At 43.1% G+C, this 72,089-nt stretch overlaps 1 protein-coding gene across 2 annotated transcripts; it reads right to left on the minus strand.

Moving 5' to 3' along the window:
• Positions 1-2,045: 2,045 nt before the first annotated feature.
• Positions 2,046-50,018, minus strand: PRKCQ (protein kinase C theta). Of its 2 annotated transcripts, XM_062594906.1 has the most exons (17): positions 49,901-50,018; positions 44,000-44,199; positions 42,739-42,799; positions 40,822-40,984; positions 40,283-40,314; positions 40,100-40,185; positions 38,828-38,957; positions 38,029-38,138; positions 36,214-36,337; positions 34,583-34,761; positions 31,850-32,023; positions 21,730-21,821; positions 19,233-19,295; positions 15,359-15,497; positions 8,221-8,409; positions 3,517-3,645; positions 2,046-2,201 (listed from the first exon to the last, which is right to left on the minus strand). In XM_062594906.1, exons 1-17 carry the CDS (start codon positions 50,016-50,018, stop codon positions 2,046-2,048), a joined length of 2,145 nt encoding a protein of 714 aa, XP_062450890.1. The 2 variants fall into 2 exon arrangements, with proteins under 2 accessions (XP_062450890.1, XP_062450979.1); XM_062594995.1 differs by lacking the exon at positions 8,221-8,409.
• Positions 50,019-72,089: the final 22,071 nt, after the last annotated feature.

Genomic DNA, 72,089 nt, shown 5'->3' on the forward strand with positions numbered 1-72,089 from the left:
ACATAGGTCGAAAATATAGATAGCATTTGGCATTTGAATTGCTCCTACAGTCACAGAATAGCTATGGTTGATGATCTTTTCTATTTATGGGTTGAAATTCCCTTAGGGAACATCCCCTCCAAGAAAAGCACAAGGTAGTTTTAACCGCTTTTCCAAGCACCTTTGATCTTCGTCCCCTGTTAATCACTTTGATGCCTGTTCTCCAATTGTACACAACATTTTATTAAACTGTACAAACAGCACTGACATTTTAAAAATTTGTGTTAACTGTTCTAATTAAACATGATGACCCGCTGCACAAACTGTAAGCACAAATTCCCCCCTGTATTTCATATAGCATAAAGAGTGATTTCACAAAAGTCACTGGGCTAACTCTGCTGGGGAAACCTTTTTAAGGACAATCTACTTTTCTTGTCAACTTTAGGCAATTCTGCTGTGGCCCTGTAGGGTTCAGTGCATACAACCACTGATAGCAACATCCAGGCAATGGTTGCACAGCCTGCAAGGCTGGATTCGTCCCACAGGGAGGGCCAAGTTAACAGGCTCCCTGTACAGCCCATGGAGCCAGAAAGGCATCTCTGAAGGCTTTCTGATTTTGTGATGGCTCATCCTCTAGAGCTTCTCTTCTCTGCAGACTGGAAAAGTTCATACAACAAAGCTCTGAATTTACAATCTTCAGTTAGAGCCCAACATCAGCTGGGACAACTGCCTAAGTCTAAATTATTACAGAACCCTTTATCTGAGCTTTAACTTATTTTTGACCCAACATTGAACTGGCCTGTCAGTGACATGCAGTAACTGGGTGGTTCTGGATCTCTCCAGCCTCAGAAAACAGTGTGTCTTATTTTGAGAGGATACCAGTATGAAAGGATCACGACCAAGATTTTTTTTGTTTGCCCATCTATATTTTCATAGACTGTAAAGGCAGCAAAACATCATGAGGTGGAACGAGAGGGCCAACCTCACCCAATGTGCTGTCCTGCCCCATGGCTGCTCCGTGCAGTTTGTTGACCTGTGTCTGCTATCAGTTAGTACATTATTTAGAGCATTACAAAGTATATCAGCCTTTGGAAGGACCTTTCAAGTAAAATAGGCCAGTGAAATGATGGGAAGGCCAATCTTATGATGCTTAAAAAATGATTTGAGGAAACCTCTTCATCATTTCTGATTCAGTTTTAGGATAAAACTGCAGAAAACCCAGTCCACATTTTACTCTGAACATGGTACATGTGAGGACAACAATTAAAGCTTTAGAATAGGAGTTCTTAATCCTTTCTTGTGGACTGTAACTTCTTCTCTGCTCAAATGCTAACATAAACCTACATGCATCTTGACACTTGCCACTGCAACGATCCTCCTTCAGAGTTGAGCCCATAGCTCAAGAGCCTCTGGTTGAGATATATGGCTACTGGAACATACACTGACAGAGTCTCTTTGCCCAAAGAGATCTTAGGAAGCAAAATTGAATCCTAGCACTTGTGAAGATTATTTTTGAAGTGGGAGGAGAGGTAATTTGCTTCCTCAAAATTTCTATGCACACATACACCATTCTTTTAATGTGCAAGTGGAGGTTTCCAAGCCAGTCTGAAACCTACCTAGATGCCTTCAGGCCCTGAGCTCACCACTCATCCTTCAGAAAGAGGTGGGGTGAGGTGCGAATTGCAGGATTGGGCACCAACATCACTGGAAGCTTAAATAAGTTTGGTTTTACTGACAGGGAATCCCACTGGCTGTGCATACAAGTAAAGGGGAACAAATTTTGCCACCTTCTCCTTTTCAAATGCTCTCAACTACAAGAACATCCAGAAAAGAGAAAAAAGAGACCAAAAGATACAGGAAAAGGCTTCATCATTAGTGAGCAGTGGCTGGCATCTGCTACAGGCTGGAACAAGCTGAAAGACTCCAGGCATAGTGCAAGCTTTCACTGATGTGTTTTTCTCGTAGGTCCTTGGTAAAATCCACCATGTACAGTCTTCAGCTGACAATGTTACTCAAGCCATCACGGAGAATTCCTTTAGTAAGAAAAGCCCTGGGTAAGGCAGACCTCAGGAAAATATCTTCTCCATTTTAGGGTTCACAAAAGAAAAGTTGCTGAACATATTTTGGTCCATGCTGTTAATCAGTGCTCTGTCAGCACAGGACAGTCTAGGCTTTTCATTCAGAAATTCCTTGTCGAAATTGCTATAGTCACTTGGAGATTTCTTCAAGAAAAGGAAAAAAAAGAAAAAGGAGAATCAAACCACTAATATTCAAGTCTCTATTAAAATGGTACTGGTCACCTGAAGCGACTTTCTATGGACTCATGCACATGCATGACTTACCAGGATTGCAGAAGCTGGATATCAGCTCAGCTAAGGAGCTCGCAATGCATTTGCTCTCAGTTTTTTGCACTATGTTACTGTAGCCCAAGTGATGCACAGTAACTTGTCAAGTTGCAGTGACCTGCTGTATATCTGAGCCCTAGATATACAGCAATTAGTGATAATCACTTGATTATCTCCATCCTATTAAAGTAATAATTGGCATAGAATTTATACAGGAGGCACTGGGGTTGTGATCCCATGAATTCTGCATGGCAGTGGTATTACAGCTTTTGAGCAAGGTAGTCTGAACACATCAATTAAATAAGGCTATGACGGACAGCAAAATGAAAGTATGCATTTATCAAAGGAAATTAATATTATTATTAACAATAAGACAGATGCCATCCTGAATTAGTAGACCATCTGGTTACCTGAACTGTTTTTCCCTCTTTATTCTCTGCAGTGCAATGACAGATAATCCCTGCAGAATGGGTTGTGGTATCCATACCCCTGCTATGGTGAGTGCAAGAGTGATGAGTAATTAATGGCTCCTCATGTCTGAGGATGCCAGATCTAGGCTCTTTATAGCCTTCAGAAAGGCATAGTCATGATGACCATGACAGGTAGCCCAGTCAACAGAGTTTTACATAATTCACAATTTATCTTCCCATTGACTGTACAAGGAGTGAGGTTCTGGCAGATTCAAACTGCAGATAGTTTCAGCCCTTCCTATCTGACATACACAACATACCACGCAGCCTGATAAGCAACAATTTAATGTGAGTAAGAGCCAATATTTTCCATTCTCACTGCCTAAGACCAAGGTCTTTTATCTACTTTTAGATGGAAAAGCTGGGTGTGCAGAGCAACTCTAAAAGATGATCTTGAAAGTGTGGGGCATTTTGAAAAACTTAACTTGTGCCTTAAACTATTGGCTTTAGTTTAAGACAGACATTTATCCGTCTTTAAAACACTAACTGTATGTGTCCAAATAGGCCTGGAGGTCTCTGACATTAAAGACTCATTTCTGAAGAGTTTGGACAATGTCCCTAAGTAAAGGGGGTGAAATATTATTGCAGGCCTCGCTTTGGATTACTGCTAGCAATGTTGAACTTACTTAACTCATGTGTTAGAGAGTATAAATACTTTGGGAATGAATGATTCTGGAATAAAAAGCATCAATATGTGAAAATCAAAGGAGTTGCATCCTTACCACTCTGGGTTTGAAAGGAGGCTCCATCTTTCTTTCTTCTAAAGCCTCCCAGTTTATTTCCCGAAAAAAGGCATGTTGGCGGATGTTCCCTCTTGCTCCCAGTCTCCTCTCAGGTTCTCTCACAAAAAGCTAGGATTTTGGAAAAAGAAAAAAGAATTATCTTCCTCCTTTATTTGCAACACTGCATTGATTGGGATAGCTCTACCAGAAAGGGTCTCAGACTTCAAACTCAAGGAAGGTTGACACAAGTGTGAAGACTCTTTTATGTACTGAATTAGATTCTTAGCCTAACATGCCAAAACTGAGAGATCTCAGCCATATCTTTCTTTTGCAAGAGTGAGAGGATAAATTTGCTACCTTGGCAGCTGAGCCGAACCTTCAGCATGTGTGTCAGCATGCAAATGGCAACTACATATATGAAATCTCTGTTCTGCACCTGCAAGTTTTTGTGGGTGATTTCTTGTAAGAATGCAAATATTTATAGCTGAAATGTGAGCACCACATGTGGAAATATTAATCTAGCTTATATGGGGTTGGATTTATTTCCTACACTTTTAGATGCCAGTGTGCAGTGTTTGATCTACAATTTCCTTTATAGTTAAAGGAGAAAAATAGGAAACTTGGGAGCAAATCATCTGATCTCCTTTACATAGTTACAGATGAGCTGAAAGACACTCTGGAAGTGCTTGCTTCTCTCCACTGACTAGCTCAGATGTCGTCTACTTTGTCAAAAGATTCCCAATTCAGATAGTTTGTGCTTGCTGCACATAGCAGGCTACAGGCCTTGTGGAGGAATAATCCTGGTAAAGATATGAAAAAGCTAGAACTAGAGGCATATGTTTTCACCATCAGCTAAGTGCAGATCTGAGCCCAATCTTCACCTTAGTATAGCCTGTGTTATCATAGACACTTCCATGGTGATGCTGGAGCTATTGGGCTCCAGAAACATCTCAATTATTTTTCAGGATTTTCAGGAGTGCTAAATGTTCTCAAGCTCTTGTAGATGTTAGTGAGCAGAATATAGTGCTGAAATATTGCTTCAACGGTTCATGTGAATAGTGAAATATCTATCTTTATATCTGCAATAAAATGTCTGGGGCCTCCAGACTAGCTGGCCAGGAGAGCATCAAGTCCTAGATCTCTCTAAGGTTAGTGGAGACAAATGGTTGCAACACTTGATAGTAGGTGGCTTGAATATAGTCAATATATCCTATTTCAGAATTAAGGGCATTTTTTCAAAAGCATTTGGCTGCTATTGTATGTCATCTCAAAATCCTCTTGGTTATGCATTAGAGTTTTCTGCTAATCCACTTGGCCATCAGTAAGCAAACAATAATTATCACTCAGCAAAGAAGAAATATAAATATCTAATGCCAAAAGTAGCTGCAAAGGAATCTGATGTATGGACAGTTGAAGGCCTATTTGAAAAGAATCAGATATTGAGGTTTGGTAAGCTTCAAGGAAAAAGGACTCATCAAAACCAATGTATCCTACAGACAACTGATTACATAGCAGTGCAGATTCCCTAGGTTAAATTCTGTTCAGATGATAAAGGCACTTAGCAGGACAGAATATTTAACTCTACAGGGTCACTGGCAACGAGACTATATCATAATGGAGATTTTTTTTTTTTTGTCTTTCTATGTGCTTTTTAGGAAAGACAGGCCAGGAAGGCGAGCTGGTGGAGTTGCTCTTTATTTGAGAGAGCAACTGGAATGCATCAAGCTCTGCATAGGGGTGGAGGAGGAGGAGGCAGTCGAGAGCTTATGGGTAAAGATTAAAGGGCAGGCTAGCATGAGGGACACTGTTGCAGGTGTCTGCACCTAACCAGGAAGAGAAAGTTGATGAGGCTTTCTATAAACAGCTGGAAGTAGTCTCAAGATCATAGGCCCTGGTTCTCATGGGGGGACTTCAACCACCCTAACATCTGCTGGAGGGACTACACAGCAAGGCACAAACAGCCCAGGAGGCTCCTGCAGTGCATTGATGATAACTTCTTGTCACAAATGGTGGAGAAGCCTATGAGGAAGGGTGTCCTGCTGGACATTGTCCTTACCAACAGAGAGGGACTGGTTAGAGATGTGAAGGTTGGGGGTAGCCTTGGCTGCAGTGACCACGAAATGGTGGAATTCAGGATCCAGCAGGAAAGAACTAAGGCAACAAGCCGGATTGCAACCCTGGACTTCAGGAGAGCAGACTTTGGGTTCTTCAGAGATCTAATTGGCGGAATCTCATGGGTTAAGGCCCTAGAAGGAAGGGCGGTCCAGGAGAGCTGGCTAGTGTTCAAACATCACTTCCTTCAGGCTCAAGAGCGGTGCATCCCTATGAGTATGAAGTGCAGCAAAAGGGGACGGGCAACCTGCCTGGGTGAGCAAGGAGCTCCTGGCCAAATTCAGACAGAAGAAGAAAATACACAGAATGTGGAAGAGGGGACAGGCTACATGGGAGAATTATAGCAATGCAGTATGAGTACGTAGAGATGCTGCGAGGAAGGCTAAGGCCCAGCTGGAATTGAGTCTGGCAAGGGATGTCAAGGACAACAGGAAGGGCTTCTTCAACTACATCAGCAGCAAGAGCAGGACTAGGGAAAGTGTGGTCCCGCTACTGAATGGGGCGGGGGCCCTGGTGACAAGGGATACAGAGAAGGCAGAATTACTGAATGCCTTCTTTGCTTCAGTCTCCACTGCTAAGGGCAGCCCTCAGGAATCCTGTAGCCTGGATGTGAGGGATAAAGTCTGGAGAAGGGAAGACTTTCCTTTGGTTGAGGAGGATAGCATTAGAGACCTTCTGGGCAAGCTAGAAATCCACAAATCCATGGGCCCAGATGGGATGCACCCATGGGTACTGAGGGAGCTGGTGGATGTTGTTGCCAGGCCGCTCTCCATCATCTTTGAAAAGTCCTGGAGAACTGGAGAGGTGCCTGAGGACTGGAAGAAAGCCAGTGTCACTCCAGTCTTCAAAAAGGGTAAGAAGGAGGACCCAGGCAACTACAGGCCAGTCAACCTCACCTCCATCCCTGGAAAGGTGATGGAACAGCTCCTTCTGGATGTCATCTCCAGACATATGGAGGAGAAGAAGGTGATCAGGAGCAGCCAGCATGGATTCAGCAAGGGGAAATCCTGCTTTACCAATCTGAGAGCCTTCTAGGATGGAGTGACTGGCTGGGTAGATGACGGGAGAGCAGTGGACGTTCTGTACCTTGACTTCAGCAAGGCTTTTGACACTGTCTCCCATAACATCCTCCTAGAGAAGATCAGGAAGTGTGGGTTAGACGAGTGGACAGTGAGGTGGATTGAGAACCGGCTGAAAGGTAGAGCTCAGAGGGTCGTCATCAATGGTGTGGAGTCTAGTTGGAGGCCTGTGGCTAGTGGCATCCCCCAGGGCTCAGTACTGGGTCTCATCCTGTTCAACTTCTTCATCAAGGACCTGGATGAGGGGACAGAGTGCCTCCTCAGCAAGTTTGCTGATAATACCAAGCTGGGAGGAGTGGCTGACACACCTGGGGGCTGTGCTGCCATTCAGAGAGACCTAGACCAGGCTGGAGAGCTGAGCAGAGAGGAACATCCTGTGGTTCAACATGGGCAAGTGCAGAGGACTTGCAGTTTTCCCTGCAGCTAGGGAAAACTAACCCTAGGCACCAGTACAAGGTGGGGGCTGACCTTGTGGAGAGCAGCTCTGCAGAGAAGGACCTGAGAGTGCTGGTGCATGACAAGCTGACCATGAGGCAGCAATGTGCCCTTGTGGCCATGAAGGCCAATGGTCTCCTGGGGTGCATTGGGAAGAGTGTTGCCAGCAGGTCGAGGGAGGTGATCCTGCCGCTTTACTCAGCCCTGGGGAGGCCTCATCTCAAGAACTGTGTCCAGTTGTGGCCTCCCCAGGACAAGAGAGACATGGAGCTACTGGAGAGAGTCCAGTGTAGGGCTACAAAGATGATCAGAGGGCTGGAGCATCTGCCCTATGAGGAGAGGAATGGCTGCGAGAGCTGGGCCTCTTGAGGCTGGGGAAGAGAAGACTGAGGAGGGATAAGTACGTGAAGGGAGGGTGTCAAGGGGATGGGGCCAAACTCTTTTCAGTTGTCCCATGTGACAGGACAAGAGACAATGTGCAGAAATTGAAGCACAGGAAGTTCCACCTGAACATGAGGGGGAATTTCTTCCCTGTGAGAGTGACGAAGCACTGGCCCAGGTTGCCCACACAGGTTGTGGAGTCTCCTTCTCTGGAGATATTATTCAAGGCCCACCTGGACGCAATCATGTCTAAGATGCTCTAGGTGACCCTGTTTCAACAGGGGGGTTGGACTAGATGATCTCCAGGGTCCCTTGCAACCTTATGGATTCTATGATTCTATTAGAAGTTTAGTGATACAAAGCATAATGATGATTACCACTTCTAACCTTGACTAGCAGACATGCAAGTGTTTGTGCCAAACGATGCCACTGTATGTCCCATAAACAGATATCAGAAATTTCAGTCTGCTGTGGCAGGTCTTCCTGGAGTAAGTGGTTTTGAATACTTTCATTATTATCGTTTCATAGTGATCTCTAAAGCCCTCTATCATCTAAGCCCTCCTGAGCAAAAGGTGTAGTTTGAGAGCCACATACATAATGGTGACTCACTCTGGTCCTGTCATGCTAAAGCTGTTTCTCTGAACAGATGAAGATGACCGCTCTTGTAAAAAGATGCTGGATATTTGATAATTCTTACCTTCACCAGAATTTCCTTTGCATCCTTGTCAAGCCAGCGAGGGTAGAATGGGTTATCCATGCGGATAGACTGGAAAAGCTCCTCTTCATCTTGGCCGTGGAAAGGAGATTGTCCAATAAGCATCTCATACAGGAGGACACCAAAGGACCACCAGTCAACGGAGGAGTTGTATTTCTGCCCCAGCAAAATCTGCCCAAAGAGAGGAGTGACAGACGCAAAATGTCTGATGTGAGTATTTCCACTTCAGAAGGGTGGCCAGGCTGACCCTCCAACAGCTGCTTTGCAAGGAGAGTGATAGCAAAGGTGCTTTTCCCTGTCTGAAAGGTGAGCCAGAGCTCACCTTCAGTGAGCTCTCAGCCAGTACGTCACTGTACTGGCTCTTGAGTCAACCTGCCCACAGCCAGTGGTACAGATGTTGTGGTCCAGGGAGCTCCAAATCACAGCCATACCTGGGTGCCAAAAGAGTCCAAAGGACTACAGATAACAGGCTGTATGTTTTGCTAGTTACTCTTCAGTAAACTTAAAAAAATCCTTGGCTACCAAAAAAGTGATGCAAGTCTTCTTTTGCCTGCTCTCTAAATTACACCACCAGATCAAATCAGGCTTGTGAATTCCACTGTTGAAAGAGAAGCCAGATGCCTAGGTAGCATCTGTGGACTGATTTAACTCAAAAAAGTTGCATTTCAAAACCCCAAGTTTGGCAGTGTGAGAGTGCATTAGGAGTGTCAGTCAGTGGAAATGTTGTGCTTCTCTTCTGCCCCAGAAAAAAACCTGCCCAAGGAAAAAAAAGAGAAAACAACTGCTGATATGTTCTCTCAAGATAATCTCAAAAGCTGTTTTCCTCCCACTACCAAGCTGAGTTTCCATTGCATCCATATTATACCAGGCAAAATGCTTGTTTGTGTTGTAGGAAACTGAGGATACACCTAATTTTCATTTTTCCCTGACAGTAAATCCAGTGCTGAAGGTTTGGAACAGTTTGAACAAGCTAGCAGCTGCTTTACAATGTACCCTTGAGCTCTTTTCCAGGGTCATATATCATTATTCTGGATGCCCTGCTTGCTTGACTACTCTAAAATGTTCCCACTGAAGCTTTCTGTGCAACAAATGACAAGATCCAACAGAGCTGGAGCCATAATGAGATTCCTGAGTACTGGTAAGTATCTCCAGTTCAGGATTTAGGGGAATTTCTGTTCATTTTTTCATTTTTGTGCAACGTGATAAAAGAAATGGCAGCAAAAATGGCCAGACAGACTCCATCAATCCCTATCTAGACAAAATCTGCATTGTGCAACATCTACAATTTTGTTTTTGAGAGAATCTGATAGCATAGTCTTCTGTGATGGAGTGACTGGCTGGGGAGATGACGGGAGAGCAGTGGACGTTCTGTACCTTGACTTCAGCAAGGCTTTTGACACTGTCTCCCATAACATCCTCCTAGAGAAGATCAGGAAGTGTGGGTTAGACGAGTGGACAGTGAGGTGGATTGAGAACCGGCTGAAAGGCAGAGGTCGTCATCAGTGTTGTTGGGTCCAGTTGGAGGCCTGTGGCTAGAGGAGTCCCCCAGGGCTCAGTACTGGGTCCCATCCTGTTCAACTTCTTCATCAAGGACCTGGACGATAGTCTCCTTCTCTGCAGATATTCAAGGCCCACCTGGTTGCAATCCTGTCTAACATACTCTAGGTGACACTGCTTGAGCAGGGAGGTTGGACTAGATGATCTCCAGAGGTCCCTTCCAACCTTACCAATTCTATGATTCTATGACAAAGGGACAGAGTGCCTCCTCAGCAAGTTTGCTGATGATCCCAAGCTGGGAGGAGGGGCTGACACACCTGAGGGCTGTGCTGCCATTCAGAGAGACCTGGATCAGGCTGGAGAGCTGGGTGGAGAGGAACCTCCTGAAGTTCAACAAGGGCAAGTGCAGGGTCCTGCACCTAGGGAAAACTAATCCTAGGCACCAGTACAAGGTGGGGGCTGACCTTGTGGAGAGCAGCTCTGCAGAGAAGGACCTGAGAGTGCTGGTACATGACAAGTTGACCATGAGGCAGCAATGTGCCCTTGTGGCCAGGAAGACCAATAGTCTCCTGGAGTGCATTAGGAAGAGTGTTGCCAGCAGGTCATGGGGAGGCCTCATTGTGTCCATTTCTGGGCTCCCCAGGACAAGAGAGACATGGAGCTGCTGGAGAGAGTCCAGCGTAGGGCTACGAAGATGATGAGAGGGCTGGAGCACCTGCCCTATGAGGAATGGCTGCGAGAGCTGGGCCTGTTCAGCCTGAGGAAGAGAAGACTGAGGGGGGATCTGATCAATGTGTGCAAGTGCCTGAAGGGAGGGTGTCAAGGGGACGGGGACAAACTCTTTTCAGTTGCTCCGTGTGACAGGACAAGAGGCAATGGGCAGAAACTGAACTACAGGAAGTTCCACCTGACCATGAGGGGGAATTTCTTCCCTGTGAGAGTGACGGAGCACTGGACCAGGCTGCCCAGAGAGGTTGTGGAGTCTCCTTCTCTGGAGATCTTCAAGGCCTGCCTGGATGCAACCCTGTCTACCATGCTCTAGGTGACACTGTTTGAGCAGGGGAGTTGGATTAGATGATCTCCAAAGGTCCCTTCCAACATTATCGATTCTATGATTCTATGATCTTGAGAAATCAACGTGGTCAAACTGCGTTTGCTTATAAGTAACATCCTCAGTGCTTCAAACATCTTTGTAAAAATATAACCCTACTGCAATCCAAACCATAAGGTATTTCATTTCTAATCCTCTCTACTACTTCAGATGTGTTTTTGCTTCACACAGAACAAGACATCTGAGAATCCTGAAATCATAATTCAGTCCTCCTTGGTAACCCAATTCCTTATTCCGATAGGGCTCAATTTCGGCAGAACTGTGAAAGCCCACCATGCATTAGTCAGTTTAATACACGATAAACTGCGTTCCAAGCAGCAAGACAGAACTTGAGCTTAATAATCACCATTTGTACTTTTACAAGCTATTCCCTAAGGTAAATGAGACTCTATAAATCACATTTAAAAGGAACAAAACAGGATGGGGCAAGGGAATAATTTCACTCCACTATCCATAGTAAAGAAAACTTTCTGCTATTGTAAACCATTTGATCACATGGAAGAAAATGAGTTTGTGGTTGAGAAGCTGAGAAGAGAATATGGGTCTGACAACTTTCCAGTGATATAGATATAATCAGTTAAATTCTTTTTTTTTTCTTTTCTTTTTTTTTTTTTTTTTTTTTGCCTAGAGTAACTGAAACTTAGCTAAAAAACGTGGCTCCTCTCACGGGACCTTAGAAACATCTTTTATTCTTCAAGAAAGAGCATCATTTCTTCTTTGAAAACCACCTAAGCAATAAAACAGAGCAAAATTATCCTTCTTCTTTCATTTCCCTCTTTAGAGCTACAGATGCTGTGATCCAGCAGTGAGGTCTAGTGTGAACATCCTATGGGAACAATATAGCAAAGGTATGCATGACAGTTTCCAGGATTTGTGAGGCGAACAGTGAGGGTCCAACCTTCTGTAGACCTTCTGAAGACATATCTCTCGTTCAGGACAACAGGATGGAAGAAGAGTTCAAATATCAGAACTGATACGGAGAGTACTTGGAGGTCAACCTCAGTCAATCTATTGGGTTGTGCCTTTTGGTGTCAGCTGGAAAGTGAAGGCTACAGCTGCATGTGACAGCTGGGCAGCATTGTGACCATCTCCCTGGTATTTTTCCCTTCTAAAAATGTAGTCCGATATGAACTTCTCAACCTTCCTTTTGGAGGGAGGGAGAGAAAGTTCATCTCATCTGCTTTTAGATATCTGCTATGGAGATACATCTTAACCATCATTAGATTCTTTTCTAGTAAAAGAAGAGAATTAGGCCAATGCAGTTAAACATCTGTCTGCTATAAAATAAAAACACCTATTTATCTCCTTCAGCTACCAAGGAACCTAGACCACAAGTTCATACCTAGGTGTCTATATTGCAGATGTCTAAAGGCAAGTGTGATGGCTGCGATCTCTAGGGCCCTTATCAGAATTTTGGGGCTGGAGAAGTGAATAGTTAAACTTAAGCCATGATACTTGCTCTTGAGGCCATAGCCTGGTTGCAGCATGATCCCTTATGTTACAGTTACTGGGCATATATCAATAACAAACAATGGAGATGGTTTAATACCACTGAAAACACCTATCCAGATTAGTGCATATGAAACTGCTGAGAACTGAAGAATTATGATATAGAGGTGTGATTTTCACTCCTGGCTCTGAAGTACCATAGACATAGGTGAGTCATTTCTTGACTGTTTTGCTTCATACCTAGCCTGCATTGCTTGTAAATGCTTTAGGATTGTCACCTGGGCAAGTTGATCTTATATCTTATCACCTAAAACTTACATGTCTCTTCAGCTAGTTATCTAGGGTCTCTCTATAGTTCATGGAGGAAGAAGGGCCATATAAAGGGTAACTTAACCCACTTACACACCAAAGGTAGGATGGGATGACTTGTCTTCTGAAGATGCTTGTCTTCCTACAAGACTAAGGTTTCATCTGATGCTTCATTTTCAGATGGCTCACATTAGATTAGAAGAATCCTCCTCTGGTATATGTGGCATTTAGCAAAATAAGACCTTAATCTCAGAAATCAAAATCCAAGCTGATGTAGAGCCTTCATGAATAGATCTGTCTCCAAAATGCCACAAGAGTAGGACAAAAGTTATTTTAATACACAGGGCAAAATATACAATATACTTCACACAGAGGGTGAAAAAACCAGGAAATACTAACTCTCTTACACATTTCCTCTGAGCTGCCTATAAACAAAGTCATCCCAACCTTTCCTTCTGAAAAGGCACATTGTTTTTATTAGGCCTTATTTTTAAAATGTCTAGAAAATGAAATGAAATTGACTGTTTATGGCAGTTCAGGGAAAAAAAAATTATTAGTTTGTATTTCTCTGGAAAAAAAAAAACTCCAGAAATTTCATTTCAGGTTAACTTTTCTTTTTTGTTAAATATATTTTATTTTAAATTAAAAAAAAATGCTTGTCTACTGACCCAAGTCCCCTTATTTGAATGGCTATAGCCAAAGTGCAGCACCTGTAACAAATTACAGCTGTACAGCAGCTGCACTGAAATACTGAAAAAAAGTCCTGTGCTTCCGCATCTGGCATGAGAGATGATCCATAAACTCTAGCAGTGCTTTCAATTTGGAGGCAAAATGTCTTATAAGTACTCATTGAATCTCTAAAGTAAATGATGGTGCAGAAATAAAACATCAGAGCTACTTTAAGCTCTCTTCTATGTAGTAAAGTGGATTATCACTTGTCTTTGTTTTAAGATGAGAAGAAAAAGGTTTTTTTAATAAAAGAATATTGAAGTGGAATAAAAGACAGTTGCAGCTTGATTGCAGAACATACTTACATCTGCTTTTAAGCAACAGAAATTCAATGGATTGAAGAAAACTGCCCTACTGTCAGTAGTGGTGTAACCTAGACTGAATTAAACCCCTGGAGAGCAGTAAAAGATCAGTGAATTGTAGTGGAGAGCAAAATAACAAAAGCTTTAAAAGCCATCTGGTAAGCACCAATATCCATCATGAAAGCACTAAAATCGGGGAATGGAATCTTGAAAGGCAAATAAATAGATTTTGGAGTGATGTTCAACAAGATACAGAGAGGACTCTCAGGTTCTCCTCTGAGTTGAAAAATGTTTTCTTTGGCCCAGTTTGCCACCTAACTAGTCAAAGCCTATCCACAGCAAGATTTGTCATTGCATTGTTTCCCTAGGGAAGGGAGTTTGTGTTTTTCTGGAGGGATCTAGTCCAAAATATCTACATGCACTAGAAAAAGAAAATGAGAACTAGCCCCTGTGCAGTAGATCATGGGAAGGGAAGAAGGGGAAGGGCAGGGGATCTCGCCAGGTACAAGACGCTGTTTGGTGTCTATTACTACCCCACTTTATTGCTTGGGGCACACACAGGCCAGGTTCAGCTTTTCTCCACCAAATACCAGCCGATATCAACTAGGGAAGAAGAACACCTGTTGGTATGTCTACCTGTGTGGAGTTCTGGAGGCTATCTCCAAGCAAGCCCCAGTCCCAATTCCTTATGCTATGCAAATCCCCCAAGTCCTGAGGGCATAGTAGGACCTTAACCCAGACTGCAGAGACGTAGGTACCCCAGCATAGGGAAGAGCCCAGAGTTACCACGTCCAGTCCTAGCTGTCCTGCAGATAGCAATACCCTTCCTCTGGTTGCTGAGGAAACAACGTAGACACGAAGGAGAGAACAAGCAGGGAGCGAACACCCTACAACCATCTCAATCCCTTCTTCTTCTACAAGTAGCTATGGGTTAATTTTTTTTTTATTTAGACATATCTTTAAACTTTTACTCAGTTTTAAGGCTATGCCTTTGATGGCAAAGCCTTTTCAAAGTACACAGTGCCCATTCAGCTCTCGGAGGACTTTTGTGATGGGTGATGCTGGCTGCATTTGCAGACAGACAAGAATATGTGTGAGTGAGAGGAAAGCCTGTGTTCAGTGGTTTCATTTCTATTCAAGCATCAGGGCATATCCCAGAGGCAAGAGAAAGCTCTGTCTCAGGCTTATCATGGGCCCTGCCTTTTTTCTCTATCTAAAAGGAGTTTACTCAATAAGGAGAGAGAATCAGCTCCAAGTGGGCATTTTGTCCCATGTTTCTCTATTTTCTACATCAGGATGGGACGAGATGGCCCATCAGCTATAAAGGAGCCTGAACAGATAACTGAGATACGGAGGCCTACTAATAGCTAACTAAGTAACATGCTGTTTCTGTCTCTGAATTGCAAGACCTACCTTTTGGAGATGCTTCTTCCATGGCCCAAACTGGATTTCCCGTAAGTATTTTGTTTCTTGGTTATGCCAAGCATGACTTGCATCCAAGGGCCATGTGCACAACAAGCAAATTAGCCACACAAATGTGAAAAGCCAAATGTGAAAAGGTGGGCTCTGAAGCAGTCAAATTGAAATCCAGTTTCTAGCCTGGAACTACTCAAAGCAAGTTATTACACTTTCCACTCTCTACCACCACCGAACAACAGACATTTTTTCATGTCCTCTGTCTCAGCTGCAGTGGTTTACTGGCCTTCCCAAATCCTAAACCTACCTCAGGAGCAATATAGTCAGGAGTTCCACAGAAAGTGCTTGTCTTTGCATCTCCAAACATGTTCTCCTTACACATCCCGAAGTCAGCAATTTTGATGTGCCCCTCGTTGTCCAAGAGGACATTGTCTAGCTTCAAATCTCTGTGAAGAAAGAAAAAGATAGAGAAAACTTCCTCCTTTTAAAATTTTACAGAGACACACAAGTTAGTTTAGCAGAGTACAGTCCTTAATTAGCTCTCTGCATCTGCGCAGAGCCTATGTGTTTTAGTTACAAAGGGAGGCTGCAAGAGTTGCTATCTGTTGGACTTCAATATCCCTCTCCCCCATTCCTCCTGTCTCAGCACAGTCTTGTTTGCTGGAGAAGACTTTGTCCAAGACACCTACTAAAAGCAATATCCTTCAGGATGCAGAATAGTGAAGCTAAAAATTGCCCTGTCCAGGCTGACGCTTCTGCTCTAACAAAGCCTGGAGAAGGGAGCAAGAAAGGACAGGATCGACTCTGCACCGGCTAATGCTCACTTTCTCATTCCCAGTGAGTCTCAGGATCACCTCTGAAGCTGCTTCTGGCTCTCCCAGTGTGAGTTTGACAATGGGAGAAGAGGAAAAGACCCACTAACTCTGTGTGGCTTGCAGCAGGTCAGAACAACCCTGGGCATTAACAGAACATCCCCTCCTGTGCTGTACTGTCTAAACCATGAGGATTTATTAAGTCCTTCACATATATCTGTCAAGTTGTTGTCAGAGGTTTCAGGCTCTGCTAGCTTCTGAGGAAAGTGAAGAGCCCAGAGAAAGAGAGAAAAAAAGAAATGTATAGAGAAGGAAACAAAAGTGAGCTGATGAATAATGGCCATTGACAGGGAATAGAGAGATCCTCATGTGCTAGAATGTCTGAAAGGAGAGAAAAGCAAAGAGAAAGAGGTAGGAAAAAAGGGAGGCTGGCATGGTTTCTGTGTTATATGGTTTATATCTTACTTAAACATTTTGCTCTTCACTAAATGACCCAGGGAGATGTTCGTATCAATTATGTTCCATCTCATGTGAGATATGGGAAGAATTTGGGTACCTGTGTCTCAGCGCACCCACGCTTCTGCACTGTCTAATCTGTGATATCAATCACTGTTTCTGCTCCCAAAGCACCTTGACATAACATTTGCTTGTGCCCACAACAGAGGAGATAATTGGTCTTTTCTAAGCTCCACTGATTCACAGCCAACACACATTTTCCACACCTTGGGCAAGAGTCCTAACCCTTATACAGCTACCCTTCTGGTAACAACTGATTTTGATATTCTTTCCCCCCTGAAGTGGCCTTGACCATTCCTCAGTGAAGATCGTTTCTAATGCACAATGCTCCTGAGATGACTGTTTACAGGAAAGATGGCTGTGTAGCCTCCTGGTATCCAAACCTTCCTAGCTCACTTTGGCTAGGTCCTGATCAGTGTGGGACCTCGTGGTGCTTCTACAAACTAAACTGCTGTCACAGGGCAATTGTTTCTTGCTGCTATATTATGGCCAAAGAAAAAGTGGGAGTCATCGATCAAACAGGACAGTAACAAAAAGAAACACAGAGGTGACCAAGATATTTTTTTCCAAGTGGCAGATACTCATGTTGCCACAGTTTCCAGCTGGAATGACTTATTCTAATTACACCATCAAGATCAATCTCTGGTTGCCAGCACTGCTTTTATTCATTTGGAATATTGAAGCAAAACAAACAAAAAACCCATCAGTCATTTTCATTATTTTGATGAGTCTCAAACTCATTGGCTCCAGGGATTGCACAAGTTTCTGCCAAAAACCCTGTGCTCATTCATTAAAATTTAAGCCAACATTCCTGAACGTGGGTGCATGAGGCAGAACAGCTGGACTCATGACTGCTACTGCATCACAAGGAATGCAGTTTTAAAAATGACTTCTATTCACTTCCCTAAGTGTAAGTTAGTTGTGACTGAGTTACTGAGGGTTATGAGCTCTCAACTGATCTTGTGACCATTGTCTTCAGTGTAAAAAGGGGGGAAAAGTAGGACAGGTCAAATAATTTCTATCAAAGGTTGATATATCAAAGCAAAGCCACACTGACTCCTGGGAATGAGCTACTCTTTCCTATCACCATGTTATCAAACATCCAGCTGCCCCATTTTAGCCCAAATTTCCCAGAAAAGGCAATGGCTCCAGATTCCCATAATCTCTCTCCTACTGGAGGCCCCAATAGGGCCTATTGATGGGAGACATACTCTGACCCAGGCTGTTGCATGGCAGCACCTTGAAACCAAATCTGAACTCCTACACACCACTGATGTTTCAAATAAAAATGTCAGTTATAACCAAAAAGTAATGTTAACAGTCCTGTCAAGAATTCAAAATATCTTATAGATATTTTAAACAACTTTCCTAAGAACTCTGAGTAAAAATAACAGACATGGTTAAGTGATCTGGGCACTTCCAAAAATGTTTCCCTTCAGTCATCCAGAATGATGATTAGAGCCAGAGACTCCCTGAGACCTCAGAGATCATCTTAGCTTAAAGCTATTGATATTGATCTCATGTTTATGCAATCACCATCATTGGTCAATAAAGACTATAAACTGTTCCCACATGAGCACTAATAATGACTAATAAGGAGAGTTCATATGAATCAAAGCTTGAGTTTTAATGGGAGAGTAGATTGTAAACAAGCAATTCACTCCCAGTATTTGTTCTAATGTTCATCCGACGTGATAAACATTGAAATAACCTGATTTTGGTTTCAGCAAACACTGTTGCTTTAGTGAGCTTTTTCATTTGCTTGTGACAATCTATTTGCTTCCTGATTTTACAGTAGGTTGTAATGTAGTAACTAACTTTCCCAAGAAGATGAGTTGGACTAGAGTTCCCCAGAAACTCAGTTACTACTTTCATGCACGGGAAAGCAGACTGCAGCCTGATATCTGCAGCCCCCTCCACTCCCATCTTGTCTCTGTCCTTTTACATAGGTTATGAATCACAATCCTTGCGCATTAGATTAAAGCACCCATGCATAGCGTTGAATCTCCTAGGGAAGTCAAGTGGAAGTTTTGAATGCGCAATTTTACAATAGGGGATTTTTCCTCTGCAGGGTTTGAGAGACTGAGGCTTTCTGGGCTACGTTCATGCCAGGAACTTCAGGAGAGGAATCCTCTGTTCGAGCGTAGCTGCCTACAGCGTCTGACCAAGGCCCCGTTGACTCTCTTTAGCACTGGTAGAAACAGGCACTTCTCAGACACAAGTTGACTCATCCTAAAGCAGGTTTGATGAACTGTTGCCTAAAAAAAAGCCCATTTCTCTGCTTACTACAGAGAGAGCTTGGTGTGACTAGCTCAGATTCCTGATGTTAGATGAAATGAATCCCATCCCAAGGGTTAACCAGAATTTGAACCCTCCTCACAGATCTGCACACAGAAGACCTGTAAGTAACCCCCAAATTAATATATATTGCTGTGCTTTCCTGCTACTGTTACTTGAACTGAGTTTGTCACCACTGTTGCAGAGTATCTAGCACAGCAGACATACTGAATTTGTCACGTCTACCTTGACCTTATATACCTTCACGCATGGAAAGCTTAAATTGGGTGCCTGTGCTGACTGTTATACGAATGACTCGGTGTAAATGCCCCAGTATTAGAGAGACTGCTTTAATGTCAACAGAAAGAGGACTGAATTCTTAAGAAGGGCTCAAAACTGCTTTTTTTTTTCCATACTAGCTCTTCAAAATAAAACAGCTAGACATTATAAAAACGAAATCTGCCCAGAACCACAATACCAATAAGTACACCCAAGAAGCAATCTGTCAAGTACAATCAATACTTTCAGGGAAATCAGAAAAGGTTTGGCATATTAGACACTGAAGAGTAAAACTACCTGTATATTATCCCTTTGGAATGGAGGAACTGCAGTCCACATATGATTTCAGCAGCATAAAACCTGAATGCAGAAAGCACAAGTTAGAACAGATGCTTCACAACATGCCTTCACAACCAGGCTCCAAAATACAGAAATTAACAGCATTCCTGAGGAGATGAAGGAGCTGGGACAACATTTGCCAAATCTGGCCATTGATTCAGGAGCCAAAATCTCATCAAGTCTCTAGAAGGCTTGTAGTAGCTGGATTTTACTGATCCATCAGGTAACTGATGGATGATGTGAGACTTTTGGAAGCACGCAACACACTTAGCAACCTAACTTCCACTGAAACCACCCTGGGAAATGATTGGGACTCAGAAGCTACTCATCTTCAGAGCTTTGAAAAACTGTACTATGTGACTAGCTGTGTTTTTAGATATGTAACTGTCTCTGAGGATATAACTGTAAGTGTCCAAAGATGTCCCCAGAGCAGCTCTGAGGCAAAACACTCCACCTCTTAACTGTCTACTTTAGAAGATGTTGTCCATGGAAGGCAGAATTATGGTGTCTGTGCCTCTCACTTACTTATGTATTTAGTGTAAACTAACGATTTACAGCAATGCACCAGACTGCAAATTGCAGTTAATGCCTCAAACATCAAAAGAACAGCTGTGATTTGTCACATGCAGCAGGTACTGCATGAACCATTGAGTAGTCCTGGCCATGGACGCAAAAGAGGGCAGTTGGGGTTGGGGACCTCCTTGGCTTGTAAGACAGCTCTCTTCAGTTCCCCTATTTATAACTTGCTTTTGCAATTTTACCCAAGACGTGAATGAGCTGCTAGACGTTTGGTGGTCTTTCTGTGGAATCCTTTTGAGCTTTAGATCTGTGTTTTCAACACATTTCTTTTATCGCAAGGGATAAAAACGTGTTCTGCTGCAGAAAACTGGTATATGGCTGAAGCATCATGAAATGATGAAAGCTCTCTGTCCAGAAGTGAAGGTAACCACAGGATCATATCCCCCCCCTAGCACTGTAAAGTCTGCTCCCCTAGTCTTCAAAGCACTGGCCAGGGGGCTTAATCCTAAACATGCAAATGCTTAAAAAATAATCTTCACATTAAACACTGATTTAAATGAAGGGGTTTAGTTTTAATTATTAAATAAAAATTAACTCCTATACTGGTTTAAATATTGACTTTCAAAATACCTTTTACTCACAGAAGGATTTTTTAAAAAAACCTTTAATTTATTCTAATTCCTCTATTTATTTTAATCACAGCTAAATAAATTTTTAATTCTCTGTTGGTGTATTAATTTTTTAATTTCAATTTACTTTTTGTACTTCTGATAGGTTTTATCTCTTTTTATTTTTTTCCTCAAAGCTCAAAGGGGAAAAAATGTGTGCCTTCCATTATTTCCAACAAACAATAGCTTTGCTGGTCACTGGACTGGGAACCTCGGTTTGAACAGGGCCTGCAGCTTGGCTGGGGGCTATCCAGAGTTGTAAAGTAAAAGACGTGTGGTTCCAGAGAAGGCTGAGAATGCACCTGTGGGATTCCTTTTATGGTAATAAAGCCGAGGTGGAGGATGGGTGCATGATGTCATTTCTGAGACCTGCGCTTCTGGATCTAGTGAAAACTCAACCAGTACAACCACGGAGCAACCCTAGGTGAATTACCTAAACGTAATTCACAGCAGACATCTACAGGTTGCTTCAACCTCATCCATGGGTCACCTAATCAGTCATTCCCAAGGCTCTTTACAGTCACTGGAGACAGCCCCTCTGGAGCTTCTCTTTGACAGGCTACACTTCTGCCAGCAGACAGTGCAGTCCCAGAAAGGGGATTGATCCAGCAAAGGGGACTGCCCAAGGAACAACTTCTACCAACTGGTCTCTTGGCTCTGAAAAAATCTTCAGGGGGCTATTCTGTACCTAGAGCAAAATTAGGGAGCCACAAGCTGGAAGGGAAGCTGTAGTCTGTAGGCTAAAGGATGAGACCGCAGACAGATGTAAGGCTGTTGAGGGTGGAGTAGCATCTGTAAAACTTCCAGACAGATATAGCTTCTCTGGTTGACCCAGAACGCAAGGCAAGGTCACATCTGCCTGAAATCAGCTGTGTGGATGTACTCTAAAAAGCCATCTCTGGGAGGGGAAAGAGGACAGAGAGAGGAAGTGGCTTGCTTCAAGCCCATGCTTTGGCTGGGATGATGACCTCCTGTGCTCCTGTTTTAATCTGTTTGGAGGCTTCTGGCCTAGAGAGTGGTTCTGCTTTCACATCCACATCCAGTGTAAGGCACAACCATTATCCCCACTTTGGGTTCCCGCTCACATGCTCTGTGCCCCCCACAGATGGGGCAAGGAACAAAGAAATGAAGTGATTCACCCAAGGCTACCCCCACAGGACAGTGGCAAAAGGGAATAATAATACTAAGAGGTCTGGTGTCCTCGGCTGCCCCCATTGCTTCTATCATGCATATGACTTACAAGCAAAAAGGCAATAATAATATCTTACGTTGCTCTGGGAAGGTCAAACTTATGACAACTCTGGATATGGAACATGAGGTCTCCTCCATTGAGGTATTCCATCACAAAAAAGAGGTTTTCCTGAAAAACGAAGATGACAATTAGAGGTGGGGAAGGAAGAGAAAAAAATTGCAAAGAAAAAGTAAATCAGTCAGGAAGAGGAAGGAAAAGATTACGACTAGAGGTTTGGAAAGAAAGCAGTTTTTTCCCCTGATTTCTATTTTTGTTCTTTGTTCTCTAACCTCATATTTCCACATACTGCTTTGATTTATGTAATGAGCATTAGTAAATGCTATGAATCCAGGTGCTGGTGCCATTGCTTTTTACCAGCAGAGCTCAAGATGCACTGGAAGGGGATTCTACAGTGCCTTTGCAGCAGAAACACAGATCAACAAGCTTCCCAAGCGGAAGAAGTGGAAGAAAATCCCAGTTCTCCTGGGTCACATCCAGTGGATGGATCTCAGCCAGGTGGTACCTACTTTCCTGAATGTCTTTATGGACATCTCTGGGTCTGACCTTTTGAGTTGCCACTTAGCAGGATGCAGTAAACTGTTTTAGAATGTGCTTGATTTGAAGCCTAGGAGCTGCTCTATTAAATGAAGCAGAATTGAACTTGCTAGGGAGAAGATTCATGAACTACTCATGTTTCTGGATGTCCATTCAGCACTTATGTAAGAGAAGACTGAAAAAAAGATACAGTCCTTGTTCTCAGCTGCATGTAACCATTAGTTGTTCTACCAAAGCCATGGAAAACTCTTCTCCTGGTACACAAAAAGGGGTGGAGGGATCTCTCTGCACTCAATAAGGAGAACAGATCACCAAAGTTCCCATTCCAATCCTTGCTGCACTTCACGTTGATCCCCTTGCTGCTTTGCCAGCCCTAACTTCACCAGTCAGACCCACACTAAAGCTGAAGATCTTCAGAGTATCCTAAAGTTTATGAATATCTTCCCTTTGTTAGCTATTTCTCATCACATTTTTTTCTAGGAAAGACTTATTTTCCCTCATAGTTTTAACACTCTAAGGAAGATTTTATCCAGAAGATCTAATGCACACATCTCTGGCAGTAGTCCAAGAGTGGGCTATTAAAAAAAAAAGTGTTTATTTTTTTTCAAATAACAGCTGCCTGCTCTAATTTGTGCAATTTCTTTAGCCAGATCCTTTTAATTACAGTACTCTTACTAAACTAAAGTTTGGCTGGAAACCACATCTGTCATCTGACAAGCACAAAGCCAGATCCTGCATCCCAGGGAAAGAATACAAATTTTACCAATAAACCAAATGGGTGTTTTTTCAGTTTGACTGTCTCGCGTCTGTAGAGATCTATGCACATGAATCAGTTTAAGCAAGTAAGAAGGCACTTGGGCATTTTAGCATACACTTGCACAAATCTTGGAAGAAATGTGAGCTCAGGATCCAGTTTAGGAAAGCACTTAAGCAGACGCTTGTTAAAACACACTGTGAGATGACACAGTTTAGCTAACAACAGACCATGAGAAACTACCGGACACATGAGATACTGCTGAACATGGCAAGTAACAGTGTGATACAACGGCAAAAGTTACAGACAATGTTTTGAGGAACAGCTGAGTTTCTCAGATGGCTAAGGTGGAGTTATGTGACGGACGGATAAGCTTCACGGACAGCTGAGGGGAAAATTGGGAACCTTATAGGCAGTGCAATGATATAAGACAACGGCACCTGGTAACCATACCAGTAAATACCATGCAAGGCCAAGATGATTTAGGTAGTGGTATCAGAAGTACCAAAATTGTATTCAGACATAGCAAAATAGGGCCAATGGGTTGTTTAACTGGGAAGAGAAAAGGGTGGAGAAAGGGAGGGGTCAAGGTGAATAGGAGGTGAACGAGCATGGGAAAATGGAGAGGACAGTGCAAAAGAGGCTGGTCACATGTAAGCAGATTGGCAGTCAGTATGCATGTCTGAGCCAGCCTCTGCCTAATCACCAGTCGTGTGTGAGCATCTACATCTTTGGGATACATCCTTGGCCTTGCTGCTGGCAGGACCTGTAAGTGGGAACAGCGGTGGCTGCATCTATCGGACTGGAACAGGAGAAACCTCCTGGGTCTCCAAATGCAGCAGATTCAGATTTAGTAGGCTGGGAAGGAGAAAACTCCTGGATTCCCCAGGAATTCCACAGAATTTGGCTACACCTTACCACTCATCTCTAAGCATAAACTGAAGTCCCAGTTTATTCAGCAGAAGATGCAATCATACTCTGCTTGTTCATGGATTTGAGTAACAACCTAATGCAGCTATATAATTGAATTGAAAGCTCTGAGAGCATCTTTCTGCCACCTTGGGAAAGAAATAGTTGAAACCTCTCAGACACTTCTGCATCCAAAGAAATCATACATATACATACATATATATATATATATATATATATATATATATATATATGAGCTTAGTCTCTGAACTATCTAAAGGTATGAAGCTGAAGACCACAAGCCTGACTCAGGCATGATTTCTACTGAAGTTCTTGGTCTACCAGGTGCTACTGAGTGCTACATAAATGCCTTTGAAAAGAAAGACAGCATCACTGAGTTTTTTGCTCTGAAATTGGAAGTTCCCCTTGCTTTTTATAAATGTCAATTGTCTGGCATTGTCCAAGGAGATAATTTGCCCAAAGTCAGCCCTAAGCAGGTGATTACGAGTAGCAAGATGTAATCAAGCAGTGGAAACTGCAACCAATTATTGGAGACAACTTCCTGAGCCCAATATCTATGGCACTATAGAATATCTTCAAAAGGGAAGCAGTAAAACCTATGCTTGAAACTACTGAAAATTCAACAGCATGCTAGAGGTTAAAGGGTTAGAATGGCACGGAGGACGTGTTCTCAGACAGGCTCTGACCTACGCTTCCTCTTGTCCTGGGAAATTTATCTGATGTCTTCTTTTTAAGTGTCTGATGCTGCAAGGCTCTGAAGTCTGTCAGCTTCTAGAGCAGACAGGAGTGGGTAGAGTATGTATTTTAATCAAGAAGTGGTGGTAGGAATGGCACCACATGCAGATACAGCATAATAACGATAGCATGCTCTTAATTCTGTGTTGGCCACAAGTCAGAGTTACTAAGCAAAACAACACGAACGCCTCAGTGATGGCATCTATACAGCTTTGAAAGAGGCTTTCGAAGAGCCTCCCACCTTCCTCTTACACATTCATCTTGCAAACCAACCATGGTCAGCTTGTAGACTCTTTGCCATGAGAGTCTCCTTGGGTAGCAAGCATCCAAGCCAAACTTCTGGTCATAGTTCCAGACTCATATGACAGAAGATAAGCATGCCTGGTCTTAAGATAGAGTTTGGGGCCATCCTTTATGAACTCTACAGAGTTCAAGGAGAACTGGAAAGGCAATTACTACACTCTGCCTTGGGAACTGCCCCAGGACAGATGACACTGCCTCAGGAACATCAGTATTGGATGCCATCCTCATTGCAGCAGAGGGAACAGGACTAACCCTGTTGTGGGAGGACTAAGTGCTGTTCCTACAGCAGACAGAATGGTGCTGCACAACACAAAGGCACACGCAGGAGTGCATCCAGCATGCAAAATAACACGGTGCCCTGACTGGCTCAGTGCCCATGCTGAGCAAATATCCTCTCTGCTGAGCCAATATCCTCTCTGCTGAGCCATGTGCTCTCTCTGCCTCTCTAGGACATGGCAGGGAAAGAGTTAAACCAACTTGCTTCTGTTCTGCATGTGACTGCTGTGAGAATGAATAGTCACCATCAGGGATGCTTTTGACTTTATAAACAATTAGTATAAAGCAAGAAGCATTTAAATTGGTCTTTTGAAGGTACATCCTAAAACAGGCTCTTAAAATCCTCAGACCAGCTGGAAGCCCTCCAGAGTACTTTTCTGTGGAAATTTTAAGGTTTTGTTTTCTATGCATTTGAAAGCATTTACCTACATACAAATACACAATTTAACATCATTTACCAGAGAGCAAAATTCTCCTTCCCAGGGCTTCTGAGACATGAATATTGGAACAATTAATGCCGCAGGACTGTGTAGCATTACTCTGATTAGAGCAGTTATCCTAGCAAATGGCTCCATGTGGAGGAGGCTCCTCAGTCCAGACAAAGCGACTGAACTCCACTGCAATTCCGTTGAATTAGGTTGGTCCTTGCTAAAAGAAAGGTTTGACATTATGCAGTTCCCATTGTTGATTCCCGTCTCTCACTTTCCCACGGCTAAACTCAGCTCTCGTGTGGCTGCAATGCAGCACGATGGTCTTTTTACTGCCCTGGGACTTCCCTCGTGGTGTGACCTGGGCTCCCATCTGGGCACGATGCAGGGAGATGTGGAGAACAGAAGAGGCTGTGATGCTACACTGCAAGAAAGAGGGCTCTGCATGCACCTGAAGGCTAAGGGTCTGGGATTTAATAGGTGTGTCCAAACTGCCTATTGGTAATAGTCTCCAGCCCATGCTACCGTTGAACTCTGCCTGAGCAGTAGACCGTGTGCTATCACAGGCTAAAATCACGCCAAGGAGCATGCTAACAATTCAACAGTCTGGATGTTCATCCTGACATCAGGACAGATGGTAACTAACAGCCTCCCAGCCCTTCTCCACACCACCAGTGAATGTCGCAATGCACTGTCGCAATCCCATCCACTGGGAAGGGAAGTAATGCACACATGCTGCACTGCATCTGCCCCCACGAGGGACAGCTAACGCAGTAGCTGCTGCACACCTCCTAGCAGGTGACCATAGGAGGTATTGACAATGCTATTTGCATCATCTGGGGACTAGCAAAGCCAATTTCTTACCGATTAAAGCAACAAAAGATTGAATTTTTTTCTTCGCTCTAAAAAACCTTTTTTTTCCCCTTGTGTAATATCAACCTATCTGCTGGAGATGGCAGCATTTCTTACAGCTGCCAGCCAACGCAGTCCAGTCCCTGATCTTGCGATCTCTTTTTCATTCTAACCTTCACACTTTCAGCATCTTTGACTGCATATTTAACCACCAATTTGGGATGCTTAGCTTTGTGGGCCCATCTACTTTGTGTAAAGCATATGAATAAATATATATCTGTATGTAGGTGCATATATATATATACACACATATATCTGTGCGTGTATATACATATATATATAAGTATACATGCATAATATACGTATATATACCAAAGTGCTGACATGGCTGACAATCACTCTCACTTGAATTTTGGTCCCCTAGGACCTCTTCTTGCAGCTCAGAGCTGGCAGAACATATCACTTGCAGTGGTAAAGTTGGGCCTTGCAGGCTGAACTACTATCATCCCTGTTCTGCAAGATAAAGTGGGTTCCCCTGTTAGTATTGAGGGGAATCTTGGTAAGAGACTAATTTTCCTAAGGCTGGATAAAAAAGCTCTGAAAATTATGGGATGGAAAAAAAAAACAAACCAAAAAATCCTCAAACCTAAAACTAAATAAAAAGTAGTCAAATTCATGAAGCCTAATCAAATTATCACTGGAAAAATAAGGTAAAAAAAGTAACGTTTTTACCTCAAAAAGCCGATCTTTTGGGGGAGACAAATATCTAGGCAGCTACCCTGCAGCCTTTTAGAAATCCCACTCTAAGTTGAATAAATTTTGGGCTGATTTTCCTCAGAGCTGGGCAATCGGTAGGTAATGCAAATACGTGTATTTTAATAAGTCCTCGAAGGCAATTGTCTGTCACTTTAAAAACCCCTGTTTTGAGCTGGCCCCTTCTTTTCCTTGCCAGGACACTCCACGTGCTCACACCATATGGGCTGACACCACTCCACAAGTGCCTTTTAAAGGCTTTATATTTTTCATGTTATAACCACAGCTGCTCACAAGTTCTCTGGCAGAACCTTGTTGAAATCTCAAAGCTCTGCTGAGATGCCTCTGCTTCTGCTGAACTGTGTTGAAATACGGGCCAGCACCGAATGAGACCTTGCCAGTCTTCCTGCCTGCTGGTTGCCAAGAGGAAGTCAAGCCTCTCAATGCCCTAAAGCTTCCCATTTCTCCCCAGCTTTCCTTTCATATCAGCTCAAACTTGGCCCACAAGTCCTGAATCAGAGGTTTCCAAGATGACTTGCCTCCAACAATAGACCAGGAGGATGAAGATCTAGAAACCTGGAAGCTTCAAGGCCTTATCACCTCCTGTGCTGTTGAATGACAAGGTCTAGGACAGTTTGTGCAAAGGATAAAAACGCTCTGCATTGCCCTGTACTCTCTCATTTAGCATCCCTGCTTAGTGAACACAAAAGATAGGACACCGGCTAGCAGGATATTTGGGTTGGCCTCACAGGACACCTCAGCTTGTAAACAGCACATGTTTCGCTGCCAGTTCAAGATTTCACTGTGTTTCAGTGGTTTAATGCAGTTACAGGTCAAGGCTTGTAATTCCACCTCCTTACAGGAGGACTTCTCCTGCAATGAATCTGCATTTCCACGGTCATGGTGTGGTTAAAAGGCTTGGAGAGAGCACGCCAGCCTCAGCCAGGGCTCCCTGGAGGACCTTCAGCACAGCTGCAGAGAGCTGAACACCAAACGGGCGTGCAACACGCACAGGCTAAACTGACACGCAGCGATTCAGGTGAAATAATTCAGCTCTGTTCCTCTAATGGCAAGACGGAGATATGAGAAAACTGAAATAGCTCCTGGCAAATTTTGCAGGAATTGCAATTTCCCCCTGAGGAGATATTTTGATGAGAAATTCCCCTGAAAATACTTACGGAAAACACTTCAGAGGATTAGGGTGTAAGAATTTTTAAATTAAGATCACGGTCCAATTTACAATTCTTTTCTCCCTTCTGCCAATGTAAGAGATTTTAAAGTCAATACAAAGCACATTAAAACAACAGAGCATAGGAAAATGGCTCACCACCAGCACTTTGAAAAGATATAATACGCTAGTATAGCAGAAACAAAATGTTTCTATAATACTTGCTTTTAAATTACAGTAAAGATTACTTTTGTTCCAGGTTAAGACAGTCTTCTGTGTTATTTTGTGCTAAAAACTAAAAAGCCTAAGGACTTAATTTGCATTTAGGTAAAGGGTGTGAATAAGAACCTGGTCAATGAAGTAAGCAAACAGTTAGAATCAAAAGTGACTTTCAGAAAGGAAAAGCCTACTTTTATCACAGAAAATCAGTGAAATACAAAAAGAAAAATAAAATATAAGCACTCAAAAACTAATCACTCCGGGCAACACTAATGTTGGGATTTCACAGAATTATAAACACGTTTTTCATTTTTTTTTTAACATTACAGTGACCCTTTATATCTAATAAAACAGAATTGGGTTTTGTGGTTGTTTTTAAAACTCACACCATATAATTGTGTCAGCTGAGTATCTAGATGCAAAGATCACTGCAGCAAAATAAAACAGCTTCAAAACCAGATTTGCAAAAGAAAACTCATACATTTGAATTTATTCTAATCTAGCAAAACATGACAAGTGTTCTGAGTTTCAAAAGTACCAATCACTCAGCCTCCGCAGGAATAAAAGGGAGCATTAGGTGCCAGGCGTCTACGAAAACCTGTCTGAGGGCTGTCAAGCCTTATACATTCGAGCATTTGTTGATTATCTGGGTTGAGGCCAGGGAGAAATTCAACCCACAGCTTACAGCACTGTCAGCACATTATGTGACTTTTCTCTCTGGAGACATGGGGAACTGCTTAGGTTCTTGTTTCAGTGTAAGAATATTCCTGTTTCTGCTGTCCTTTACAGAGGTACTCCATCCCTGAGGCAGCTCAGAAACTTTGCAAGCCAAAGCATCGGGGGTACCAGAAAGGCATTGGCATATATTTCTGTTTGAAAGTACTTACTTGTCCAGTAAAAACAACAACAAAAAAATCCCCAAAACAGAAAAAGCCCCACCAACCCACCTACTTTTACAATATTAAAGCACAGAGAGGGACTGGTTTCTAGAATGATTATTCCAAAGATATTACGATTGAATCATGCTCTACTGAGCAGTGAAAGACTGCCCATGCTCTCCTGCTCTGCACAACTTTCATGGATTGAGTGATCACTGCCTGCCTTGCAAGGGTGAGAGGAGAAAATCGTAAGCTAGAAATCAATCACAAGCCAGAGCATCTTTGGCCTGGATAGACACACTTCAGATTCTGTATTTGTGAACTTGAGGGCAAAACTGAGGGACCAAATAACTTTAATGTGACAACACTGACTTGGGAGGAATCATAAAATCACAGAATCAGTAAGGTTGGAAGGGACCTCTGGAGATCATCTAGTCCAAGCCTCAGCATAGCCCATACGGGGATTGAACCCGTGACCTTGGCATTCGCAGCATCATGCTCTAACCAACTGAGCTGAAATGGATGGAGATTTTTTTCTGTATAACAAGAGGACAATATCTTGACATTGCCCAGAAGACAAAGTAGGAAAAGATCCCTTAGATGTTTTAGTCTGGCATCCGTGAATTTTTCAGATACTCACTCCTGTTCCAGCCTGCAGGGTTTCCTTGCCTCAGCCACAGCTGGGAGCACAGTCTCCCCAAAACAGTCAGTAAATCGCATCTGGCTCACAACATGACTTCATTTCGTCTGTCACCTTTTCTGCTGCGGTCTCAGGAGGGAAGCGGACATTTGTATGCATGCACAGCCTGAAACCAGAGCTGTAGACTGCCACTGCTGCATATATGCTGCCTGGCAAAATCCCAAACTCGACCTCCAGCTTCCAGATCAAGGTTGGACCAGCCTGGACCACAGCATGTTCCTGCATGCAAGGGTTGTGCACCAGCTGCTGGCACCAGCCAACTTCTGCTTGGGCATCTGGAGTTACACTCAACACAATCAGCTCTCCCTGGAGTACAAGCCACCTCACAGAGCTGTGACTGCTACAAACATATTGTCTTTTTAAATAAAGTCTTGATTCTTTGCTTTTGAAGTCAGGTCATTTACATTTTACCTTAAAATCTAGCACAAAAAGAAAAAAAAAGGAATTAATTCCTTTCCTCTGGGCAAGGATCCTTTCCCATGTGCTGTCACTGACAGTCCCAAAGGAGTTAAACACTAACGCCTGGGCTCAGTGTCACACTGCCTACAGCAATTCCCAGCCATAAATTAAATCCCCTGTCTTTAAACAGGTGCCCTGTCTCACAGACTACTAGGAGAAACAGCAGAGGCTATATTTGTTTCTCACGACCCTGCAGAAGACACAAACCCACTTGCTGAGCAGGTGCTAACCTCATGCTAAGCAGTGTTTTGTGTCATTAAATCCTGGAACTGAGCAGGGACGGGAAGCCTCCTCTGTGAAACCCCAAACAAGTAGTCTAGTGAGAACGATGTTGATATAAATTCAAGCTCTGGGATAGCAAACATTTCTCAGGAGTGGTTTGGGCCAGCTGGACCACAGGAACAGACAAGACAATCTCTCCAAGTTCCTCTACCCCCCCCCCCTTTTTTAAATGCGTCTGCATTTGTTCTGGGGTTAAGAAGATTGGCCGTGGCTGTAGAAAAGTATTTAAAAAATGAATCAGTCCATGATTTATCGCCATGAGGGCCAGACAGATTTACACATTGCTTATGACTCCAAACCAAAATTGAAATGGTGTTTAAGAGACATTTTGGGTAAAGACGCTTTGTACTTGCCCTCTGAACTACAGCCCTCGCTGCCTGAATTAGGACAAGTTTGATGCAACTCAACAGCTAAACTGGGGGCAAAGAAGATTCCCTGAGGGAATTGAAGCATGTTTACTCTTCGTATCAGGGCACTGGCCAAAGTTTCTTGAACTCGCTATGATCCAGGAGAGTTGCTACAGTATAATATCGCTTCCTGGCTCAAGAGGTTTGCATGACACTGGTGTAGGGCAGATCTGCATCCTGGCTGTGGAGGCGGCCTTTGCACATCCTCTGTCCGGGGCATCAAGCCTTTGATTTTAACAGTGGCTCTCTGCATAGCGGCATTATTCAGTCCTGGACACCATTCTTGTCAACCTGTCCCTCCGAACAAATGTGGGGAGGGAAGATGAAATTTCTGAGGCCACTTGAATAACCCTTCCCTTAGCATCACTTTACCTCAAAACAATTCCTTCAGATTTAGCAGACTTAAGTACAATCTCAGCATATTGGCCACACATGGAGCAGATAGTGCCTTGTCTTACCTTGGTCTGGAACGTACAGAAGACGTGAGTCAGGAACGGGTGCTCCCAAGCTAAGGAGAGGACTCTTTTCTCCACCATCGTACATTCAACATCATCATCCATCAGCACCACATCCTTCTTCAGGGCTTTCACGGCAAAGTATTGGTCCGTGTTCTTCAGCTCAGCGAGGAACACCTAGGATGGAAGCGACCTCTCAGAAAGACCAATGCTCTTCTCTCAGGCTGGGTATGCAGCCATGGGAGGATGGGAGCAGAGTAAGATGGGATGAAACACATCACTGAGCAGAAAATTTTGCCTGGAGAACAGCTCTGGGGAATTGACTAGGCTAGATCTTGGAAAAGCTGAGGTTTAAGACCTGATTCTGCCTTTAAGTCTTTGTAGCCTTTGAGTTTGTTCCCAATACCCAGAATGATGTTATGAAGCTAAAACCAGGAAGATATGAGAAGGGCTTGGTGATTATGACAGTAGGTGTCACATGCCCGTATGGACAGAACATGTCAGAGCCAGACACTTCTGACAACAGAAACCATTTTAATGCAAATACTCATAAGAAACATTTCCTGTTTTCTGACTTTAGATAACAAATCATAGAATATTGCTTTGTCAACACCATGCAAAATGCAAATACCCTGCAGCAGATCCTCAGCAGGTGTAAACTGATGTCCACCAGTAATCAGACTGACATACATCAGATGTGCTTACTCTTCTCCCTTGCAGTTAACGAGAGGCCTGAACAGACAGCCTGGATCTCCTGTGCTTCTGCAAGACATCTTCTCTGAGAAGAGCAAAACACGTTTCAAGCACTAATAAACCACATCTCAGAGGAGCTAGGACTACTTCTATCTATTTTTACAGGCAGGCAAACTAAGACACAAAGCAGCACAGTATTTGCTTGAGGCCTTAAAGCAGAGCTTTTTCTGTGCTGAAAAGCAGTGCCAGTTTAACAGCCTGTTGACACTGATTTGCATAGACTGAATAAATAGTTAAGACTCATCAAAGAGGACTTTGGAGTTCGTTACCAGATACTACTTACTGAGTAAGTTCAGACATGTTGTGACTCTGACAGAAGCTTTGTTTACCCTTTTGGCTGTTGCTATATTTCACTCCGTAGCACCAGATTGAACCTAAAGCCTCCCTCTGGCTCTACAGCGAATGGCCAGAAATGCTAACACTGCTGATGCTACAGAGACCCTTTGGTAAGCCCATATCTGCATGAGTGCTGCTCTCCTGGTGCAATGGGGGAATGTGACACAGATGTGACTTGCTCTATGCCCTTGAAACAAGGCACAGGTAGGTAAGGCTACATTTCACACAGAGAGGGCTTCCTCACAGGTCTCACTCTGAGTTTCCCTGGTTCATGCAGAGCTGAGGAGATCCCTCAGGCGTGGAGATCTAAACGCCTTGCCACCTCTTTATGGGGAAGTGAATCTGACTCCAAGCAAATGAGAGCACCAGGAGGGAAACCTACGCAGGAAACTTGTGGGTGAGCTATTCTGCAGAAGGTCATGAACTAGAACCATCCTCTTCACATCTACATGGTGCATTGCAGATAAGTGCAGTGGCGTGTGAGCTTGGAGAGTCCATGTTAGCATGGCCTGAAGCAAGGTACAGAATCTTCATCCTTGGAGGTGTTCAAGACTTGACTAGACAAGCCTCTGAGCAACCTGACCTAACTGGACTTGTTTTGAATAGAAAGTTGGACTAGAGGACCTCCAAAGGTCCCTTCCAAATCATATGTTTCTATGATTGTACCACATGCATGTTCTTGAGTCTAGTTTAGTGCAGGCTGTGAAGTTTGGAGTATTCTGGGTTAGCTCAGCTCAGGCATTTGAGCTCTGCTTCCCATGTAAAGTGTAGGCATATCAAATGTTTCCAAGTGTGGAAAGTGAAGGCAACAAATACATAATGAACACATTCTCTTTCTTGGCTATAAAAACAGCATAGTGATTTCCTCTGAAATCGCTTCATGCAACTATGCGTCGGCACTAAATAACAGTCCCCTTCCAGGGGACATCTGCAACAAGAAGGAACAGCCAACCATTCAACAGGATTAATGAATCCAGTGAAAACAGGTGGTTCTTGTTTCAAAAGCACAGATTCTTGGCTGTTGTAAAATTAACTTTATGTGCTAGCACAAATCAGAGCTGTGAAAGAGCAGCCCAGTGCTCCCAGCTGGGTCCTGCTGCTCTGGAGAGAGGGCAGTTGATCTGCGCTAGCCTTTTTAACTAACACTTCTGCCTCCCTGGAGCTTGCTCAGTGATGCTGGCTGGTGTATCTGCATGGGGGTAGACAGAACAGAGATCTTTCCCACCAGCTTCCAGCAGCTGTCCAGGCCACATCTACCTGCACAAAAGAGGAAGCAGCACATTTAGCTGCTTTCCTCTCCTGTCATGGATGCTTATGACACAGCAGCTAACAGGGCAAAGACAAGGAGGAGCTTCGTCTTATGAAAGGACGAGACTGAGTTCAAGACTGAGCCCTGCAATAAAAAGGGTTCTCTGAGGGCCTAGGGTAACTCTTCTCAAGTGACCTTCAGACCTCATGCTATTTAGTACCGTTCAGTCCGTGTTTGGATTGAGGTCGAAAAGAGAAGAGCAGCATTAAATTTCTGGTGAGTCAATATCAGCAAACTGACTTTTAGCAAGTCAATAACTCATAAATGAGGTGTTTCTGTCCTGTAACTAGTGATGCATACGGACTTATGCAGCTGTGTCCCAGCCCTCTGATGCTTACCTTGCCAAAACTTCCCTTCCCCAGCATCTTGTGCAGGACAAAATCTTCAATGGTTAATTTTAGCAGCACTTGCCGCCCTTGCTGGTCCTGGGGCCATTCTCCTCTCGAGTCTGGCTCTATGAGAGATTCTCCCTTCGTTGTGCCCTCCACTGGAGTCTCCCAGGAGATGCCCTGTGGTTCTGTAACACACATCAAAATGTTGAAAATAAACCTCTGGAAACGAGAAAATCCCCACAATGCTGACAAGTGTTTTGCTTAAAATTCAAAAATGTCTTTTCACATGAGTGGAAATGTGGTGGCCACATCTAGTGGGTAGACTGGATTTGCTCCCACACTGCCTTCTCTCCAGAGGAAATGTTATTCCAGTGCCACTCTACCTTCTTCAGTGGCATTATTCCTGCTTTACAAACTCTGTCATCTGTCATGTTGTTTCATGGCGGCAAAACATAATCAAACCCCTCATATCTGACCACCTATGTTCTTCAGTCCTTCTTGTTGGTTGTCATTATGATGTGGTCCCATGGTTTCTATGACTGCTTCAAGAGCCTTGGCAAATGTACGGTGTGAAACAGATGGGACAGTAAATATAAATCTTCTATACTTCAGTCCTCACTCACCTTCCTGAACCTCCACTCTTGTAGCACTAATGTAGGGCTCTGCTCATGATTTTCAAAGGGACTGGATGCTATTTATGTCTTTGAAAGACTTCTCTCTTTCAAATTGTCTGTGTGTTCAGACATGCAGACTATGTTACAGGGCAGCTGGGCATGCTATTAATGTACTCAAGTGCATCAGCAGCTGTTACCTTCAGGGACACTCATGACGCTGCATATAAATACAACTGGAGAGTAAAAGAGGGGAGAAGAAAATAGGAACGAATCTTTGAAATTATGAATCTGAACTTATTGGACAAGGACATAAATGGATAGCAGAGGACTGCCAACAGAAAATGTATGTAGAAGTACAGAAACTACATCTTCAGAAACCTATTAATGCAGATAACTAATTCTGATTATAAAAAAATTAAGAATTTCATGATGGGCTTGTATCTCTAATGAAGAAAAGAGTCTATAGCTTTAGAGACACTAATTGCTGAAACCACTAGCACTGCAATTAGCACTGAGCAGTGGTGTGAACCCCACCCCCAACAATCTGAAAAAAAAGAGAACTGAGACAGTGGTGATCAAAAAGACTCCCAATCTCCCATTTCGAGCTTGATTTTTCCTTAAAGTTACCAGGAGTTACAGCCTGTGAATCCCAGGAGAGAAATAAGTATACTATTGTCAGTAGAGGTACTAGGTGTGCTGAGGGACTGGATCAGAAAGAGATTTTAGGGTAAGACATTATTAGTTGCATGAGTGGTGGCTGGCATCTGGATGGGATGGCAGAGTACAGGCCTATGGAGAAGGAAAGAACTGGGCTGAGACCTGGGCTATCTGCCATGCCCAAACAACGTGGCTGGAAAGAGTTGCAGTCATTCTAGGAAAAGAAGGGGTATGTCTTGCTCTAGACTGGAAAGATGCATAAAAGATTCATTGGCTGATAAGGTCCCCACTCTTCTTGCCTTCACCTAACTACCTAAAACAAAAATTTAACAAAGCCTGCAGTCCCGTACCACTAGGAAAAACTACCTTTTTTTCCTGTTGTAGATGCTGGCACTGCCTGAAGCTGTGTTACCTCCTTCACAAGAACAGGGAAGCCAATTTCAAGAGGTCCATCCCTGGAGATCTGTTCAGTGTCACGCTGACAGCGAGCCTGGATTACAGAAAACAATGAATGACTTTTGAGCCAAACATGCTTATAGATGCTGCTGCCTCTTCTGTGTCTGTTGGCCCACAAAGAGTGTGACCATCACACAGGCCCAGATCTAGAAATCTTCACTTATGAGAGGACCGTCTCTGTTCAAGGGTTTGTAACCCCAGATGAACCTTCAGTCTTTAGGCATAGAGGCTTCTTATGAGTCACATGGTGATGTCAGCAAACTTCTGTTAATTTTAGGAGTGGTTATCCGCACAAAGTGCATTTTAATTAACATCTTCCTTCCTACTAGTTGCCTTGGAAGTGAAACCTGGAAGAATACTAGAGGTTGGAACATGCTGCAGTCTCACCCCTGTACACTGTCTGGATGTGACTCTGAGGAACTCCTTGTCCCAGGATGTTGTGGAGGGTAAAAGTTTATCTGGTTTTAAGCATGATAAGACAAAAACATGGAGGGGAAATCTACTAAAGGCTACCAAACACAAAGACTTCACCCACAGCTCAAAAGGTCTCCAAGGCCTAAACTGCTGTAGGTTAAAAGAGTATTTGAGTTAAAATATCTTGTGTTCGCCCTCATCACCTCACAACAGTGACCCATAATGAGGAACCATTATGCAGTGCAAGGAGCTGTATAAAGCCAGCAACTTGTAAAAAAAAAAAAAAAAAGAAAAAAAAAAAAAAAAAAGGAAGCAAGGTGTAGGAAAAACTCCTCTTCGGAGTTCTGGCAGCAATACCTATTAAGATGAGACATATGCAAAGCTAAACCTGGTAGATACTCCCTCAGAAAGGTAGAGATAGAAGATAGATCTACTGTGTGGATGAAGATGTTGCCTTTGGCTACCTAAGGAACTTAAAATAGTAGACTGGGCACCTCCAGATATTGTGCGCCTTTAAGGTTATTTAAGAGTTGAGAGGCATCCTAACAATCACAATTTTGAACAGGAATCTTCAAATTCTTTTATGGTTTTGGGCTTTGACAGGCTATTTTTCCTTCTTTATAACTCATTTTGCTGTTTGTAAAGTGTCATTTATATGAGAGTAGTACTTAGATCCTGTCCTCAAGGTCCAGGTCTCTGCTACATAAGAGTCACGGCTACGGGAAGTTTAACTGCAAGTAGATCAGAGAGCCACAGGAGAAACTTCTAAGTAACAACCACCAAGGAAGCTAGTGACAGCACAAGGGCTAAAACTTAGTTCCTCTCATTCTAGTTAACACCTTGTTACACAATTTAAGCTATGAATATAGAATAAGAACAACCATACTGAATCAGAGTGAGAGCCCATGTAGGTCACATCCAGTCTGTGACAGGGGTCAAGCAGACACCTAGTGAAGATACAAGAACAACACAGGCCTGTAAGGCCAGTTCCTCAGAATATTCTCCCATTCTTTAGAGATATGTGGCTCAGGGACTTCCCGATTCAATAGCAGTGTTTTTCTATTAGGAGCCTTGAATGGACTTTTCCTCAATGAACATCTGAAGTTGTCACTTGAACCCATATAAACTTTTAGCCTCCACAATGTGCTGAGATGAGTTCAACTACATGTTCAATGAAGGACCAATTGCCTCTTCTTTGTTTTGAACTTGCTACCTGCTGTGCTCCAATCAATACCTCAGTTCTTGCACTGGAACAAACACTGAACTCTTGATCTTTCTTTGTCCAGGTCACTCACAGCTTGATGCAGTTACCTGTTGCGTACTCTCAATCATTGCCAGGGCTTCAGCCATTAGTTTCTGGTTAACTCCACAAAGATTTGCTACTTTTGTTTGGCACTTGTGATGGACATTCATGCTGCATGCTGAAAGAAAGAACAGAGGCATTAGGACAACAGTGGACAGCTGTGCTGTAAAGAGTTTGACATCAGGTCAGGCAGAAACATGTACTGGTTTTGGCCAAGAGTGAAGACCAACCATGTAAACTGCACAAAGCACAGACAACTTTTATGTCTCATTAGACTGCACTCAGGTTGCTTTTTAATTGCTCTACACAGGTGATTTCTTTTTCCTGTATCTGCTGCTGGCAAAGACTGTATTTCCACATCTGTCAGCCTTTGCAACTACAGGCTACTGAAGCTCTGCAATCAATCAGCTCAGAGACAAACGTAGTCAGAGAAGAGGATCTCCCCTTAGGTGGAAGATCATGAAGACAATGATGTGCATTGAGCCTGTCTGTTAGCAGAAACGGAGTAAGAAGGCTGATAATAAGAGAGATTTTAGAAGACAGGAGAGAGAGGTGAGCACTGAGATGTTCCTTTGCCTTTCTGGAAGTGACTCTTCAAGACTCATGGGCCACATACACTTCTACAACCCCACAATGTCCCTTGAAGGACAGTCCTCTTGACCTCTCCTTCAGCACCCCATGATGCCGTCTTATGTGGGGCTTCGCGCAGAATTGTGATAAATGGGATTTGGCTAGTCCGATTGCAACCCTCTAAAGACGACAGCCTGCTTCCACTCACAGCCCATGCTTCGTACACCAGGGACTTACCATCACACTTTAAGCCTTGCCGTGCAAGGCCCCAGAGGAGTGTGCCACAGTGCTCGCAGAAAGTGGGGCTCTTGTAGTTGTAGACTTTAAAGCGGTGAGGCATGTCAATTTTGAACCGCTCCTTGTGGAACTGCAAGAGAAAGGGGTGAGCTGGTGATTCACTCCTCTCCACCTGAGCACTGCCTGAAAAGCCAACAGCACCCAAACTTGTAACCCAGAAGATGGGGTGTCTAAGCCAGTATTTCACCTTTGTTATTGGGTTCGACCATCAAGAAGAAACTACCTATAACATTCAGGTATACACAGAGAAACTTTGCTACAAAATATCTGTGCAATTCAGTGGAAACTAGACAATCTGATCTCTGGGTTTTATTTATTTGATCAGATGTAGATATCTGTATCTCAGCTACTGACCCAGACTCCCTTAATGCTTAAAAGAAAAACATGGGTACTTCTAAAGAATGATTCATCTCATCCTGAAATTAATGTCTACTTTCACTGTCATGAATCACTTCCTGGAAGCGCCTATTTCTCTTCCTTCAGCATATAGGGAGTCAAAGATGATGATAAGGCTGGATATGTTTACACTGGAGATATCTGAAGTCAGGTGAGACGAATGTCATCTCTAAAGACTGTAAAAGATGAGTAAGAGCCACGGTGTGACTGGGAACAAAGAGAAGTTATGGGATGTAATTAAGAAAAAGGCAATAGTCATACCAAGAGTTTAAATTTCACTTTTGCCCACTGAAAAAGAAGATTTGTTATAAACTGATATGAGAAAAATAAAATAAATGATAGCAGAGGTGCTAGACCTCCCACTGATTGTTTCCAGACTTCAGGTAACAGAAGGTGGGATTTTAAAGTATTGCTCTGAAAATTCAGTGTGACGCCCTGCCTAACACTGGATAGTAAAGAATTTCCTCCAGCAATTCTCCACCTCACGTCCATGACTTCCCTCTGAGCGATATCGTATACATTAGAAAAATGTCAGTCTCGATTCTAGGTGACCCTGCTGAGCAGGGAGGTTGGACTAGATGATCTCCAGAGGTCCCTTCCAACCTTACTGATTCTATGATTCAGAAATTGCCAATTCGACGAGTAAATCACAAGCAGGAGGTAATGAAGCTACTGAGAACGTAAAAAAAAAAGGATGCAGATCTGATCACACAACTTTTAGCACTGCTGCCCTTCACTGCATCAGATCCACATCAGTGTAGGAGAGACCTGAATAGCACTCAAGTGTTTTAAAAGTAACCAAGTATTAATACATACCATTGTTTCTCTGCTATTGATTGCAGATCCTGTACACTTGGCTATTACTTTATCAATGCACTTCTTATGAATGGCAGCATTACATTCTGAAAGAACAAATGTGTCACAATGTTAATAAAAATAATTCTTTAAGAAAAGACCAAAAAAATAAGGATAGGAACAGCAACAACAAAAAAGTCTTACGCCTGCACTGATAGCCTTGTTTATTCAGACCCCTGAAATTAAATACAGAAATGGTTAATTTTGAATTTTCTGAAAGTCTCCACATAAAAAAAGAGAGTAGCATTTATTAAAGAAACATGGAATAAAACATTCTTGCTTGTTCATCGTTTTTTAAAGTACTTGTCAAATCCAAATATCTTCATTCAGTGTAACTGTTGGAGTGATTCACTGTTGTTTTCATTGCATTTTCAGCACATATTCACATTTTAAGTTTTGCAATAGCAAAATGGCAAACTGTGCAGGTCAGAACTGCCTGCGCATTTGGCCAAAGACAAACGTATACAAAAAAGAAAATAAAAATTCACAGAATTTTCAGAGTTGGAATTACAACTGTGAAATTGCAACACATCCTTGAAGTGATGCAATTACTCCTACACGTAATGTGCCAAGGGTCCAGCCCTGCTGCTTTTACTAACAGCAGAGACACAAACTATCACTGAAAAAGCAGAGCTGGTTCTTAGAGGTAAAGGGGAAAAACACATAGAGCCATTTTCATTTACCACACAAACTCATGACAGACAGAGCAGAAGGTGGGCTGCGGAAAGAAGGTGGCAGTGAACTCATGACACTTGACATTATGGATTTTGGCCTGTTTGATGGCTCCTCTCCGCTGGTGCAAGGAGAAAAAGCCTTCAGTCTCACAGTCAATGATGTCCTTAGCATCTGGGGGGGAAAGGAAACAGAAGGTTTGTTAGGGTACCCTGTTCTAATCAAGCACCTTAAGAAAATGCAGTGGCCAAAATACGTACAAGTATTTTCAATGAATATACTTTCTGAAACCCACGCAAGGCTTGTTCAGACTTGATTTATCACCTGTTCTTACAGGGACACTAAAATGACCTCAGGACTTGGTCAAAACTTGACTTGAGCTACCTTGAATATTCATATATATAATATATATATATGTAATAGACCAGAAATTTCCTGATGATAGATGATTTGCAGTTAAATACAAAATTCTAACTTTCTGTACCACAGAAGAACTATGCCCTAAAAAAAAAAGATGGAACTGCATAAAAATAATTTACATGCAAATACACATTATATATATATATATATATACACACACACTTACATGTATGTATGTGAATTTAATCTGAATCTTTAATATGTGTGTGCACATGTGTGTGAGTACACACACATATAAATATATACTTCTGGGAGACTCTTTTTCTTGTTATCTTCCATCCTTCTGTGTCAACAATCGCTTTACCATTTGCTGTATTTATGACATTATTCACAGTTCACTTTTTAAACTTTCCATGACAGAAAACAAAACAACTCCGGCTACTAACGCATATACACACCTGCATTTACAAATACGCTCATTTCTAGTTGTGCACATAACATCTCACACATTATCTCTGTCTTGATCTATTCATGCATGAAAGTATGAAATCAAGTGGTGTAGGTATTCTGTGGCAAGTGGCCTCCTGCGTGATCTGATGCTGGTCCTATCACTGTGACAGAGACACAGCATTTTCTATGCATTAGCCTCTCGTGTGTCTTAAAGAATACAAAGAGGCAGCAACAATCTATTAAAGGTGGGAACTGATGAGGATAATACCAGTAAGGACACGCTATTAGTTGCTTTCGGTAATTTTGTGTTTTAGCACCTAGAAGGCCTTTCTGTACCCTCTCCTACAGCTCCATTCCATGTCTGTTGAAGACCACGGGAAGCTGGTCATCAAAGACAGAGGAGCACAAGAGAGCATTCGAATTGCAACCCCTTTCCTTTGACGAAGGGAAATACATTTTGCATGGACACTAAACTCTGCTGGTGGGATTCAGTTCCCAGTGAGGACACGTAAAAGCAGCTGTCTCATGCAGGGTGACTAAGCTGCTGCTAAGTCCCTGGAGGTCTGCTCAGGGCAGTCAATGGAGCCTAGCAAATGACTCAGCTCACCAGGCAGCAGACACCTGCACTTGATCACATGAGTCACTCTCTAGGTTCTTTTACTGTTTCGCCTAGATTGCCCTTGATTTAAATGTCCAACTTACACATATACTTAGATGTTTTCTTCCATGCATGGTATCCCACCTTTATGCCTACACTACAATGTACACCTTGGTACACATTACAAACATATATGTACGTGTACAATGTTTTCAGAAGGAGCTGGCTTCCTATGTCTCTGTCCTGTCTTAGTGCAATGAAAAAAATCCATCTTTTTAGTGCTAAAACTGCCAAAAAATACACCTTGCAAATCACAGAGGAATAGTCAACCTTCCTCCCTGCCACATAATAAAAACTGCTTTTCCTAGAGTGTTCATTTCAAACCATTATGATGATTTCCATGAATAAATCAGTAATAATATAAGCACTTCTTTCTGTGCTACACATTCTCTTGAAGACATTGTATCTGCTCCACATAACCAGAAATCACATCTATCAGTTAGGAAACAAAATCACTTGCCACTTATTTCCAGGAAGTATCTCGCATTCATCAGCATTCTCCCTTGAGGTTTCAGTTCTAGCTGGTTGAGATAAGGGAAAAAACAACAACAAAAGACCAGTGCAAGTGTTAAACAATCATTCAAAACAGCAACAATCACTTCAGGTGGCTCAAGCCACCTCCATATCCCAGTGGGAGCTGACAATGCCAATGAATGCTAATTTTGCTCATACCCTCCGGGGGAGCAGGGCGAGGTGAGAGCAACCGTAGAGAGGGGGCTAGATCACTTCTAATTAAACTCTCAGAGAAGCGTGATAGAGCACAGACAAACGCAACTAAAACACAGACGTGGGTAGGATTTTAGAAAGTTGATCTTGGGTCTATTACTCCTGCTGCAAGCAAGCAGGACCACCACTTGCATGCTCCCTCTTCTCCTCACTGGGCTACTGCCTCCTGCAGCTTTGAAGCAGGTGACTCTGGAGTTGGGCTGATGCTGAACAGTATTTTCAAAATCAGCCCTAGGTACTTGGATTCCTTCCAAGTTACGCATTAAATATGCAGGTCTTTATTAAGTCTTGCCCATAGGTCTTTAATTGTCCTAGAGCTGTTTTGACATTTCTACTCTCTGTTTAATCCAAGCAGTTTAGCTTGAGAACTGATAGGAAAACAAAACAAAACACTCCAGAAAATCAGTTTCTCTCTACATGTCATGTCATTCTATTGCGATTCAGGCCATAGCTACTGAATACTACATGTTAAAAGCCTATTACCAACAACTTTCTTGCTTGGACTATCAGAGAATACAATTTAACATTTAGCATCCTTATCAGGACTGCATTAGTTCAAATACACTCCATTGTAACTCCAGTGATTTTAAAGAAGTTCTTCTGGCATAACTCTGGCTGAAGCTAGGCAGCTGTGAATCAGTTAGTTTATATTAGAAAGATTAAATGTGTAAAGCTGTTTCCACAGAGCACATAAAATAATTCACATTTAGCCACTCATTTTACCATTTGTCTCCAGTGGGTCTCCTAAGCAAAGATTAATACATGGGCATGGTTGCATGAACCAGAATCCCTGCTGATAGAGGAAATGTGTTTCAGTATAACAGCAGCAGGTAATATAAATCTGCTGTGCTGTTTTTTTCTGATATTCACATATGTCTTTCCTTCAAGTCATACTCAAAAATATCACTATTCACTGGTCAGCCTGGTGAATGGTACAAGGGCATTCCTCCACCCTGCAGCAGTCATACACCTCAAAAGGAGATAGGAACACTTACCCATATCTCTGTCTTCCCATTGCTCTTTTTGCACCTCTCAGCCAGAACCTTGAGTTCCACTGTTGTCTCTGAAACCATTTCGGCACTTTTGTCCTTGACGACAATGTGCATGACCCTGCCGTTGTTGATGTGGGCATCAAAAGTGCTGTTCCAAGGTGGGTACATAGTGGGCTTCTTCTGCACATACACCTGGCCATTTTCTGTCAATAAGAAGTAGGTTGTATTGGACTTGGTTCTCACCTGCATTAAGGCTCCTACTCTACAGTCCCTGAGATAGATCTGGGTCATTTACCCATTTTAAGGTGGGTATCTCAGGTGAGCCATGTAATGGATCATGCTGGAGTGTCTTAGGAAGCTTCTGCACTAAATGAAACCACTGATGGGATTCACCTCACCTAACAATAGGTGGCTATGATGCAGATATTCATATCTGAGCTATACGAACATTGGCTCCATTTATAACAAGCAGAGTTTCAGTTAACATAAAACAATAGAGTAAAGATTGAATTCATTTCAGCAACTAAAGACACCCACTATAAAATAAGAAAATTTTCATCCTTGGCTCCATTAACTCTGTTGAGTAGATCTCAGACATAGACACCTACCCCATAGATACCCACATCAAATCAGATAAATCCCATCACAGACAACCAGCTACATGTATCGTCTGTCCCAAAGCAATGTAAAATAAAATCGGTTGCTTCAATTCCCCATAAAGCTGGATGCACTTTGTGACTAGGTTCAGCTGGAGTACACATCCAGTCAGTTGCTAAGACTCAGCTAATTCAGGGAAGTTGATGTGTGAAGTTAGCTGTAGTCTTCTAAGCATATCCACAGCAACATAGAGCTGCTGACCTAGCAAATCTTTTCTGCACCTCTTCCACATGTATTCATTATTCTTCCTTCACAGCAAACACATCTTAAAACAGTGAAACCTATCTTTAAGGCCTACCACTAGCTGGCAAAGGGTCATCTCTTTATTTTGACCTGTCAAATGGAAGAGTCTCAACCAGCTTGCTTTATTTCATACAGTCAGTTTTATACTCTGCAAAAGGCTTAGACACTTACTTAAGGTAAATTCTATTTCACAATTACCCTCTGTAACTTTTCAACCCATCGCGTGTCAAAGCTAGTGAAATAAGAGAACAGAAATCAGTTGTATGAACATCCGACCTTATGAACTTTGAATCCTGCTTGCTAAAGACCCTGCTTCTATTTCCAGTAATCCCAGCCTTTCCCTTGTCCCACCTGGCTGGGAAAGCACATGCAGCAGATGGTCTGGAATGCAACAGGTGCTCACTGCTGAAGAAAATCTGTGTCTGCCCTTCCCTCTATAGCAGGACTAGTTCCAGTCTATTTTCTCTACTTATCTTTGATTTACGCAAAACACATAGGAACTCAGTGATTTTTGAGGCTTTTAATACACTCCAAGGATGGATTAAAATTGGTCAACAAGGATGATCAAAATTATTTGAGGGGGGGAGAAAAGGAAAAATAAACAAACAAAAACCTCAGTAATTCTTAATTGTGTAAGTCATCTCAAGAAATGTGAGAACAAATATTAGGGCTGTGGGACTGTAACAAAAATCTCCCCTCACCAACCTATACACTGGTTTCCCACTACAGGAGAAATGATTGCCATGGTCACTGCCATCAACTATACTCACTGGACAAATTTAGGTTAAGAAAGTAACTTCCTGAGGAGAAGTATGCAGGATCATTGGTCCAACACTGACTTGCTAAAATTTCACTCCACAATCCAGCACTTGGTTCTCATGAAACAGTTTAGCACTTGATTTGATCATATAACCTTGATTTCAGTTGCAGTACTCTCTGATCATTAGCAATGGCCTTGCATTGCAAAACCAAGTGGAGGTCATTCCCTTAAAGGTACTTCTCACCGTCATCCTGCCTAGTCTGACCAAAGGTTGTGCAGTAAATCCTAGGTTCAAATTCAGCTTCTCCAAAGTTTAGAGAGCACGTGAATCTAAGATGCACCCATTTCTACCAATTAAGTGAGAGTGACCAGAAGCCCTCTCCTTTCACTTTAACTTTTCACATATGCAGATTTAGGCAATGACATACTGAGGCCAGTGTCCACAGGCTTAATTCATTCCCATCACCTTTAGCAGAGCTTCACTAGCAACAACGACAGCTCCGCAAGTCTGTAGAGGCAGGCTTGGATCAAGGCTCAAGCTTGTAAATATACATTCAACCCACTCTTCCAACAAAAGCAGCAAAATGAGTAAAGAACTGTTACTCCTTTGCTACACCACTGAAACACTAAAGATGTGAAACACATCACTTGCAAAGCAAATGCTTTGGTTTGCATTATAATCCAAAATACACGGATTAAATAAAGAAGCCCTTGAATGTGAATGAGCTGGCCAATATATGGCATCAGACACTCATTCCTGGTGTATCCGCTCTGACATCTATGGGGTTCTGCCAAGGATTTATTTAACCCTGGACTCCTGAAAGATAAAACAGAATTTGTCTTTCCTGAGGAGCAGCTTCCACTGTTGCTGGAAGTTCCTCTCTTGGAGGCCTGCTGAGTTCAGACATGGAGGAGGATCTGCCACCAAGACAGGTGGTAAAATGGCACGAGGACAGGTGGATCACGGAGACAGAAGCAGTTTTTAAAGGGCAGATTTTTTCATATCTCAGAAGTGCCTGTGATCTCTGGAATGGTTTGTCATCAGTAAAAAACTGCTGTTAACATTTCTAACTGCCTTTTTTTTTAAAAAAAAATCATAATCATAAAATACTAAGATCCCTTTTACAAAGAGAACAGGTGGTGGTGGGGGGGAAGGCCACCCAAGCCTGAGCTCCTGAAATTCATGAAGGTGCCCTTGTCATAATACCCCCGAGCCCAAAGATGATGCAGCCCTTGGCATGAACTCCTCAGACTCAACTCCTTCTTCTGGAAACCAACATATTAACCATCTACCACGCCTCCTTTCACCAGAAAAGCCCCTCATTATTGCTAATACCGCACATGGTATTTCTGATCCATACCAGAACACTGAAAAATCTGGAACAGAGGCATCTACCGAAACGATTCCAGCATAGAGAATAGAATTAAAGATCAAGTGAATTCGACAGAGACTGCAGGGATTTGGGATTGGATCTATCGTGGTTTGGGACGAGAATCAGATTCGTCCTGTCTGCAGTCCATGATCACTATTATATAGCAATTTTTTGCCCTTAAGAAATCCTGATGACACCATATCAGAGCACAAGGCTGGCAGTCAGGATTGCTTGCATCTTCTACCACTTTTGCAGTTGATTCACTCTCCTCCTTAGGTATGCCACTTTAGCCAAAATTTGTCTATCAGGGCAACAGTATAAGAACGCTTTGAGTTTCATCACCAGTGAACAGCAACTGCTGCATGAAACCAGGGAATTGGAGAGTAAACTATGACCAAAAGATCACAAGCTAGAAATATGCCAGCTCAAAGAAGTAAGAATCCAAAAGTCCTTTCTCTGTTGCCAATCTCAAAAGATATAAGCACAAAGATTGTTTCATTTTACGTGCTATCTCTTATCATTCATTACTCCTCTTACTTTCCTTGCTCTGCCAGTGTTGCTCTTTGTCCTCCAGACACAATAGTTCCTTTTCTCCTTCCCACATTTCTTCTTCACTCCTTGTTCTTACTCATCTCTCCTTTAAAGGCCCACTTTATTCACAGGGCTCCGCAATACTAACTCCTCTGTGGATGACACAGTGCTCTGAAGAAAGGTGAACTGTGACTACCAACACCAGAATTTTCTGAGGACATGGCTAAAATTGTATTTGGGAATCAGGAATGTAGACATTTCAAATATTCAAAACCAACCTTCGTACTGAGTCCCTCATTGTCTTTTGGTTCTCTGTGCCCATCTGAGTGTGACAGCTCTTCAAGATGGTCTTGCCAAGAACATTTCTGGTATTGAGAGTTGGGCTCATTTCACTGAAGTTCAACTGTCTAAGCCAACTGTCTAAACTGCCCTCAGAGTCAATGGAAAGCACCAGGTTTTTCTAGGGTGTGATTCATCAGACTCATTCTAGATGTTTTCCTTAAGGTGAGAATGGAAAACATCTACCATGGAAATCCCTGTTTTTTCCTCTGGGCTATAAAGGAACGGTACTTAACTTTCTCAGATACTGATATTCTTGCATTAGATCAAAATTAGAGGAGATAAATCTCATCGTGGCTTCATCTTGATTTAGTCCCCATAGGGCAGAGTTAGGCATCTAGACATTTAGACACCCTCCATCAGCAGCAAAGACCAACATCACCCAAGGGTGAGTCATGTTATTCTGAGAAAGGGATCAGAGAACAGTGGGATGAATCAATCATCTCAGAGGTTCCTGCCATTATCTGCTGACATGAAAAAGCTGACATGATGAGGACCAAAGATCAGGCTGAGAGAGGAATTACCCTGACTTGCCCCAGTGTGCGCAGAGCAGTTGCTAGATGAGTGCAATCCCACCTCAACAGAAGAAATCTTTTAATGGAGGGACATCATTTTTTCCTATATTTGATCCTCACTGATGGAAAAAAGTTCCTCCAAGCATATTTTTTCATTTCACATTGATAGGGTTTTTTTTATTAGAAAAAGCTCACAGCAGAGCAAAAATTATATGCCTTAGTTAGTACATTTTTGTTTCTTAGATGCCAGAAAATGTTTCTAGCTCCATGTAAGACAAATAAGGCCTGTTCTGCTCAGATTGATTTTATTCACTTTTGAACTGACAGAGACTTCAGTTTGAGTTACGGCTCTTTCAAAGGCCTCATTAAAACAAACAGTCAAGGCCTGCACAGAACCAAAAAGGGCATATTTTTAGTAAAAATGAGATATTAGGGATAACTTGTGATGCAGCAGGTTTTTTTCCTTATGAATTTATCAGCCACCACATCTTCTAAAATGATTTAAAGGGTAATATAAGCAAAACCAACATTTTAATGGGATAAATGGTCACTTTTTTTTAGTAATGAACCACTGAATAACTTTACAATGGTAAAATTTCTTTTCTTCAGCTACTTTAACATTCTCTGGAGGCTAGAGCCTTGGGGTTTCTAAAGGCATAAAAAGGGATTTCTGAGTTGTTTTACATTTTAAAAGAATCACAGCAGTAAAGTTTGTAATTTGTCAAAGATTTAAGATAAATAACAGCCAACATGAGGAATTTCTTAGCATTGAAGGGTTTGATCTTCATGATTCTTGAAGAGCAGAACTGAAGAACTGTTTAAACTCTCATCAGGAGTATTGTATGCATCAGAAAAATAAGAAATGCTTTCCCAGTGTGGACTCATCAGAGCTGTTCAATCGGGAAAAGTGTGCAACAATCCATATATCTGGACACAGAACAACAGCTTAGTAGAAAGTTTTGCCTTTGAACATTTTACACAGTACAGCAATTACATAGAGAAATTAACTCTCTCTGCAAAGACCATTTGAGAGACTGTTTGAGAGCTATTTTTTAATGGTGGAAGTTGCTAAACCTGACAGTTCCTCAAAAAATGTGACAAACAAAGGCAGCCCTCCCAGCAACTTCTAGGATACCCAGATTTTATCCATCTGGTGCCCCACTGACAAACCAGCAACCATTCGAATAGCAGTGAAAGCAAATACAGCTCAGCTCTTCCTGCTGGGTCATATACTAGGACCTGTAATTTAGTTAATAACAACCTCAAAGTAAAGACAGAGACTTTATTAGGCATCATTTTAAAGTCAGATTGCCTTTCAGACCATGCTGGACCTAACCTTGCACTGTATTTCAACATTAAGAGCATTTCAAAAACCCTTATAAAGATGCTTACCACATGCTTCTTACACTCCAGCAGCGACACAGTAAGGTGCACACATGTCTAATAAAAGCCACGCTACATGCATATTTAACACCTCTCCACTTACCTGATTCTACTGCTTCTTTAACCATCACAGCACAGTAAGGGTTAATCACCTCCCCCTGGGACGGCAGGTAAGAGCCACTGTCATAGTTGGATAAACCAATACGAAGAAAGGGAGACATGATAAGTCCTGTGTCAAACAAAAGACGAGCGATATTTGAGAAGAGTCTAAAAATTCCCGTGGTTTTAACCAGCCTCTTATCTCCACCGGACAGGAATCAACCAGACGTTAGTTATCCATCCAGCTGGAGACTCTCACACTTCCTCCGCTGTCTAGTGAGATGACGGACTGACCAAACATGGTTTAACGTAGGTAAGGCAGTGTAACTTCAGCTGTCAGCTTAACTGTGTACCTGAACTCAACGCAAGGCTGGAAAGACCTGCAACAGCTTTGAGTATTAGTAACTCGACACCAGTTGTCAAACTGCAACAGAACAGTGAAGCCAAATCAGGACTTTCTGGACTGGGACAACTTCTGCTGTAATTTACGTTAAGTCATATATTCAAGAAGCCGAATGCTATGAGAATAGAAAGGGTTTCGGGAATACAAGCCTCTTGGAAGCCTGCAAGTTGAACATGAAACTGTGAAATAACTGAGTACTATTTATACATTGCGTGGAAATGATCTCAGGCATTCAGCTCACTGGGTGCTGACTTGTATTCATAACTGAAGCTATAAAGAGAAAATTCAGCTCATATGATCCAGACCATATAGCGGGAAGGGCAAAAAGAAAAGGGATCTCAATATAATTTTAAGCAGCCGAAAAGAGAAACACATAAAAGTACAGTGCCAGGAAACACAAGAAAGGCTTTAGACTGGTCTTCTCTGTAGGCTCTTTCAGAGTTTCCAGTGAGAAGATTTAGTGAAGCCAGCAATTACTAGCTGCTGTTGCTGGTGCCCATCACTGTGCCATCTGGGCCCACAGGCTGGGTTTTACCACCCAACTTTTGATATCAACATATGAGCTAGTCATTCCTGTCACACCTTCTAGTCAATGGGAGGCAAGAGGCACTTTGAACCTAGCTGTAGATATGTAACTCTTGGACCACCAAAGTTAAACAGCACGAGCCCCATCACTAGCCATTACCTGCCAAATATATTGTTCCATCCAAGAGATATAACAATAGAATGGGGGGGGGGGAATGCAGCCCTCTCTTCTCCTTTTTGCACTCAGGTTCTCTACCCCAAGGACATCTTGTCTAGCCGCACACATAAGAAGATCCTGATTCACTGCTGGGAATAGTATTGTCTTACCTGCAGACAGTATTTTCCTGATAGACAAGTTCAGTCTTTGACTAGAGGGGCTGTTTTCATCACACTTGTCGACAACATGGAAAGACCTTTCTCAGCTGAAAGAATCAGGGTAACTGCTCCTGTGGCTGGGCTGACTTTAAAACTCAGACCCTCTGTTCAAGGAGACAAGAGAGAGGAGAATCAAAGACAGAGGAAAACCTGAGAAACCAAACTGTAGCCCTTTGCTAGAGTGTCTCTTCTCTTACCCAGCAGCGTGCAGTGGTGAGTTTCCATCAGCCCTCGGTACAAAAGTCCTGGACAACTGTAAAAGCCAGAACAAGCCTTTGGTCGTGCATGGCCAGGTCTCAGTGAGCTGTTGTTTTGTTTGTCTCTTGGCTATGTTGAGATATTCTCCTTCTTCCTGGTTTAGAAAACGAAGACAAGGAGCTGTAGTTAGCACTGGGACTGACACACAAACTGGAACAAACTATTTTGGAATTTTCACAAGTGCTGAGTACTCACAGCGTGACACTTTTTGCAAATGGGTGGCCCATGCAGTGAGGGGCAGACATTCTCCAATGAAGTGCATGTGTGGGAGGGGGGCTACCCAGGAAGTTCCCCTAAATCTGTTACCCTACATAATGCCAATCCACATAATGGACAGCACAGGAAAACTCTCCTTCCCCTTGGAGCTCATGAGTCCCCAACAACCAGGCTGAGTCTGCATTAGGGACTCATAAACCCTTTCGGATACAGTTTTTGAGAAGAGAGGAAAACTATTAGGTCCTAGGGTAACCATGTAGGAGAGGAAGAGAAACACTGTGAGCCATGTGTCTTCCCATGAATGCACAAGCAACCAGTGGCTACAAGGCTCTTCTGAAGACTGGCCAAAGACCGCTGGGTATGGTATGGCCCTCAGTTGGGAAAACACATCTTCCTAAGTATCAGCATTTGCTCAGTTTTACAGAAGGCAGTGGGAAAGGCAAAGCATCATATGGGGCAGCATGCAGGAGATCAGCATAACTGTGTTCTCTTCAGGGCGAGGATGGCAACCCCCTGAATGGCATTTTAGATCCATTAGCCAAGTCCCTGATGAACTTGCTCTAGAAAGCCATTTGTGTTTAGATATTCAAGCATAGGTAGTAGTGTAAATAGAAGCATTTGTGGCATAGCATATCAGTACAGCAAACAGATTACAAATGGCCCCTGACCAATCAAATTAGGTAAGAGAACTGGGAGAAATCCAATCAAATTAGGTAAGAAAATCTCTCCAACAGGAACAAATCATTTTACCCCTTTGTTTGACTTATTTTTTTGGATGGTTCCTTTGTTTCACAAAGTAAGAAGCCTATTTAGTCTGAAAGCAGAAAGAAAAAAAAAATCAAAGGATTTCTGGCAGCAGGAGGGGAATCCAAGCAGTTATATGTTATGTTTGTGCATGCACTATCAGGTGGGAAGCTAACAGGAGTTGAGGTCTAAGGCCAGCAGTCAGAGCAACTGCAGCCTTCCACACATGCCATTTGTGTGAAAGGAGATGTCCTCTCTCTGCCTACTGCCATACTTCACTAGTACTTCTAGTGTTTGATGGTTAAGAGAAGACTATGTAATCTATCTCTTTCAAGTCCTGAGTTCCCACAGCCTTGGTTTTCAGGACCTATTCTTCCACCAGCACCACCAGGAGGTGCAAGGAGGGCTGTAAGCACTCCCTTGCCAGGACTAATAAAACCCTACCTTAAAAAAAAATCAGGCCAGAATTACTAGTCAGTATGTTGGGCCTCTGAAGATGTAAACATTACTACAGGAAACCAAATATTTTTTGATGAATCTCTGTGAATAAAACACTCTAGTTTTATAAGTACTAAAGAAACAGAATGAAAACTAAAAATTTTGAGTCTAAAATTCATCACTTGTTCATTTCCATTAAATCAGTGTAATAGTAAAATTATGGAACTAGTCTGTCCTGCTAAATACAAATGTCACTGCTCCAAAACCACCAGTTGGATGTTCTACAAGGTATCTGTTCAGATTTGTGGATCAGTTCCCTAAACAGTGACTTAGACTAAGAAACAATGGCAAAGACCAAGAAAAACAAAGCTGGAGACCCACCATCCCCGTGCATTACTTCATTTTCGCTCTGTATATTCACATCTCATGAAACCTTGTGTGGGACAGATCTCGCTTAATCCTAGATGTCAGTGTCAGTTACTCCATACAAAGCAGTTACCTGGACTCCTGCTTGAGGAAAAGAGAGAAACTGGCACTACCAATACATGAGCAGTACCTGTTTTAGACCCTTCCATTGGCATGTGACAAAATCCTTAGCAGCACCCGTTTCGCTCCTCTGACAGCAAAGGGGACTGACTGGGAATGACTTGTTCACATGGGGCGTCTCCACTATAGAGATCTGCTTTTGATCAAATTCCCCAATCCACTATAACTTAAGAAAAATAAGTAAATCTACTGCATCGTATTAGATCTAAAAGACTTTCATCATGGAAGAAAAGTATGTTGGTACCTTCACATAAGCCAGTCTATTATGGGACAAGTTCTGCAGCCACTAGCAAATGGGAAAGCATTTTCCACCCATCTCCAAAGTGCACAAGTTTGGTGCACCTAGTGCTAGCACTAGCAAACCAACAGCTGCCCACATTAGCCTTGAAAAAGGTGCCTAAAATCACAGTTTAGTGTTGTACCAGCCTCATGGCAGCATTCTGCCTTGGGGTGAATTTCTTCATCCTGTCCAATAAATCAGACAGATAACAGGCTTCCTGCTTCTCTCTCCCTGTCTTTCCTGAAACCATGTTGGCTTTGACCCAAACATCTGTTTTCCAGGACACATCCTCAACATTTGCCACTACAAGACTGCTACTTGGCTCAAATCCACAGCCATAAACAATTAAGGAACAACACAATTCAGCTCCATCAATGCTCACTGTAATAGCAGCAGTTTAACTGAGCATTAGAAACAGCTGCAATGGATACGGAGAGCGTCTGCTTAATTTCCCAGTGGAAAGGATACTATAAAGTATATGAAAATTAAGGATGAAGTGCATCTTTCTATAAAGAGCCACCTGCAAACTCTCCTCCAATAAACCTCCTAGCACAGCTTAATCGGGGTTCAGCAATACTGCACCCTGCTTTGCTGGCACAAGGCAGCTTCTCACACTCCAGAGAGCAATGTAACATATGGAAATCCTTTCCGGATGATATTAGTAAGTAATAAGCTCCTTAATATCCTTAATCAATTGTGGTTAAGGAGAGAGGAAGAAAAGAGTTCTGGCTCCTAGTCAGCAGAGGAACCGTGTTTGAGACAGCTGCCTTCAGTGGGATTTGTGGTGGTGTGTTTTGCCAAACCAAAGTAGATGTATGCATGATGCAGTAAAGATGACAACTGAAACGAGGCCTACTCAGATGGGAGTGGAAATATTTGTGAATTTGAGATCCTTTTTTTTTTTTTTTTTTTTTTTTACTGTACTGTCATCAACTCTCATTTTCTAGAGGTCGGAAGGAATATCTTCAGCTTTCTCCCCATCCCCCTTTGGAGACAAAACTGCACGTGCAAAATGAATTCATAACCTAAGGATCAGCATCACCAAGAGAGAGTAGAACCAGGGGTTGCAGCTGAAGGAGCCTCACCTCCCCAAAGCTATCTTCCAGCCAAAAATGCAAGCCTTGATCATGCAGATATCTTTTTATGCAGATGGTAGGGCCCTGCATATGAGCATAACTTGACACATCTCAAGGCCTTCCTCCAGGCTTCAAGAAAGCTTGCTCCTCATGAGCAACACCAAGCACTGACAGCGATGGCTCAGGTCCCTATCTCCCCTCCCTGACTCCCAGCATCCAGGAGGCCACGTAGCAGGGAATGGGCATGCAAATAGTTCCCTCGATTGACCTTCATTTTAGGTGCCTCTACTGCCTGCAACTTCAGCAGAGACCAAAAGAGCCTGTCTGCAAAGGAGGAAGTTCAGAATCACTTTGGGTAACATCCAGCCTCTCTCACACTTTCCTTTTACCATGGCATGGATCAGGGCAGGAGCAGGAAAGGGAGGGAAATTTGCATAGCTCTTTAACTTCCCCTGTCTCCGCCTCCAGCTGCAGCATTTGCAGCCAGTCTTGTGAAGGCAGAGGAGGGAGAGGGTGAAGAAAAGCAGGAACCAGCTGTCTCTGATAGGGTCAGTGTGGTATGAGGCTCCACGCAGCTAAAGCCTTTCCCGAAGCTGCACGGGCAAACTCGATTTTGAAAGGCAGGAGATGCTTTGTATGCAAACCATTCCCTGCGGCTTGGAGCCAGAGCAGAGCCAGGCACGTGGAAATGAGGCTTGCAGACTTTTCCAGAGTCTGTGGGGAGTATGGGAATGGAAGACTCCCCTTCAAATGACTGTGGATCATCTCATGATGCTGTGTTTAGATCAAGCTGTGTGTATCAGTAGCTGTCTCTTGTCTCCTACATATAGCCTACAAACGCAGCTGTTTGGACCCTGCTAAGTTCACGTGGTTTCCTCCTGTAGCATCTGTTGTGTGTAAGACAAGACAGAAGCCTCTGGTCAGGCCTCTTCTCAGCTCACGTAAGTGATTCAGCTACCATGTAGTTAATGCAGGTCAACAGATTTACAGCTGTGCAAGGCTGGTATTCATCCTACCAGGGGAATCACAGAAAACAGGCTGCAAGGAAATCCATTGAATATATCCACAGACTCCAAGAAAGGATTTACAACCATTTTATGCAGATAACATGTTAGTTCAGCCTTAAAAACAAGGAATCTATACTTCACTATCATTAGGCTGCCACTTAAATGCTTTAAGTTGACCTAACTGCAGGCTATGTCAAAAGACACCGTTCAGCTTTCTAGTCATCTCAGACTGAAGGTTCCCAATCTCCCCCAGTGCTGTGCCAGGTGTTGGGCAGCATATAGCATCAGGGAACAGATTTGGTTCAAATCTTCTTTCTTTTCTTTACCTGACAAGCCAGTTTGCTGCTGGATCCATTCCCTGATCCAATATACTCCGTGGCTGTGCAGAAGCTGGTGCCAGCATAAGGGTGGCAGCAGCAATACAGATTTGGGAGTGGGACACAACAACTGTGCATTGGTAGATATATATATATATATAAAAAGAAAAAAAAAAAGAAAAAAAAAGGAAGTCATGGCCTCACTGCCAGAGAAGAAATAAAGGGTGCACAGACATTTGCAGCACATGTATAAGCTACCACCGCAGATCCCTTCATATTCTGTATAGGGATAAAAGTACTTGTAGGGCATTAATCATCCCATCATAAAGACGACATCTAACATAACTTAGGTGAAATATGTCCTGGAATCCCTATTTCTCTCTACTAGCCAGGACAAATACATCTATCTCAAAGCGTCCAAAATCAGTAAGTCCTACAAAAATCAGGTAAGTCCCACCACTGATATCCTGATCTCCAGTGAACAAGACATAGATCTCACAGCTTGATCTATAAGCAGATGCATTTATACCCAGCAGTGTGATGATAGCTTAAAGAGATAGTGAAGTATAGCTGCGTAGGGACCCCACAGTTCCTTACTAAGATATATATTGGTTTTCCAAACAGCACAGCCACAGAAAATTGCTTCTGGGAAGAGTCCCTGGTCCATGCTGGGAGGATGCTGCCTGGCTGGAGCCAAAGCCATCCCAGGAATTGCTCTAATAACAAAAAAGACAGTCCAGGATCATAGGAATGCTCCCTACAGCTCTTACATACATGCAGCAGGAACCAAGTTCTTCTATCAAGAAATGAATTTCTTTCCGTATGCCATTCCCTTCCTGCACTCCAACAGAAACCCTCTGTGAGTTTCTCTCTTGCTGGCGGGGCACGATTTTTAAAGATAAAACCCTTGCTATTTCTATAAACCAGAAAGAGAAGCAAAACTGACCCAACAAAAAGAAAAGGCCAAATTCGTACAGGGGACAAGCTCCTCCAGGCTCCTCCCCTGCGCTATGCCTCCTGAAACAGAGCCAGTTTGCACCCTGACTTGTTCCACCCAGAAGAGACCAACTATTCAACTGACTTTCCTTTGTATCTTTTTTTCTTTTTGGTGCATTTTTTTTCATTTCGGGTCCAGATTATCAAAACCAGCTTTTCAGTTTTGCTTTCCTATTTTCCTAGAGAGCTTCTGGTTAATGTAATTTCCTGTATCACTCCACTTCTGCAACATCTGGGTCACACAGACTCCAAGGAAAAAAAAGTTTTAAAAGTAATGATCCGCATTGTGTTTGTTTACTATTTTTAATACGGACTTTTCAGATTTTAGCTCTCTTCCAACCGACACAGGCCAAACTTGATGCAACACTGCTCAGTTTTTCAAACACTGCACACATAAGGCCTTCAAAGAGCTCTCCCATGTAAGAATGAAGGTAACAAAAATACGTTTAAACAAGATTTAACTACAATATCTCCTTTCCTTTGTTCTCTCATTGGTTAGCCCAGCAGTTCCTGTATTTCTGTAAGATTTTGGCATTGGTTAACAGACTTCTTTCTGTGTTTTGTGTTTTTTTTTTTTTTTTTTTTTAAATGACACAGGTAGAGTTTGCCTCAAACACTTCACCATCTCAAATCAGGACGGCAACTAACGTGCTGAACTTCCTGCCAGTGCCAGTGTCTGCAAACTCTTTTTCACTTTCCTTCTTTCTCTCATAAAAGAAAGGCCTAAGGAGAGGGACAGTGACCATAATGGGGCATATTAACATCCTTTCTTCTGCAGGCACCGTTTCAAGCCTACAGTTAACCTTGTTCAGTAGTGCAGGTGTTTAATCTCTTTATTTCATCCAGAAAATTGCTAACAGTATTTGGACCTTGAATCATAGAAAAAATGGGCTGGAAAAGAGCATTTCATTCATTTCCCTGCCTCCTGGCAGATTACGTCTACATCATTCTTGATGTATCTGTCTTGCCATCTGTCAGGAACGATGCTTTTTGTGTGCTCACTGTTACCATACATTCATCAAAACTGTGGCCAAGATTGCCGGAGAGGAGCTGCAGATTATAACTGGAAACCACACTGAACAACCAAACCTTACTTTGCAGTGACACAAAGGACCCAGGAGCTACACTTTAGGAAACTACTCTTGATCTAGGGTTATCCCTGTTTTCAGAGATTGTGCTACTATTCTAAGGGAAATTAGTGTTTTTTCCTTGCCACTGTTTCTCTCCAGCATTGGACATTTCCTGTCACCCTCAGCAGATAGCAATTGCAAGAAGCTTCTCAACTGCCGTGTAACTACGTTTTAGGCTCACCAACAGCACAAGCACAGCTCTGGTAAATGGCCTTCAGCTACTCTCTCCTTCCACTGTAGTCTTCTCCTCTCATTCATCCACCAGTGTCTATCTCTGTTTATGCTCTTAGTTGTATCTCTGATTAGGGCGATGTAGGGCACAGTGGATGGAAGAAGGCAACACAAAATGCAGTCATTTTAGCCCAAAGTGGTGAAAATTAGGGCTTTTTTCATATCACCTCTTAGCTACTTAAATAAAGCTTTTTGGGCTCAGCTCTTGTGTGAAGAGCTAAATCATCATGCAGGTGACATCTGCTTCCCTTCTCCCTCCAACTCACACTATTTCCCCTGCTAACTAGGGGAAGAAAATCCCCATCTGTGAGGTGAAGGCATAGCTGTGTCTGACATGGAGCTGCAGAGCTAGATTTTTTGGAGGGGCTGTGCAAGAGAGACCTACAACATAAAGATGCCCATCAGTGCTGCTGGGACATCAGCACACACTTCCGACATTTCCTAAAAGGAGTGAGCTCAGAGGCTCACATCAGTACCACTGTTGAAAGCTCATTCAGCTTAATGCCACATCCTGCTCCTCTACTACAGCACTGCCTTCTACTCTCTCCTACTCCACCTCCACTCATGACCTCCTGCACTGTGATTAGCAGAAGAGGTCCACATGCACATGGAGCTGCAGCTGGTGATGTTTCCACTAGTGGAATCTTGGGACCAAACGGCCCCCCTAGGCCCCAGGGAACAGCACACGGACACTTCTTTCACATAGGCAGGAGTCAGTCTTACGACTCACTGGATGTCTCCTTCCCTCCACCCTTTCCCCAAGCAATCCAATCTGACACCTGACACCTACCTTTAGAAATCCACACTACAAGCATCTACATAAGGACTAATCATGCTCTCTTCATAGTCAACCCCCCCAAAATAGGTCTGCTGGGTTTTCAGTTTCCGTCATCCCCAAACAACTGTCTAAACGAGTCAAATGTGCACACCCTTGAATGCCTCTTTCTCCCTGTGGATGACAAACAGACACCAGGGAACCAGTTCAGGTGGAGATGCCTGTCTGGTGTGTAGGTAACTAAGTGAGAAGTGATGGCTCCCAACTGTGGTATCTCACAAGTCAGTGATTAAACAAATTTGGAGATCAGCTTATGGGCACTTGTCTGCACTGCGACCCATACGAATTAACACGTGTGTTAACACATGTATTACAGAGAGAGGTCATGAATAAGCTGAGGACATGATGACAGTCTACAGGTTTGATCAAGATTTGGATCTAATATCCACTAAAGTTTTTATAAAGGTTTGTAGGGGTTTTGAATCTGTTCTATAAATAAAGCAGGACAATGCTAATATCTGGGAATACGAAAAGCTGCAATCAGCTGTATAACTAAAATTTTTAATGACGAGATTTGGTACAAGCACCATCCTTTTAAATCTCACTCAAAAATACATTACAGAGAACCACCTTGCTTAACAAGGGGACAGGAAGAAACACAGCCATTTTCAGAGACCTCTTTTATCTAAAATAATTTGCTTAAGTGTTTTTAATAACAACAGCTGTAGCTGCCTTGACGAGCACTCTCCTCTTGTATGATGAGGGGGAGGGGACAGGGGAGCTGAAAACGGAAGCTGGAGGATGTATGTTCTTTACTACTTCACCAGTGTTATAAATCAAAATATAAATAGCAAGTGTCACTGCTCTGTTGCAGAAAGCAAGGGTGCGAGGGGAAAACCTGGCTAAATTCAGCTCTCAATATGCGCACAGTCCGTCAAGACAAATAATGGTGTCTTCCACATCAGCACTTGTGTCTCTGGTTTCTGTGGATAAGTAGGGTACAACCTTGCCTGAATTCCACTCACACACCAGAACAAATCTTCGTAAGCCTCAGCTGTTCTCTGATACGTCTCTCAACATATCAGGCCCAAAATGCTCTCGTTCAAGCGTGCTTGTTCTTCCTCCGTCCCAGCTATTCCTGATTTACGTACATCAGCGGAGGAGCAAGCCCACCATAACACAGAAAGTCCACAGCAAAATCAAATGACTGTATTAGGAACCTCTTCAGGAAAAATGTCTGCATAAAATCAAAGTAAAAAAAAAATCAATCAAGTAGAAGTTTAGTCTCCAAATAATTAAAATAGAAGTCAAATTTCTGCTTATAACACACTCACAGAAATCCAAAGCTACTCCTCTGTAGCAAGCAAGTTTCTTGTGGGTTTATGGTGGTACCTGACCCCATAGTTTGGCCTCTTCCTTTAATGTGACAGCAGTTCTGTTGCTGAATGTGGTGTCCCTGAGTACCACTGCAGATTGTTATCTGCTACTTCAAAGTCAGGGATTATTAAGAGACCAAGCTGAATTACATCTTCTCTTGTGCCAGGATAAATCTGCAACAAGCCTGGATGCTTCAAGAAAATTGCTCCAGCTTTACATTTGTGTGTTTGCAAATAATCCTGCTTTCACTAGCATTTCTCATGGTTTTGGTTAAATAAATAAAACTAAGGCCCCATTTCTGCACAGACGATTTAGGTTACCTGCTAAATTCAGCCTCTCAGACACAGACATTCAACTCAAAGTGAGGCTACTGCTGCTGAGTGTTTGGTCCCAAGGACAGAACAGGGCAAGGCAAGAACCTACTAAACCCAAGAATAACCTTGCTTTCAGGCCAGAGCTATGGGTACCTTTGGTAGAGGGGGGTCTTCCCCCACAAAACACCACATTAACTCTACAAAACAACTAGTTGGCTAAAGCTCTGCAGCCAGCCTGCTTTGAGAATATAACCTTTTTTGCCCTCAGCACCTGTGCTTCTGAGAGAAGAAATGTTAAATCCATACTCTCAGCCTACGTGTTCATTTATAGATGTGCAATAGACCTTCTGCCTATTGGTCTGGGTTAGGTCTACTTGTCTTTCCAGAAAACATGTGGTGCAATGACATATAAGGGAGGAATTGCATTTCCTGACCTTGGTGAGTGGCTGCTCTGGAATGAAATATGTAGATGAGATGATAGAAGAGAAATCTTTGTGTGACCTAGAGCTACAGTTTGGGTTATAAATTGTGTGCTGTACTGTGATACTTGATCTCTCGCACACCTCAGACTTATCAAAGAGAAAAATGAAAAGGTCCAGCCAAAACTCTGCCATCAGAGATGGCCCTTTAGGGCTGTGATTTAGTTCACAAAATCCACCCTACATACAGCAGTAGGGAGAAGGTCCATGCTGGTAGCAAGCGAGAGCCATTTCTCCTCACCTTCCCCGTTGAGGTCCAAACTTGCCATATGGAGCTCATGAGGACAATTCACAGAATCACTGAAAAGCTAGGACTGGAAAGGACCTCTGGAGATCATCTAGTCCAACCCCTCTGCTCAAACAGTGTCAGCTAAAGGTGGTTGTTAAAAACTGTGTTCAGTCAGGTCTTGAATAGCTCTAAGGATGAAGACTCCACAACCTTTCTAGGCAACCTATTCCGATGTTTGACCACCCTCATATTAAAGAAGTGTTTTCTTATGTTCAAAAGGAATTTCCTGTGTTTCAGGTTCATTACCCCTTTCTGGCCACAACCCTTCCTGAGGGCAAGGGTATATCTCCTTTCTGTCCTATGACAGGCACATATGCCATAAGCCTGGCATTTCTGGGCCACTCACGTCCTCCCAATACAAGACAGCTTGAGCGTGTGGAGTAAAGTTGGTACCATTTGGATCAGCAGTACATAGACATACATGTACTACACCAATTGGATTTCTTCACTATGAGAGTGACGGAGCACTGGAACAGGTTGCCCAGAGAGGTTGTGGAGTCTCCTTCTCTGGAGATCTTCAAGGCCCGCCTGGATGCAACCCTGTCTAACATGCTCTAGGTGACCCTGCTGAGCAGGGGGGTTGGATTAGATGATCTCCAGAGGTCCTTCCAACCTTACTGATTCTATGATTCTAAGATGTGTTGTCTGATCCTGAGGGCAAGGTGTCCTGCACATCCCTCAGGTATATTTCTCCTCCCTGTCTACAGGGAACAGCTCTTATCCTACACTGTCACTCATAGCATGCCTGCTAACATGCTGCTCAAACAGGCTAAAAAAATGCCAAGGACCATGCTCACACTTAAATGGCCTAATTGACTGCAGCACAGTGCTGTGCCTGGACTCCAATCCTGTTATTTAATTAGTATAGCAAGTAACTCCAAATACACAACAAAGAATAGGATGCACTTGCTCTCAGAAGTACTTGCTGTGGCTTACACCAGCTGTCAGATGGTGCTGTGTGTCCTGCTCAGCAGGAAAGGGTGGGCAGCAAGTACCAATCCTTTGCTTCGAATCAAAAACACAGAGAAGAAATGTTTTTGAGGAAACTGTGACCGGGGTTCGTTATTTTTGTTTGAACTGGGACTTGTTTGCACTACATGAGAGCAATTGTGTATATCAAATTCACTTGCTTCTCTAGAGACCTAAATGCAGCAGATCTCTAACCAAGACCTCTGTAACCATAGTGGTACCTGGCAAAGCTTAACCTTCTTCCTTCTGCAGCAGAGAAGTACCCGTTAGCAGCCCCTGCCTCATGGCCACCATTCTCCATATATTTATCCATCTTCTTACCCACCTCTTTGTAAACAGCATCTTCTTCTCAGTTAGTCAGTCTGATTTTCTCCTGTCCCAGATTACTGTAATGATGAGTCTGAGGTCTGCTCAACTTCTTCCATTCAGTCATACCCTTATGCAAGCATGTTTGCACCTTCTCTCCTCTTATCCTCTGTGGTTTTCAAAATAGTTTCAAAGGTCGTTATTCTGCCTTTTTACATCCCTCTCCTACAGAGACTATGAGATATTGTCCCTGAGCAACAGGTGGTGAACCAGTATTTTCAGTTGCAGCCAGTATTTTCAGTTGCTATAGAAAATTCTGTCAAACATTATTGTTCATACAGAACCACTTTTTCAGCTAAAGAAAAATAAATGTTTTCTCAGAAAAAAAATCAGAATTTCACAAAAACTATAGCTTTTGTTTCCTCATAGCCTCATTTTTTCTGTTAATCAGGCTCATCTATGGGAGCATATCTTATGTGAGTGCCATGGCAAGGGTCCTCAGGGATAAAGCCAACACCTCCCTGTACCACATAAAAGATCATGGCACATCTTGGAAGCTCCAGGAGATCAACTGAATAGAAGAACATATATCATCCATAATGAAATTCCAAGGAAACAGAATAACTGCATTCATAATCAAAGTATCTTAGTTGTGGACCAAAATATTTTCACTAGACAACTTAAAAAACACCCTAACTCTTCTATGTGTTGGTATGGAGAACCTCTTTATTGATTATTACTATTAATTTCTCATATCCACTAAAAAACAATTAAATGCATATCACCATTCCTCCTTCTGTATTTAACCCGCTTTTGCTACTTCTGCTATAATTCATTCCTATCTGCATTATTAATTATTCAGGATTGTCTTTTATTATACATTCATACACTATCTCATCCTCAGCTCCTGATCAGGGCAGGGCTAATTACGGAGGGATTTCTTCTACTGTCTTGATTACTGATGATTATAACACAGTAAGTAAAGAAGAGCTGTTATTGCGCCTGCTGAACGCCTTTACACACCATGGAGGATGTTTCAATCATCCCTCACAGGCACCGATCTTTGATGTTATGATGAATTCTCTCCTTTAATTGCTTATGGGCTGGCAGCCTTGGGTAACAATTGCCTGAAATGATCATCACTGAGGCTGCCTTGTTCCTTCCTCAGAGATGATTTTGTGTGAACTGATACATTTTTCTCAGGAAACAACTGACACTTTATAATTGTAGTTTTTGTTTTTCTAGTTCATAATCAAGATAGTTAAGATGGATTTTTTTGCCCCCCTTTAAACCTAGGTGTTCAATAGGCACTACCGAGGAGATAAAAACCCAAAAATATGCAGTGAAAGATACAGTTTCTCCATGAGAGTCTCTTCTGCTCCTAGAGAAGCAGAGTCATCCTTGATTCAAGGCTCAGTAATGGGACCAAATATTTCTTTCTGCACTGTTTCATTCAAAGCTCAGCAACAGTAATACTGCTCTGTAAAGCTCACTTTAAAGCGAGTAAAGCTCAGGTTTCTCGGTTATCTCGACGTTTTTCACACCGTTTTCCTGGCTGAGATGCCTCTCCCTGTCTGCAAGCACCTCCCAGGCAGTTCAGAGCTACCATCTCCATCATCAAGTATGCAAAGCATGGGAGCGCTATCCTTGCTGTATAGCAGGACATGGACTGATGTACAGGTAAGGGCCCCGACAGCTCAGTGACAGTGTCAATCAACAACAGTAGATTGAAACACCTGGCCACACTGGAAACACATTGTAGACAACGCAGCTTGTGTATTAAGCTGCATTCACCAACCCTTCCTTTCCCACCACACCGGCAAGGTGAGGATGCCCTGAAGTGGATAGGACATGTTAAAATTCCCTTCACTTCCCTGCTAAAACAGCAAGCTCAAGAGATGCAATAGAAGTCACAGCAGTGAGAGAATTAGACCAAGTGCTACTTATACAGATATCCACCAGAGTCATAATGTCCTTGTTCTCCTTTGTTTATCAACTGGAAATTTTCTGTCTTTTAGGGTTGATGTTTCCTGTGCTTATTGTTGTGCATCTTGGAGATTAAGGGATCATGTGTATTTGCACAAAGAAATGGATGTACTTCTCTTTTGATTCAAATCTGAACAAAATAAACAAGAATTCAGGTAGTTAATTACTGGAAAGCAATCCAGTCCAAAACAGGTCTAACGTAATGTGGAAATGACCGCTCAGATAAATATCACAAAATTAATTTTACAGATAACCGAACTCTACATCCGCACTGCACACATGACACTGTGCTGATGGGGTACGTGACAAGGCACAACTACATGAAATCCACACCGTTTTCCTTTCTCCGTGTGCTGGCTATATCCTTCACAACCTTACACTTCTTCCATTCAGCATTTCTGCCCCTCTGTGCTCTGAGAAACAAGAGGGCCAAACACATTAATGTATTTTTACACATATGTGGAATTAAAAATATCCAAAATCGGGATGGCCCAATTCAGTCCCATCACGCTGCTCCAAAGTACTATCTAACCCAGAAGTATTATCCACCTCCAAGGCAGCTGTGGATAATTTCAAAAGCAATCTGAGCTCATTCCACACACATCATCAAAGTTAATGCACTTCAGCTCTGCTGCTGGATGTGATCTGGTTGGTGATGACAAATTAAAATTATCCAGCAGGCTTGATAAATCACAAAATTAACACAAACATGCAATGACACAGAAAGCACTCTGCAATTGGCTACAGCAATGGGTTTGCAGTTTATACTGCCTTTGCCAATGTTTTCTTTCCAGATAGGCCTACAAAGAGGAGTCAGATGCTCTGGCTAGAATATAAGTACAGGCAAGCAGAGAACAACACTGCAACATGGAAACAAATTGTCATGATAAAGGCTTAACACAGACTGCCTTCTGGTGTGAATCAAAAACATGATCCTGTGAACGATTCCGTACAGGAATAAGCAGATGGCATGTGAACAGCCCCGCAAGGAGTTGTTCATCTGCAGTAAGCCATGCATACGTATCGTTACAGGATCAAGGTCCTAGTTAGTCCTATATATCATTTCATGTGTTCAAGTTTTGGGTGTTCATACCACTGAACTCGCTTTCTTTTCATTTCCTATTTTGAAAATCACTTTTTTCAAAGCCTAGGCAAAAACCAACATATCCTGGCCAAGTTTTCAAACTTAGAGCCATTAACATACATGCAAAAGGCCGAGTGGAGCTCCAAGAGAACAGCCCTCATGACAAAGCCACCAAGGCAGTTAATACTTGACCTCCTTCACAGCCAGCTTCAGAGCTCTTTGCAATTAAACACAGACAATAAGAGAAGAAACCCAAAAGCCGCCAACAAAACTTACAGTCATCAGATCACCGTCTTCAGAAAAATCAAAATGGAAGGAAACACAGACAAACCTGGAGAAGATCCCAAGGCGGAAAACCAAAAAACTGTCATGCTAGGAAATTAAAGTGCTATGACTCTCCTTCCTTCCATCCCTCCTTCCTTGTCTCTCTCTCTAATCATGTTCTCTGACGCCCTCCACTTCTGATGCAACAGTGAGGCAGCCGGTGCATTTGTGAGAAGCTCCAAGAATCAACTAAGTGACTTTCTTTGAAAGGAAGCTCACTTGAAGTAGGAAAAAAAAAAAAAAAGTTAGCTCCACCCTGGCAGTGTAATAGGTCTCTGTTCATAGCTCCCTTTGCTATGAACCTGTCGCGCACTGATGACAGTGAGGTTATTTTCCTCTACTGTTATCTCACAGGTTTCGGAGAGAGAGAGAGAAGTTTCCAAGTTAATCTGCAAAGAGGATGGGCTGTAAAGGGTGTCAGTTTAGGAAAAGCTTCCTCTAACCTGAAAACAGGATAGTTTCCTCCTCACCAGAAGCTCAGTGTCCTAAAGCAGATTGGCAATTTCTCCAGAAGGACATCTGGCACTGCAGGCCTGGAGTGTAATTTTGAAAAACTGGTGTGTATTTCTTGGCGGGGGGGGGGGGGGGAATGTTTGCCCTGATCGCAAAAAAAGCCTGTGCAGAAGAAAAATCCTTTTATGCTGACATGGAGGATGAACATTCAGGAGGAGGGATCTGAATTCTTGAAATGGCTTTCAAAAAATTCCAAGGACATCTAAAACTAGGGAGGAAGCCTGGCTAAGCATTGTATTGCTGATGCCAGCGTAACTGTGGGTACATCTTAAATTGGTGAGTCTTTCAATTCAGAGACCTCTGCACAGTCTGCTCACTTCATTCATTGTGTGTCCTCAGAGGGGTTGGCCAAAAAGTCATGGGGGGAGCTCTGGAGGAAACAGAAGGGTGATGTGAACCCTTCACATCACTCATGAAGCTTGAGGGGGCGCAAAGGCTGGCGGATGTTGAAGTCTGATGTCCGGTCTAGGCATCAATGAAAGAGACCATACCAACTACTCAGAGCCCTCACTGGAATATCTAGGTTCAACACAGGTGTCAGGTGTTTGACAAAAGGCAGCTCACCAGGCCTGTGGCCTCTGGAAAAGAGGCTATCTTAGGAGGCCATCTGCTACCATCAGCTGAACACAACCTTGCTCCACCACAACAAGCTGAGGCAGGAAACTCTTTGGGGCAGGTGCTCTTTGCTCATCCTTCAACTGGGCTCCCAAAACACATTCCCCAGAAAGCAGAAAATGACACATTCGTGGGAATGTGGAGTCCCTTCTTCAGACAACAACAAACAAACAAATAAACAAAAAACAAAACACAGGTCCAGGACCCCAAGGGACTAACTGTTCCAAAAAGTGAAGATCATAATACAGCATTCATTAGAAACAGTCTCCTGCCATCTTTTTCTTTTAATAGCAAATTCAGTGAAACTTTATCTCTTCCTGCCCCAGTAACCTTCCCAAATAATCTGCTATTAGCATGACTCAATTGACTTGAGCAGCTGAAAGCCACTCATTTTCTTTGCCACTGTCATTTCACTGGTGGAAATTAAAAAGCCCATGAAAAGCTTTGTGCCCCTGCAAAGTCTGTGTGACTGGAGGAACGTACAGCTGAGAAGTTAGCAGCACTGTAATCAAAAATTAAAGAGTTTATTAAAAAGGAACTGATTACATCCAAGAGTTTAACTTCATTAGCATTCAAAGCACATGCACATAACATAACCGAAGTCTCAAGACTGAACGGTCAGGCTGTTTTCAAGTCTCCTCCTTCAAAAGGAAATGTAGTTCACAACAGTACGCAGCGGAGGAGGGATGGAGACAGTTCATTTCTCTTTAGCACCCATATGAGCTGCCACACTTACCACAGTGCTACTTTGCAGAATATTACAAATTGGATCTGAAAATGATTTACCTGGTTAATGAGCTACAACGTTCACTCAAAAACTAAACTGTAGCCTGGCTGTCTTACTGCATACTGCTGTAACCAAGAAACACCTAAAATACATCAAAGAAACTAGCAGGGGAAAGTATTTCCCTCTTTTTTTCCCCCAGTTTGTTTACTATGTGTGTTCAATAACATTCTGGCTGTAGTCAGTTTTCACTGTTTTTCTCAGTCATTTTCCCCTCTTCTTTGCATTGCATGAAGACAGGAGGGAGAAAACAACACTTTTTGCAGGCAGGAAAATGTGATTATGAAACCACAATCACTTGCAAAAGACATCAGGTGTAGAACCTGAAAGTAATATAAACTCTTACTTAAGAAAAAAAAAAAAAGGAAAGAAAGAAAAAGAAAAAAGCCTTCTGGTTGGATTTCAAGTTGATGGCAGCTCTTAAATTCGTAAGAGAATCAGGAACCATAGCTGAAGCAGGATAAAATAGCAGCATCTTGGGTAAAACGAACTACCAACAATCCTAAAGAGTTCCCCAAATTTTCTCTCACTCTAGTACCTCCAGCCAAGCTGCTGGGTGTTGGAGAGGCGGTTTGGGGGCACCCAGAGGCTTCCTCCCTCTTGCATGCACGGGGTGTACGCACTACACATCGCCTTGGTCTCACTCCAGCCAGCCCCGGACGCATCCGCCGTGGGAGAGCTGGCACGGCACGGCACGGCACGGCTCAGCCTGGCCCAGCACAGCCGAGCACCCGTCACCCCGCTGCGCACCGCCCCGCGCACGGCACCTGCTGCTCGACCGACGCAGAGCGGCTCGGCTCGGCTCGGCTCACCTCGGCGCGGCTCGGCTCAGCCCGGTTCAGCTCAGCTCAGCTCTGCTCTGCCCAGCGCAGCTCGGTTCAGTTCAGCTCAGCTCGTCTCAGCTCACCTCGGCGCGCCTTAGCGCCGCGCGGCTCGGCTCAGCCCCGTTCAGCTTAACCCGGCTCGGCTTGGCTCGGCTTAGCCTGGCTCGTCTCGGCTCGTCTCCCCGCAGCGCTGCCGGCCGCAGCCGCCCCCGCCTCGCCGCCCCGGGGGAAGCGCACGCCCGGCCGCCTGCCGCCCCGGGGCAGCCCTCACCGCCTCTTCCTCCTCCTCCTCCTCCTCCTCTTCCTCCGCACCACCTGGACCCGCGCTCCGCCGCCCGCCCCCCTGCTCCGCCCCCGGCCTCCGCAGGGCCCGACCCCCGCGTGGGGAGTGCTGGCGGCCGGGGTGCGCATCGTGGTCCAGACCGCAAGGAAGCGCGGGTTTCGCGGAGGGGAAAGCTGTGATGCGGAAGAAAAGGAAGAGAAAAAGAGAAGAGAAGAGAAGAGAAGAGAAGAGAAGAGAAGAGAAGAGAAGAGAAAAAGAGAAGAGAAGAGAAGAGAAGAGAAAAAGAGAAGAGAAGAGAAGAGAAGAGAAGAGAAGAGAAGAGAAGAGAAGAGAAGAGAAGAGAAGAGAAGAGAAGAGAAATAATTGCAGCAATCTGAATTTGCTCAGGCTGCAGAGCCTTGTCCTTGTGGCTAGCTGAGGAGGTCTGCTGATGGGTGCAGAGAAGTCAAGGAGGCTATGTCTCTCCTCATTAATTTGTCCCATCACACCACGTTTTTGGCCACTAAATGTTCAAAACACCTCTCTTCCAGGTGGGCCCTGCCTTGGACTAGGTTTTTATCCAGAACAAGGCTGTTTGGTATAGCCCTTTCAGGGCTTGGGGGTGTCAAAAGTGGATTTTGCCAGGATCTCCCCAGGGACACATACGCTGCTCCACCGTTCCCATGGCCTCCTCCCATGCTACGAGACTGGATGTGATGCCAGGGGGACAGGTAGGTCTGGAGGGAGGAATGGCCTGGGAATGTGGGAGATGAGTGATTAGAAGAAACCTCGGGAATGTGGGAGCCAAAGGGTTTTGAAGCAGTCCAGCAGGAATCCTCCTGACCATCAGAAAGGACATCCTACAGAAGCATGGCCAGATGGCCAGCTCTGTGACAATACCGGGCTTTGATGCCGATAGCAGTCAAACAAATGTGACATATATCAGGAGACCTGCAGATGTCCATCACGCTTTTGACAACAGGAGAGACATACCTGTAGAAGACGTGGGGCCCTATTCGGGTACTTTCTGTGGATCCTAACAGTCTTAGGCAGCTATTGAAGAGTATCAGATGCTAGATGCCTAAAATGTCAATGGAGAAAGGATCTGGGAGGTAGATCATGCCACTTTGCTGCTTGGCTGGGGATAATTCTTACCTTTAGAGATGCAGAATATGCCACCTGCCAGACCTGTAAAAAAGAGGTGCTTTTTTTTTTTTTTTTTTTTTTTTTTTTTTTTATCATCATCAAAATAAATCATTTAGGAATTTTAGGAGGTCTTACTTTGAGTAAACTGGGATGTTTGTTTGAATGCTGTTGTAGAAATGCAAAATGTTACTGTTTTGCCCCTGTTGTTGATTCCTAAAACATCAAATATCCAATTATAGAAAGGGAAGGGAGGGGAAGGAGAAGAAAGAGAAAGAGAGAAAAAAAGGAAGAGCTGCTGGGCTTTTGAAAATCAGGGAAAATGATCAGCATTTCTCTTCTATTTGCTGGAACAAATTGAGCTGAATCTAATACATATCCTTATTACTAGCAGGAAAAAGAGACAGTTCTTAAGGCAGATGATCTTGCATTTTAATTGCTAGCGTACCATTAAATTATGTATCTCTTTCCTGTCTGCATCAGAGTGCGTTATATTGGGTGGGGGGGAGAGATTGATGCTGTAAACAGACATAAAAGGTTCTCCAGTATCAACTGAAGGTAAACAGTAAAATATACTACTGGAATTTGCCTGGATTCCAGGTAACACTGGAATTTGCCTGGATCTTTAAGGAAAATTGCTGACAAAGCTACCTCTTCTTAAATTTGCAACTCCATCAGTTGCTGATGCTGTTGGTACAATTTTCAGGAATGTCCTGGCATTGCAGAAGTTCCCTTGCCTTCAGAACCAAGCAAGAGGGCAGAGATTGCAGATCAGCTTCTCGTTCCTACAGGCATCTCCAGAAAAGGAAGGGCAGGAGGCACTTCCACTTTGCTGGCAAAGTGACCCTAAAGAGAGCTTGAGGTGATGGAAATATCACTGAACTAGGAGTAAGACAGGTAGTAGACCTCTGCAATCCGAAACTGAGCTTTTAAAATAAAAACCTCTCAACTTTCTTTTTAGCTGCATGATACTGTAACGTGATGGGTAGGAGACTATAGTGTCAGCCTGTACTTAGACTGGATGCGTGCAAGGCTGTGACACTGGCGTGGCGCATTCCCAGCTGCGATGCAGCCCCATGGTCTTCTGTCTGTTCCTGGACCCCTGTCGTATTGCACCCACAAATGCACCAGATCATGGCACTGCAGCTAGTAACATGAGGAACACTCGGCTTATAGGAGATTTTGCAAGTGGTTATGCTGAGGGTTAAGCTCTAGGTATCACAGACAGAACAGTGCATCAGGCCATTTAGCTCCAAACTCGGAGCAGAAGGCGGCTTCAGCTTGTGTCTTCTCCTGGCAAAGCATTTGTCTGAGTAATGACACGATCACAAAGCTACAAAGACTCCTTGGCGGGTCACCCCTGTCCCAAGAAAGAATCAACGCATGTGCTTTCTAAGAGGGCAATTGTCCAACTTGTCCTTCCAAGCAAGTGATGGAGACTCCATGCCTGCCTTAGACAGCTTGTTCCACAGCTGTCCTCTGCTGCTGGAAAGCATTTCCTTCAAGTGTAACCTAAACCTTCCTTGCTGTGATTTAAGCCGCTTTCTTCTTGTCCTATCCACCAGGGACATGAAGAACATTTTTTTCCCCTTCTTTTTTCATAGCAG

The sequence above is a fragment of the Rhea pennata genome, chromosome 1 (genome assembly GCF_028389875.1).
Source record: "Rhea pennata isolate bPtePen1 chromosome 1, bPtePen1.pri, whole genome shotgun sequence".
Lineage (NCBI taxonomy): Eukaryota > Metazoa > Chordata > Aves > Rheiformes > Rheidae > Rhea > Rhea pennata.

Coding starts and splice junctions, on each gene's coding strand:
- PRKCQ (XM_062594906.1), bottom strand. CDS start 50,018: ATGTCTCCCTTTCTTCGTATTGGTTTATCCAACTATGACAGTGGCTCT. Junction 36,338..38,028: donor TGATTGAGAGTACGCAACAG/GTAACTGCATCA, acceptor TCTGTAATCCAG/GCTCGCTGTCAGCGTGACAC. Junction 19,296..21,729: donor TTTGACCTTCCCAGAGCAAC/GTAAGATATTAT, acceptor TTCTGCATTCAG/GTTTTATGCTGCTGAAATCA.